The sequence below is a fragment of the Orcinus orca genome, chromosome 2 (genome assembly GCF_937001465.1).
Source record: "Orcinus orca chromosome 2, mOrcOrc1.1, whole genome shotgun sequence".
Lineage (NCBI taxonomy): Eukaryota > Metazoa > Chordata > Mammalia > Artiodactyla > Delphinidae > Orcinus > Orcinus orca.
In genome coordinates this window covers 1,785,935-1,857,256 of record NC_064560.1, presented here as the reverse complement: position 1 = coordinate 1,857,256, position 71,322 = coordinate 1,785,935, and the positions used below count along the sequence as shown (strand labels likewise).

Sequence of the window (71,322 nt, the reverse complement as noted above, 5' to 3'; positions counted from 1 at the left end):
TTTTTAATCCTTACAACAAGCCTGTGACGTAGGAACTCTTATCTCCATTTATTTATGGGGAGGTTAAGGCATAGAGACGTTGAGTAACATTCCTAAAGCTCTACAGCCCGGCAGGGGCAGAAATGGAAGTTAAACCTAGGTTTCCTTATACAGGGTTTTTTTCTTTCCCTCCTTTCCTCCCCTTCCTTCCTTCCTCCCTCTCCCCCTCGCTCCCTCTTTCACACTTTCTGTAACAGTTTGACTGAGATTTAAGTCATATACTACACAATTCACCCCTTTAGGTGTACCATTCAATGGTTTTTTAGTATATTCACAGAGATGGGCAATAATCACAATCATGGCTTAGAACGCTTCATCACCTCCAAAAGAAACCTTGTGCCGGCTAGCTACCACCCCTAATCACCACACTCCCCCCAGCCCTAAATAACCACGTACCTATGTGTCTCCTCGGAACTGCCTTTCTGGACATTTCATACAAGTGGAATCATACAATGTGTGTTTTTTTGTGACTGGCTTCCTTCACTTGGTATAACGGTTTTATGGTTCGTCCATGTTGTAGCATCTGTCAGTACCTTATTCCTTTCTATGGCTGAATGATACTCCATTGTAGGAATATGCCACAGGTGGTTATCCTGTCATCACTTAAGGGGCATTTGGGCTGTTTGTTTTGGGTTGTTTCCACCTTTTTGTGCTGCTTTGAATTTTCATGTACAAGTTTTTGTGTGAACATATGTTTTCACTTCTCTTGGGTGTATACCTAGGAGTAGAACTGCTGGGTCATATGTTTTAACTTTTTGAGGAACTGCAGGCTATTTTCCAAAGCAGCCGCATCATTTTCACTCTCATCACTAGCGTATGAGTGTTCCAATTTCTGCACATTCTTGTCCAATACTTTTCATTTTCCATTGTGTTTACTTATTCCATTCTATTTTTGCTCAGTAGAATTCTAATTATAAAAAGGTTTTATAATAAACATGTGTCAACATATTAATTTAGCCATTAAAAATTAAATATAGGGTTCTTGAAGGATAATGGTAGTGTTTTATTCTTTGAACTGTGTGGTGGGGCTACAGTGGCTCATTGTTTTTGAATTCTCCTTACCACACCCATGTTTATGAATGTTATTTTGTATCTACTCAATGTTTAATAAAAAGTTACACTCCTCTGATTCTTTTCTTGTCAATGACTGCTCCTTTGGAAAGGCCAGTGCAAATACATTCTGGTCCATAAGTTGGAGGTTCTTAGCTGAGGTCAGTTCATTCAGGTTTCTCTACGTCCGTCAGTAATTACCCGCATATTGCCAAGGAGGAGGGTGGATGGGGGAGAGATGGAATGGAAGGTTGGGACTGGCAGATGCAAACTATTATGTATAGAATGGATAAGCAACAAGGTCCTACTGTATAGCACAGGGAACTATATTCAATATCCTGTGATAAACTATAGTGGAAAAGAATATGAAAAAGAACATATATATATATATATATAAAACTGAATCACTTTGCTGTGCAGCAAAAATTAATACAACATTGTAAATCAACTCTACTTCAATAAAAAAAAAAATTACCCCCATAGATTCTCTTAAACATGGGAAAAAACAACCAAACTTCGAGGTATTACTGAATATTTGTTACAGATGGCAAATCAATAACAAATAACAATAACAATAACAAATAACAATAACAAAGATGGCAGCCTTAATTTATTGACTTACGATTTTACCTTCTATTATGGATTGAATTGTGGCCCCACCAAAAAAAGATATGTTGAAGTCCTAACCCCCAGGACCTCAGAATGTGACCTAATTTTGAAATAGGGTTATTACAGACGTAATCAGTTAAGATGATGTCTACTGGAGTAGGGGAGGTGTAACTGGTGTCCTTATAAGAAGACAGCCATGTAAAGTCAGACACACAGGGAGAATACCAGGTGATAACAAGGCAGAGATTGGAGGGATGTAGCCAAAAAACGAAGAACACCAAAGTTGGCCAGCAAACCACAGAAGCTGGGAACAGACAAGAAGGAATTCTTCTGTAGGTTTCAGAGGGAACATAACCCTGCTAACACCTTCACTTTGGATTTCTATCTTTCAGAGCGGTGAGACAATAAATGGGAAAGTAGGGGCTGAGGGGCATAGAAATGAGAGACTTTTAGCATCTCGGTATTTTTTTAAAAAACAAACAGGTGTTATTTTTATCATTAAAAAGAAAAAGGAATCCTATGCAGGTTGGAAAGCCAATAGAAAAAGAATTAGTGAATTCTTAAATTGTGTCTACATTTCATATGCCACTAAAATACTTTTTACACGGTAAGCTAGTCTTTGATAAAATGTGAACGTGTGTGATATAAGGCTCCAGAAACCATATATTCAGGTTGTGCCTATGTAATTATTAACTCCACACTCTTTCACTCTCAAAAGTGTTCCCATTCAGATGATAAATTGTCCGGCTACCCTACTAATGCCCTTTCAGATCCTGGTTTCCTGTTCAAGTCACCAAGAAGGATTTTCACATTCAAAGCTGACTATATCGACTGAGAACAGCTTAGCAAGCAGAGATGCCAGGGAAAGCTTTACTAGCAAAGAAAAGCAAACTTATAGTCACTGGGATTTTGAAAAGAATGAGCCATCACAATCTTGCAATTTCTGTGAAATTATGTTTTTTATCTATAAAATCATGAAAAGTTTGCATTCTCTACAATATTTATATTTTTGCTGCAATAGAAAAATAACACTTTTCCTCACTATAGAATTAAATTAGTCAGCCCTCTCTATCCACCGTTTCCACATCTGCAGGTTCAACCAATCACAGATGGAAAACATTTGAAAAATAAAATTCCAGAAAGTTCTAAAAAGCCAAACTTGAATTCTCCCCATGAAAGCAACTCTTTACATAGCATTTACAGTGTATTAGGTATTATAAGTAATCTAGAAATGATTTAAAGTACAGTTAGCTCTTGAACAACACGGCTTTGAACTGCATGAGTCTACCTAACATGTGAATTTTTTTCAATAAATATATCGGAAAGTTTTCTGGACATTTGTGACAATTTGAAAAAACTTACAGGTGAAACTCATAGCCTGGAAATATCAAGAAAAATAAGAAAAAGTTTACGTTATGAATTCATAAACTATATGTAGATACTAGTATATCCTTACATAGGCATAAGGTGAGTGATTTTTTATTTATTTATTTATTTTTGGCTCCCTTGGGTCTTTGTTGCTGTGTGTGGGCTTTCTCTAGTTGCCGCGAGTGGGGGCTACTCTTCGTCGTGGTGCGCAGGCTTCCTATTGTGGTGGCTTCTCTTGTTGCAGGAGCACGGGCTGTAGGCGTGCGGGCTTCAGTAGTTGTGGCACGTGGGCTCAGGCTCAGTAGTTGTGGCTCGCGGGCTTATTTGCTCTGCAGCATGTGGGATCTTCCCGGACCAGGGCTCGAACCTGTGTCCTTTGCACTGGCAGGCGGATTCTTAACCACTGCACCACCAGGGAAGCCCTAGAAGCTATCTACTTAAGAAACTAAAAGCTTCTTTTAAAATCACATTCTCTTTTAGTTAATCTTTATGAGTAGGTTGTAGAAACCAGGGAATCAAGGTTGGCATGATGTTCTGTGACATACAATCGATGAAAATATGAAAATTGATCATCTGACAAGCCAGTTGTTAAATATATTCAATGTGCTCATTATATAAACTCCTGCTCCAGAAGTTCAAGCCAGGAGGCCTTTGGTGAATTAGAGCCTGGGTATCAGCTGCCCATCCCAAACACTCACTAAAATTCAGTCTTAGAATTCGTTGGGATTTATAATGGACAAATACGACTGCCAAAGTCTGTCTCATGGTTATATTATGCAGGGAGATCAACTGTTCCCACGCAGTTTCACAGAAATGATGATAAACTGTTTCCCCAGTTCATTGGTATCTAAGAGGTCATCCCCTGTCAACCTTTAAAGCAATCGCTCAGGCCGTTCTATTCAGATCGGCGGAGCCCCTTATCCCTTCCCTGAATCTGTCTATCTCAGGTTGTTCAAGAATCCCAGGCACAGGCTTCTGCCAGCGGACGGTCTGGTCAACCGACACCGGGAGAAAGAACTGAGGGAATCTCATCAATTCTGACGACACAGGCCTCCCTTCCGCGGATGCTGTTTCTATTATGGCCACACGGGGTCACTGTTGGAAACTGGTGATTTCAAGCAGTGCAGCTCAGACCCCTCCAAAGCTGGCGTGAAGCCCTGCTTACTGTTGGGGTCTCAATGTCCCAGCAAAATAGCTTACCTTCATTTTTAACTTACTCTGGGCCCGTATTGTATGCTGTCTAATTGCATCGTTTAATTTAAACCTCACAATATGCCTGTGTTAAAAAAACAAAATTCCACCGAGTGTATTTGAAGCTCTGATTAGTTTCATTCAACGGTTCCTGAACAGGGCAGCACCCAACCTTGCAACTAAGAGGCACCCCAGGGGGTTATACAAAATGGAGAGTTATTATGGAGAGACGGGCGGGACAAGGGAGCTATTAACAAAAGAAAGGAAAGGATTATTTTCAGGCCAGGACAATTTTTTGGGGGGGCAGTGTGGGAAGGGAATAGCAGGGATTTTATCAAACAGCTGGCCTCTTCCTCTGGGGGGCCGCGGGGGGAATGGACAGGGCCCACGTGATAGAGGATGTCACTGGTGCTGACCGGGAAATTCCAGACTGGTTGATTACGATTACATTTCCAGGGGAGGTTGAAACTGCAAACAGGTGAGGTATTAAGTCGAGGCTTGATATCTTGGGCTTTAGCCCAAGTGATGCCATTCTGGGCCTGTAGTTTTTCTCTGTAACACCCGTGGATTTTATTATTATCCCCATTTGATACCTGCAAAACTTGAGATGTAGAAAGATTACATAAAATGACTAAGATCCTTTGGTGATCCTAACCCAGGTTTGACTGACTTTAAGTCCGTCCTTTCAACACGTCCTTGCTTTCTGACCCGGTAATTCCATTTCTAGGAATCTGTCCTAATTAGAGGTGCACTTAAAGGTTTACATACAAAGATATTTGATGCAGAGTATAATGGTAGGAATAGTGGAGACAATCCAAAGGGCCACCAAGGAGGGACTAGTTAATTTATAATCCATCCATGGGTGAGAATATTAAGATTATATTTATCAAGTGATTAATTATTAGCGACTCACAGTTCTAAGCATTTTGTTTTTTGACTCAGTTAACCCTCGCAAAACCTTAGGATATCCATATTATTATCATATTTCATCTAACCTAAGACATCCTCATTATAAGACACTCCATTATTTTATGCACCTCTAAGAAAAATCTGCCAATTAATGTAGGACACAATGCTTTTTAAAAAATCGTCAATGGAGAGGTGCACTCTGATTTCAGCAATATCAAAATATGGGGAAAATGTTCATCTTAGAATTGATAAAATAAACTATTATCATCCTCATTTTATGGGTGAGGAAACTGAAGCATAGATTAAATAATTTGCCCAAGGTAAAAGAAAAAAAAAAAGGCTGTGAGTAAAGGTAGAATAGTAATTAGGGTAACCAACAGTCCCTGCCTGGTCAATATCTCTTTCTTTCTCAAGAAAAAGTATGATATTTTAACAGTACTTTTTAAAAACAACAACAGAAGACCCTTAAAGAAAGAGTAGTTCAGGCACCTCCAGACACATAGAGGGCTTTTGTACAAACCTCAAATCACGGGTAATATTTCTATTAGGACCACAAGAATCTCTTCTATTAAGTGAACTAAACAGAGCTCTGAGCTACAAAGTTGCCTTAATTGAAAGTGTTTCGTATCTTCATTCCCCCTGAGATGCTTTATATAAAGCAGTGGCACTGACAGCTTTTCTCTTTCTCCTGTGACTTTTTTTTTAAGTGGCTGCTGCTGTCTGGGGAACATGAAGATGGAACATTAGGTTGAGAGTCCTGTACAAATGCTTATAATCAAATGTTTTCAAATGTGAACATAGGCTTTGGAAATGTGATACCGATGGTCCTGCAGTTTTACTTCGTATATTTCACACTAGGTGTTCTTTCTCTTCGGGGATGCTAGGATTTCTGAAGTTGGTCCAGGGACCTGATTCTTGCATCAGAAGCATTTGGTGAGCTTGCTAAAATAGAGAGTTCTGGGTTGTACCCCCAGACTTACTTAATCAGACTATCCAGGGGTGGGATTCAGGAATCTGCATTTTTTTACGAGCTGTTAGTGTTAGGTATGCTCAAGCTTGAGAATCACTGCTCTGTGTGTGCCTCTGGGGGTGTGTGTGTGTGTGTGGGTGTGTAGAATCCCACGGAATTCTACACTTTTCTGAAGAAGCTGTTTAGCCCATGAAAAAACACCTCATCTAATCTAGTCATTGCTAGAGTTACTATGTACTTTTCTCCGTGGAGATGCTTTTTGCCATATTTGTAATGCAGGGGAGGAAAACTTTTCCTCTTTCCTTCTAAGTTCTTTGGCTGATCTAATCATTAAATTGACACAAGACACACCGAACAGAAGAAAAGCAAACTGAATTTTTGTATGGAAGGGAGTCCATAAATATATGAGACTCAAAGAACTGACTAAAGCAAGCAGCTTTTTTTCTTTTTTTTTTGCGGTACGCGGGCCTCTCGCTGCTGTGGCCCCTCCCGTTGCGGAGCACAGGCTCCGGACGCGCAGGCTCGGCGGCCATGGCTCACGGGCCCAGCCGCTCCGCGGCATGTGGGATCTTCCCAGACCGGGGCACGAACCCGTGTCCCCTGCATCGGCAGGCGGACTCTCAACCACTGCGCCACCAGGGAAGCCCAAGCCAACAGCTTTTATACCTTTTAGACAGAGAAACAGTAATTTGTGAAGAATCCACAACACGAAGAAGTGTGGGCTTGGGGCAGTAAATTAGTAAGCAAGTGAGGTTTGTTTCCACAGCCTTCTCAGCCTTGAATTCCCTGTCTCTGGTGATAAGGATGTCTTTCTACCCTCCTGGTATAGGGAGGATAACTTCACATGGGACACTTATTTCCTGCTTCCAGTGGGAAAAAGGAGGGTCAGTGTGTCTTGTACCAGCTGTTTTTCAAGTGAACTTAATTCAGAATAATCAATACACTAAACTGGTATATTTTGAGGTGGCCTATTTTACTTCCTCTTAATAGTAATAATAATAATGGCTATATTTGCCTATACTATTTTTTTTTTTTCTGTGTTGGGTCTTCATTGCTGCGCATGGGCTTTCTCTAGTTGCAGCGAGCGGGGACTACTCTTCATTGTGGTGCGCGGGCTTCTCATTGAGGTGGCTTCTCTTGTTGTGGAGCACGGGTTCTAGGCGTGCGGGCTTCAGTAGTTGTGGCACACAGGCTCAGTAGTTGTGGCTCATGGGATTAGTTGCTCCGCGGCATGTGGAATCTCCCCGGACCGGGGATGGAACCCGTGTCCCCTGCACTGGCAGGCGGATTCTTAACCACTGCACCACCAGGGAAGTCCATGCTTATGTTATTTTTTTTTTACTTAGATTACAAAGAGTTCTACTGATTCACTTATAGGTGAGTTTTCATTGTGATCCTGTCTTTAATGATGAGGTCCATGACCTTAGATGCCAACAAACCCATGAACTCAGACACGTAGTCACCAGCACAGAAATATTCATTTTTATTCTTGCCACATTTAATGCTAACTCATATCTTATTTTCTTAAAAAAAAAAAAAAAGGAAAGGAAAGAAAGAAGAAAGAAAATTTCTTTGAAGGGGCAAGAGGGAAATGAGATGGCGGTACCAGGTTTCTTTCCTCTGCAGGCCGGTGTCCCTTCTCTGGGCCATCTGTCACTGGCTGCATTGCCCACACATCTGGAAATGTTGCTGCCAACAAGCCACAAGAATGCCTTTTTCTGGGCAGAAATGCCTGCCAGGGGCTGCAGAGCAGAGGAGAGCAGCCTTGAGCTGGAGGGGGCTGGTATCTGGGAAGAGTGTGATTCCCATCCTTGGGATGCAGCCGCATCTTCTCCCTGGATCCTTCTCCCACTCCTGCTTGGTCTGTGGGATATCCCCAGCTGGGATAGGAAAAGAGCAGCCTGCCTGAGGAGCCTCAGAGCTAAAGGCGCAAACACATTAAAATTCGGCTTCTTCCTGTCTGTTTCAGTGTTCTAAAAAAATGAGCATTCCGTGGAGATCTCTGAGACCTAAACATGGACCTTTAAATGGACCTTTCTAAAGAGATTCTTAAGATCTTCCTAACACCTCTGCAAACTCTGTAGAACAGTCGATGGTTTCTTAGTTGGGTATTTCCGTCAAAATGCCCTGGCTGTGATCAATTTCAGATAATTTTCCAAGAACCCCAGGGAGATTTGCAGAGGGATAATCCAGTTCACTGGTAAAAATGATACCACTACCACACAGCTGATGATGCAATAAATAAAGCAAGTGTTAGAAACCAGGCACCAAAGAAAACCGGAAGGTTTGGTTACTTAAAGAGAAAAACCACAGCGATACAGCTTCGAACTGCTGGATTGGTTACCAGGTTTCTCCACACACTGACCCAGGGTTTCTGTTACTAACCTGAGCCCTACTCAGTTGCAAGAAAAACCCAACCACTGGCAAGCTTGACTCTATTTCCCCTGTGTAGAAGATGTTAACTTTTATCATTCTATGTAGCTATATTTTCCCCTTATAACCTCTCACTATTTTCTCCATTTAAACATTGGAATAAAAACCACATTTATGATGCATCCTGGTTTCATAAGTAAGGACACTAAAGCCCAGAAGATTAAGTAGCTTTTCCAAATCACACAGCTAGGGAATGACAAGGAAGAAAAAAAAGAAAAGAGAGAGAGAAAGAAAGGAAGGAAGAAAGAAAGAAAGAAAGAAAAAAAAAAAAAGAAAAAGAAAAGGCATCCGGATGTTATGTAACTGACACTAAAACCCTTGTTCTTTCTTTCACCCCAGACTTTGCATCAGGGAAAAAAAAAAAGATACCAGATACTATGTCATTGATTATATTTGATTACAGTGTATTTATGGGAACAATATAGAGCAACATTTCTTTATATTATGCTTCTCTAAAAGGAGACGCATGTTATAGTAATAATAGATGGGATTTGTGGGTGACAAAAGTTAGCCTCTAGACATATTTCTTCTCTTTGCTAGTAACATGATTTTGGCTAAGTCACCGCCCTGACATCATCTTCATCATTTATAAAAGTGAAGGTGTTAAATTAAATCACCTCTAAGATCTTTGCTGACTTTGAGACTTGATCGACATCAGCTCATAACAAAATTGAAGCCTGGATTTAAGTGATCAACAGCTACACCTACATGGTGACTTCTGACCTACATCAGGCTGCTGTCATCTACATCATCATCTTTATGTGAGGGGCACATTCTCAGAAACGTCCTCTCTGAACTTCGCAAGATCCAGTTCATAAGCATCTTTCACTTCCCTTTACTTCCTCCACCTTGTTCATTTCCGTCATGGTACTTGTCAGAAGTTGACCTCTTATATGTGTTTGTTTCTTCAGTGTTCTGCTGTCCCCAGGCTACAGGTTCCCTGAAGGCCATTGAGTTTGTCCACTGCTGTTTCCCAGCACCTGGAACTGTGCCTGCCGTACAGTACTCACTCAAGTGTTTGGTGAATAAACAAACGAGTGAGCAAATTGCCTTCTGAATAGTGTGGTGGTTACTCTTTGCGTCTCACTTGCAAAGCTAATTTTAGAAGCAGTCGCCAGGGGTAAAGGCAACAAAATCTTAATTTCTGTGCATTACAAAAAAAAAAAATCAGAATGACGTTCCCTACAGTGTTGACAGTAGTCATGGCTGACCTGAGTATTGGGACAGGGGGCATATTCCATCATCTCTATTTACCAGAATGTCTTTACTGAACATAACTTGTTTTGCCATCAGATTGAAATTTTTACGACGTACAGATTCTTGGTGTGATCTCTAATTTGGAGTTCTTTGGGGGGCAGTTAAAGCTACAACCTGAGCACCGGGAACAGGGGCGCTTACATGTGGTGTGTCTGGAGCTTCTCCGACTTTATTATCTACGGCTAAGGACAGGCATCTTACTTTTCCAGCCCCTCTCAGAGGTCTGTGCCCTGGAATATGCTCATGAATCTTGGATCTGGTGGGTGAAGCCCAGGTTGTTGACTCTCCTGCAGTTCAATTAGCTAGAACCACCCATAGTGGCAGGTTTCAAGCAACCAAGATGGGGTTTGGGGGAGGCTGGTGTGGCCTCTGAGAGCAGGGCTGCAGGCAGAAGTAGGGAGGACTGGCCAGCGGCTTCACGGACAATAAATAAAGAGCAGCAGATGCACGGTGAGGTTTGTCCCTGGAGTCTACTGATTCCCATAAGTGGCTCTTGAATGAATGACTTATAGCGCCCGCTATGTCAAAGAATATCATAAATCTAATGGCTGCATGGGCTTTTGTTTTTTTAGTTTATTTGTTTATTTACTTATGTAGTTTTAAAATTTATTTTTAAATTTTTATTTTATATTGGAGTATAGTTGACGCAGCGTTTTGAAAGTAGCAAGTGTGGGTTAGAATTATGGTTCTGTGTATTATCTGAGTAATCTCAGATAAATGACTTACTGTAAATTTCAGATTCCTCAAATGTCAGACAGGCCTAATGACAGTCACTTTCAAGGTTATTGTATGAATGATAAGAACTGACAAATATATGAACGTATTGTGTTTTTCATAAGTATTTTAGTATAAAGACACATAATAATGGATTTCGCTTTGCTCCTGGTGTCAAAGCTGTGAGTTGTTGATAGCACTTGATGTTATTTTAAAAAAAAAGGAAAGGAAAGTGTAAAAAGCAAAATGAAAACAAAGTAATTTTTATTTGTTTCCCTTTCTGTAAATAAAGAAACTAAAGCTCCATGAATTTATTGATTTGCCTACAGTCGCAGGGACAGAAAGTGGTAAAGCACAGGTGTGAATGCAGGACATGTTCTTTTTGCCTGCCCCATACTCCCCTTCTCTTGGAGCTTTCTGAAATTCATATCTCAGGGGCCCAAGCCCCTTTATACTGAACAAGAATTCCCCAGGGGATTCCTAAGAGGCAGTGGGCAACCCTGATCGTAAACCCAGCCAGCATCAGCTTGGGAGTTTAGATTAGGAAGGAAAGTGTCTGCTGCCACCGCTCCCGAGGGGTCAGCCCAGGCTGCAGCCTCGCTCTCAGGACAGACCCTCCATGCCCTTCTCCCCTTCCCATGGCTCTACTGTTAGAACAGAGATGAAGCTCCAGGAATGACAGAGAGATGGGGGCCCACGATCACCCTTCATTGTTGGAGATTTTGCTACTTGGGTAGAAATAAAAGTTATTCCGATGAATTATTGAGTGTTAGAAAAGGGAGGGTAGAGTACAAAAACGAATAACCTCAAGTGTGTCAGAAGTACCTAAAAAGGGTGTCACAAGTACCTGGATGCAGTTCTGTGCCGGCAAAGGTTTAACAGCCAGCGTTGTGAAAGCCCTGCCCTGGTGTGTAGCATTTGCTGGTTTCTGTGGTGTAAATACTCCCACGATGGCCTATTTTCAGTTGCTAACTCGAGGCCACCAAGTGCAGAGGTGGAAAGAGACATACAGGAGCCCCTCACGGTGTAGTATTTCCACCATGTGGATGTAATAGACATGAGTGAGAGCCTGGACAGCAATAAAATGCAACAAAATAGTCGGGAAGTGGTAAGTTTTTCATATTTGTTACATTGTCTTTAATATATATTTCATTTACTTGTAATTTTATATAATTTTAGTTTTAGTCATGACTCTAGTTAACAACCAGCTGTCACAGTTCCTGAAGAGTTTATCCCCGGCTCTGTGAGCTGATAGAAATAGGTTCCGTCCATCCTCCGTAGGGCTTTGGGTGAGGACCCTTGTTTTGGGGAGAGCCTTGGCCTCGGGGGGCTGTGCTCTGTGCCAGAGCTGGGTGGGTGAGTGGGAAAAGCTGCCGGTCCATCCGCCCTCAGCATCCGTGAGAACATTTCAGGACGCTCTTAAGCCCCAGCAGTGCCTCTAAGCACACATCATTCCACCCAGAACCGGGCTGAGAGGGGGCAGGAAGTCCCTCTGGGCTCCCACAGACCCCAAGAGACATTAAAGCTGGTTTCCCTTAAGCATGAGCAAAACTAGCGTTCTATTTCTGAGTTTTCCTGGGCTCGGCCCTCTTCCACATCTCTACCCCCGGGAGACAGCTGAAATGCTTTCAGAACCTCTCCTCCCATGGTTAGAGATAATAGATTGTCCAGCTGAAGACCCAGTAGAGGTGTGTCTGACATGTATTCATATGTGGCAGAAGGGAGCCAGAGGCTAGAGCCTGGAAAGGAAGACCAGCCTCCCGCAAAGGAGAGGCCAGATGGGAAAGCAGCGGGAGGCCTTTCACAACGGGCCGAGGTTCAGTCCTGGTCTCCTCCGAGCGGCACCAGCAGACCCAGCCACGCACCCAGGCGCTTTTGCATCCATCTAACCCCGTGCTGGTAGATGCAAGACATCGCTTCTTTGAACTTGGGATCAGACACGGATTAGCGTCTGGTTTCCTTGGACACATTAGTTAGCCTCTTTAAAGTCATGTAAATCCTACTGGCAAAAAAGAGAGACTCGTGCCCATCTCAGGAAAGCAATGGGCACAGTGCTCGGGACGCAGCTAGTGCCTAAAAGACGACAGCTACTAGCATTATTTTTAATACGGTCGGAACGTATCAGGATGCTTCATTATTATGCAGTCCATCCATCGAAGCATCTTGACACTTAGAAAAATGTTCTCATGAACATTAATCCCGGGCTTTGGTTAAGAAGGGGGAGAAGTCTCCCCAAGACACGCTGAGAGGAAACTTGGCAATTGTTCTTAGTGTTGTAACTGCAACGGCAAACCCCAAAATGTGTTTAACTCACTTGGTTTCAACTAATCACGTGAGAATAAGCCTGAAACACCTTTTTTTTAAAGGCTGTTGAGATACTAATCCGGCCAATTTCCTAACATGTAATGTGTGAAGAACACCGTTTCAAAGGAGGTTAGTAATGATTGTTTTTGGAGAGGATGCTCTTCTGGTGGTTTTTTTTTTTTTTTCCTACCTTTACATTTACACTTGCAGATCAGCCTGTGCTTAATTTTTTAAAACAATTCCTTGCCTCACCCAAGCAATAAGTTGTCGGTAGTCCCCCCTCACATCGTGTTTGCAGGTGATGTGTGGTCCTGGGATGAGGGGACTCTGGCTAATAAGGAGTCGTGGGAGAAGCTTAGGAGATTATTTCCACAAATCCATCAGGGACTGCTCCATCATTTGGCCCCATGCAGTTTGGGGGAGCCCCACTGCAGACCCCTTTTCCCCCCCTCTAAAAATGAGAAAAATGAAAGTTATTGCACTGGCCGGAGGAGAGAGCCTTGAACAGTTCCTGGGGGCATCCCAACCCATGTGGTAATCTCGGAAGCTCGAGATTAAGAAATGCTGTACCAGGAGTTTCCATTTGGGGGGTGGAAGAGAGAAGCACAGGGCAGTAGTTTCTGTTTTCAAAGTGTGGTTCATGGACCTCACATTTGGGGAAGTCACAGCACAAAGCAACGAACAAAAAAACATAATACATTTCATACAGAACGGCGTGATGTAGGTTCTTTGAGAGACCCGAGTTTTAGCTCTCTGCACATGAGAACAAAAGGTGTCTGACTCACACCTAGGCCCAGTTTAAACACGGCCTTCAGAGATAAACTACGGCCACAGCTGAGAGCATCTGGAAGCAGGGGATTTCTCCCCCCATCTGCCCCATGTGAGGTCTCCATCTCTGCCCCGGGCCCCATTGCCCTCCTTCCTTGCTGTTCCCACTTTGCACAGTGATGGCAGAAGTTGTGAGTACAGAAGGTGAGGAGAGACACAGGAGGGATGAGGACAGAGGGGACTGTCCCTTTCATCCTTGTCCGCCCTCTGGGTGGTCTGCAGGGGAAAGCCTTGCATGCCGATGTGGCAGGAATATAGATACCCCCGGATCCCTTAAGGCATTCAGGTGCCTCTGCAATCTTCTCTGGGATGCCGTAGGGTGGCCAGGGCGGCGGGGACGGCAGAGCAGAATGTGATGTTGCACACGTGGTGGTCCCCACAGCTCTGTTGGAATCCTAATCCACCTCAAGATGCTGCGAGAGGCCAGCAGGTTCATCGCCAGCAGCTGCAGGGGGCCCGGGCCGGGCTGGAGGAAGCAGTTTGTGTTTCAGGTACCAGAGGAGCAGGGCCAAAGTCCAAGGAGCATAAGCCTTGGGAGTGGGGGGACAGGGTGGGTCTGGCGGTCCTGAATCTCCTCCCCTGGGTGCTTCATCCTTCCATCTGCTGTGTCTTTTTAGTGGCATCCAAGCTAAATTCTCTGACAGTGCATATGCAAATTTTGCAAATTACAGCTTTGTAACTTAGAAAGACTTAATATGAAAAAGTTCAATTATCACTGAAATCCACTCACATTATCATAAGAAACTTACCTCCGTCACTGAAAAAAATAAGGCCTACTGGACTTCTAAAATACAATTTCAACGGTTCAAAAAAGTTGAAGATTGTAATAGTGGTTTTAAATTGATTACTCACGTGTCTGTACAGTTTCTCATCTGAAGGTTATTGTCAGAAGTTTAAAGAGGTCATTGTTTAAACCTCTTGATGGGTAAATATGTATAGCTGCAACAAAAGCCAGACAGAAAAAAGTTATGCTCATGAAATCAGGCTCAAGTTCCTCTTAACTTTAAAAATATCTTTGGCTTCCCTGGTGGGCCGGTGGTTGAGAGTCCGCCTGCCAATGCAGGGGACATGGGTTCGTGCCCCGGTCCGGGAAGATCTCACATGGCGGCTGGGCCGGTGAGCCATGGCCGCTGATCCTGCGCGTATGGAACCTGTGCTCCGCAACGGGAGAGGCCACAGCAGTGAGAGCCCCAAATCTTATTTAAAGCTTAACTGAAATTCAGTATTTAATGATCTTCCTCAAACCCTTTTGTATTTTACTGTTATTATAATTTAAGAAAAAGAAATACATTTTTTCACCAAGCCACATATAGGTATCCCCTACTTTTTTCCAGTTTATCCCAGTATTCTCTAAAAATATTATAGTTTTTGAATATGAAGAAGACTGGAAAGCAGTGTCCTGTATTCTATTTATTAGTCTAGAGCCTGTTAAGGTTACAAGGCTGATGCACTGACTGGGTCACCTACTACTGTTCATCGTTTTGGTTCTGTTGAGTAAATGAGCTCTGATTTCCAAACTACAGATGACAAACCTATTATTGTCCCAACCTGCCAGTGGAGAAAGCCTCTTCAAGTACACTGCAACCTTGCAACTCAATTTTCAAGTGCATTTTGTTGGGCGCAAACAGCTTCCAGAGCTGTTTTGTCATGTGCTCTCATCAGCCACCTCCGGCTGTGCACACTCCCGCTCCGGTGGTTTCTCCTTGGCAAGTTTAAACCTCACTGTTCTAGCATGCTGAGCAGTATTGCTTTTGCAAGCCTGTGTAACAAAGTCTTGACGGAGAAAAATGCAAGTAGTCTGCAAACTTTTTCTTTCTCTTCAATTGTCCTCTCTCTCTGGCAATCCGGGTCACGAGATCCAATCTCTGCTAGACTTTAAAAATGTATTTGAGTAAAATCTCTTAATCGACCCCACCAGGTGAACTCTGCTACTGCATAAGCAATGAACAGCCAGAGAGAACCCCGCTGCAGCAGCCATTTCACCAGCTCCCTGAAATGCAACTATATTTGGAAGACCTCTGTGTAGGAAGTAAGGCTAATACTTAGTTCCCAGAAGATTAGGTGTGGTTTTCATTAGCTCATCAAGGGGGTGGTTCCATGTTTCTATTTTTAAAATTGCTTATAAAGATCATCCTTCGTTGGTCAGAGACAACAGATAGAGGAGAGACGTCTCTCACGTTATGATCAAAGGCAACAACCAGGCCAATCTGGTTCCCAGAGAAAAGGCGAAGGGAGCTGATGCTACAGTTTCAGCCGAGACTGGGATAATCTGCTTTTGAGTCCCGGCCAAATTCCACGGAGTCCGCGGCCAGGCCAGCCGGGCTTCTCCCCGCCTGGGCGCGGGCTGCATCTACCGAGTCAGGGCAGCAGGGTCGGTCCAGGCAGCGCGCCCTCCTGCAAGAGCAGAAGAAGCCCAGTCCCCTGGACCAGGGTCGGGGGGTGGTCCAGCCCTGAGACCACTTGGAAATGGTACTCGCCCCGCGTCATTCATGCCGCTGCACTCTAGTACTTAAAATAATTGGGGGGATGGCTCAGTGTCTCCAATCAGTCGTCAGCGTTTAATTTGCTAGTTGGGCTCGCTTTTACTAAAGTCTCGGGCGTCTGTCAATCCCCTTGTTATCACCAACGCCGCGGGCCCAGAAGCACAAAGAAGTGATGGGCGTTAAGGTCCCACAGCGAGGGCCTTGCTTCTCATCTCAGCTAGCCTCTGTCCGCCGGCAATTCTCAGATGACTTCCTTGGGTGGGAATAACAATTCACTTTCCGTAGGAGAAACGCGGAGAGTCTTCGAGCGGCTCCGCTGCAGCCTTGCCCTTGTGTGCGTGTGAGGGTGCGTGGGCCCGAGACGAGCTTGGGGACAGGAAAGGGCCGGACGCGGACTCAGCGAGGACGTTGGAATCTGGGCTCCACCTGGCACGTCCAACGTCCGGGTCGCCGAGATGGAGAGGGTCGGTGCCTTACAGCGTCTCTCCCTCTCGGGGCTGTCTTGCAAAATGTCCCGATACTCAAGAAGTACTGGCAGGGGCGCGGGGCAGGGGGGAGCGTGTGCCGCCTCTCAGTGGGTATCGGCAATGTCCAGCAGAGAGGATTTCGCGGAGAGAGGCGCTGTTTCCCTAGAACTTCCTTCCGGCTTCGCCGCGAGAAAACGCTTTCCACTCGAGAAGGAAGATCGCTCTAGACGCATTTGGACCTTCTTCCCCAGCGGGACAGAGAATCCCAGACTCGAAGCTGGGGGTTATAGGAAGAGACGGGGCAGATACACTTTGTAACCGGGCGGTGCCACCTAACCAGTTCCGATAAAGGCTGCAAAGAGCGAAACCAGGTTTTGCTGGCGGGGACCCCGGCCCTCGTCCAGCGCCCCGTCACCTCCCACGGCAGCCTCTCCCAAGCCCTTAAACTGGGTCCGTGCTGGGGGGCACGCATCACCGCCCTGCGTGTGTGACCTGGACCGAAACCTGAGCGGGGCGGGCCGCGGTTCCGGGAAGCTCCCTGCGCCTCCTGTAGCGCGGCGGGGGCAGCACGCGGCGCCCCTGTTCGCCCCCGCCCCCGCCCCGAGCACACAGACACACCCTCCGGCATGGGGTGCGCGGGAAAGGGCCGGGGACCCCACAGCAGCGCCGAGGGCGCCGGCACCTTAGGAAATACGAGCTTCCCTCGGCGGCCGGGGGCGGAGGCAGGGTCGCCCTTTCCAGCTCCGCGTCGGGGCGCCCTCTACCCCCGGCTGCCGGGTCCCCAGGTCGGAGGGAACTCGGGGGTGTTTTTCCACGCTGTGGGCCGGGCCGCGGAGCCGGCGGTGGCCCCCGGGAGGCGTGGCGAGACCTACCCCGCTCCCGGCGCGCCCCACCCCAGTCCCACCTCCAGCTCCGCCCAGCGCCCCGAGGGCAAGCGGGGGGAGGCCGGAATTTCCCCTCGCGGGGGCTCGGGCAGCCTTGCAAGCCGGCGGGCTCTTTCTGTTTACGGAGAGAAAGGGGAAATGGAAGAGGCGGGGAGGCGGCGGCTGGAGTCCGCTGCGCCGCCCCTCGGCCGGCCCAGAAGCTGTGAGTCAGGGGCCGACGAGGGCAGCCCGGGCGCGCGGGAGGCGCGGGGCTCACTCGACCGCTCGGGCCCGAACAGAGCGCCAACGCTCCGGGGCCGGTAGCCCTGGTTCCCGCTCCTGCCGACGCCGGACCTGGGGACCCCGGCGCGCCCGGCTCCCGGGGGCCGCCCGCCAGCTGCGCCGCGAGCCGTCGGGGGACGGCGGCGGGGCCGCGCGGAGGCCGCAGGTAAGAGTTCCGGGGCTCGGGGCTGTCGTTCGATCGCAGCCCTGTTGGGTGCCCCGGCGGTTCGCACCCTGAGGTCCGGGGCGTCCCAGCATCCGGGAGGGCTCCGGGGCCCTGGGGGGGGGGGGGCGTGCCCGTCTCCGGCTGCGGCGCTTCGGGGCTGCGCGCGGGTCGCGGCTGCAGCCGGCGCAGCTGGAAAGCACCTTGCGCAAGGGTCCCACGGGGCGCCGGCCGCGACTCCTCCCCCTTCCTCCTCCTTCCCGGATCCCTAGCGCGCGAGCAGGGCAGGTCCCGGCTTCCCGCCGCGGGCGCCACCCGCAAGGCTGCGCCCTCCCTTCTCAGACCCGGTGAGTGTGCCCCGGAGGCGCGGGGCCCGGCTGCCGCTGGCCCTGGCGATGGGTGCTCTTCTCATGTGCAAGTCCTTTAACGCTCCCTTCGTCTTAAGGACCGGGAGGAATGGAGGGGAGGGGCTTTAGCAGGGTCGAGAGCCTCCGAGCAACTTCACGCTTGCATCCCGGATCCCATTCTGCGACCAGTAGGGTGGTTATAGCAGAACACGAATGCTGGGCTTTTGGCCTAAGAAAGAATGTTAAGGGGAAAAATGTTATTTCACAGATGTTTCCCCGTGGAAATGCAGTATCAGGATTCCGAAGTTCTAGTTCTAGGAGGGGAACCACGTTGAAAAAGGAAGCGCAGCGTCCAGATCGTCCCAAAAGTTAACGGGGAAGGCCGCGAGCTATCTTTAAGAAAACATTGCAACGTCTGTTTCACTTTTGGAAAGACGTATTTTGGCCCAGAATAAAGGACTGCTCCCGACAAAAACAGGGAAAGAAGCAGTAATACAGTTGCTTTGCGTATCTGTGGCCTCAGTTTTAGGTACTTGCCAAGTAGGAGGTAATCTGAATCGGCAGACGGCCCCGGATCTGATGGGTTGAGGTTGGTGTGCGGTATTTCTGGCAGACGTTCTATAAGGAAAATCGGATGGTTGAGGCATCTAGAGGTTTTGAAGTGGCTGTGCTTCTAATACAGCTAGAATGTCTTCATTCTCGGTTTCTTTTAAAAAATAAATTTGTTTATTTATTATTTATGTTTGGCTGTGTTGGGTCTTCGTTGCTGCGCGGGCTTTCTCTGGTTGCAGCGAGCAGGGGGTGCTGAGGTGCGCGGGCTTCTCCTTGCTGTGGCTTCTCTTGTGGCGGAGCACTCGCGCTCTAGGTGCAGGGGCTTCAATAGTTGTGGCTTGCGGGCTCAAGAGCGCAGGCTCAGTAGTTGTGGCACACGGGCTCTAGAGCTCAGGCTCAGTGGTTGTGGCGCGCGGGCTCTAGAGCTCAGGCTCAGTGGTTGTGGCGCGCGGGCTCTAGAGCGCAGGCTCAGTGGTTGTGGCGCGCGGGCTCTAGAGCTCAGGCTCAGTGGTTGTGGCGCGCGGGCTCTAGAGCTCAGGCTCAGTGGTTGTGGCGCGCGGGCTCTAGAGCGCAGGCTCAGTGGTTGTGGCGCGCGGGCTCTAGAGCTCAGGCTCAGTGGTTGTGGCACGCGGGCTCTAGAGCTCAGGCTCAGTGGTTGTGGCGCGCGGGCTCTAGAGCTCAGGCTCAGTGGTTGTGGCGCGCGGGCTCTAGAGCGCAGGCTCAGTGGTTGTGGCGCGCGGGCTCTAGAGCTCAGGCTCAGTGGTTGTGGCACGCGGGCTTAGTTGCTTCGCCTCATGTGGGATCTTCCCGGACCAGGGATTGAACCCGTGTGCCCTGCATTGGCAGGCGGATTCTTAACCACTGCACCACCAGGGAAGTCCCAATTCTCGGGCTTTTTGAGAAAAAAATATTATTAGAAGAAGTCTTATTGGAGGTGTGCCCTGAGGGGCAATGTACTATTTTGGCAGAAAAATCTTTTAAATGTGAAGTAACATGAGGTATAATCATCCTTTGTAAGGTAGGAGCCTACACCAGTAATCTTGGCCATTTTCATTCGCATTTGCCAGGAAACGCTCACCTTTTGTCTATGGAGATGGAAGTAGCTAAGAGTATGCCATTCTGTTTAGGAGAGTATCTCCTCTTGGCTTTACTGCCAATTTCAGAAATTATTTGAAGCAGATCATTTTGACTGTATCTGCCCATTTGTCCATTTCTGAAATTGGTGTAGTCCCCTCCTGCGTTAACAAGTGGGGATTTAATGCAGATTTTTATTGAACACTGTGTGGGGAAGGGTGCTTGCTGCTAAAGTGAAATAGAGATCCCTTCATCATTCACTTTTCTAGACGTCTACTGGTGGTGCGTAACGCAGAAATCATTAGCATCTTGTCTGCTTAAGGCCTGAAAACGCTGAGGCTTTTGCCGGCACCTTGAGCGTGCGGTTGTCAGGGTTTTCTGGGGCGCACACGGGTTTGCACGCGGGTTTGCAGGAGTGGAGGTTGGCGTTGCTAGGGGATTAGTGGCACCGAAGACACACGCCTCCACCTCCCTGCCCTCCCCCAGCAATCAGATTACGGGCTTGTGTGTTTCCGCCTCTCAGGTTTTACATACAAATGTTCCAGACTTTCTGCAGGATTTAAAAACCAAAACCTGCCTTTCCTCTCTGGATCAGCTAACCGACTTGTAAACTGTATGGACCTTTTCCTCTCTTTCTATAGCCCTGTTACTACTGGGAACTTTACTTTCTCTCTGGCCAGCCATTCGCTAAGTAAATCCAGCAGGTTTGGAACTTTTCAGCCAGTGGGGTCCTAAATTGAGCTGTTGTTGTTTCAATTCCATTTTTTTCCCTGTAAATTCTACAAGTAGAAACTGCAACTAAATGGCCCCGTGAAACCCAGTCCAATGTTCCTCCGTTAACCTAAAAAATTCCTTTCATAAGTCAAGAGACTCCAAGAGCCTGAATCAGTCTTCCTCAAAGACCAGCCAGGTCTCAGAGAGGGGGCTTTCCTTTGCTCTCCAGATGTAACTGTAATGATAACAGCCATCAAAACATTTCATTGGTTTCTGCCTTTATTTTTTTTCTTTCTTTGTCTCTTATTTTAGAAACAGTCTTTAAAACCTTACTGTGAAGAAGGGGGAGGATGGGGGTTGGAGGGGAATAGGTAGCCGCAGCCCATTTGCAGTTAAGAAAGGCGGCCTAATGCAGTACCTGCAAAGCCAGGGATCCAACCCAGTCCTTCGATTTCATGCGCATCGTAGCAGCTTCAAAAGACATAGTTTATGTACTGTGCACCAGAGTCTGTGCCCAGCACCTTATGCTCTGGAACTCCTTTGACCCTCACAACCACCTACAAGGGACATGCTGTTATTACTTGCATTTTGCAGGTGGGGGACGTCGACATGAAGTGAGGTTAAAGTACAAAACTTGACCAAGATCATGCAAACACTAAAGGAGGGGCTGAGATTGGTCCCCCGCAGCCTGAGTCTAGATGCCGTGTCATAACTGCGTAATCCTAGACTTCTTTCCCCATACACAATTTGTAGTGGCACAGGGGTTAAGACTCCACGCTCCCAATGCTGGGGGCCAGGGTCCGACCCCTGGTCAGGGAACTAGATCCCACAGTGCATGCCGCAACTAAGACTTCACATGCCACAACTAAGGAGACTGTGAGCCACAACTAAGGAGCCCACTGGCCACAACTAAGACCTGGCCCAACCAAATAAAATAAATATTTTTTAAAAAGAGCATTAAAAAAAAGAAAGAAAGAAAGAAATGGATCGTCCAGTAACTTAATAACGACACTAAATTGCATGGTTCTTTTCTCAAGTGAAATTCACCAAGAGGCCTATGTCTGGGTCTTGTGGGCAGGTGGCCCCAAGGTGGAATATTTCCTGGAGTTTGGTGCTTGTGCTCCATCCAGGTTGATGGGAGCCTGTGGCTTTTGTTTAGCCCTGTGTGTTGAACGCATTGAAGGCTTGTGCTTTCAAGAACCTGAAAGACTTGGCAGAGAGAGGCTGCTTCCAGGAGCACAGTAGTTTAGGTAGACATACATACCTTTTCATTTTCTTAGGTCTCTTAAGTCCTTTTACCTTTAATCCTCTGGAATGGTGTTGTTCCCAGATCCTGAGTAACAGCATCACTGTTTACCCTTGACTTACCTTCTTCTTCTCATTTACAGATCCCCAAGGCTCCTGATTTGTATAGAAGAGCTGAAATACGGTTTTGGCTAATCAGAGTTAGTCAGTCTTGCCCATGTCTTGCTTATGATAGGTTTGGCTTCCCTGGCTTCGTTATAAAACCACAACTTCTAGAGAGTCATTGATCTAGATATTAAGTTAACCTTCTTGAGTCTTTGAGATGCATGCTTTGTACTGTTAAAGAATCCTGGTCACAGGAGGGGACAGCTGATGACAGGTTAAAGGAATCTTCTCCTTTCTCACACCTGTCCTCAGCAGAAAGAAGATTTGAGATTTGCCGTCTCCTTTCTAAATGAGCTGTTATTTGTGTCAGAATTATTCCTGAAACTTGACTTACCATCATCACATTTGCTCAGATTAAAATCCGTGTGACATGCTTCTGGCTTCAGGGCCTGAATTTTATTTGCAAAGTTAGCTCCTGAATTTGGTAAAGGAGTTTTTTGTTTTTAAGTAAATTTCCATTTTCATTTTATTTATTTATTTATTTATTGGCTGCGCTGTGTGGCTTGCGGGATCTTAGTTCCCCAACCAGGGATTGAACCCGGGCCACCACAGTGAAAGTGCTGAGTCCTAACCACTGGACTGCCAGGGAAGTCCCAAGGAGTTTCTTTTTTTTAAAAAAAGCCACCCACGGCCTAAAAGCCACAGAGATCATGCAGGGAAGATTGTCCCCTGCGGCAGGGTTGGAAACGGTCAAATGAGCGCCGGACTAAAGGTTATCTAAGGTCCCTTTCTTCACCGTCTGTGCATTTGACCTCACACACACTGTGGCCAGAGCCCTTATTTTATTTGTTTGTTTGTTTTTGTGGTACGCGGGCCTCTCACTGCTGAGACCCCTCCCGTTGCGGATCACAGGCTCCGGACGCGCAGGCTCAGCGGCCATGGCTCACGGGCCCAGCCGCTCCGCGGCATGTGGGATCCTCCCATACCAGGGCACGAACCCGTGTCCCTTGCATCGACAGGCAGACTCTCAACCGCTGCGCCACCAGGGAAACCCGCCCTTATTTTATAAACAAAGTCGTATAGAAGCCTGTTCCCAATCCTTTCATGTCAGTTTCCCATTGATCTCAAATGCAAATACAAATACAGTGAACTAAGTAGTTGAGGTTTCTTTTGCAGACTCTCTGGAGAGCCTGACAGTGATGGAGTTCATGAGCACTGGAAGTGACAGCAAAGAAGAAATCGATTTATTAATGAAACATTTGAACGTGTCTGATGTAATAGACATTATGGAAAATCTTTACGCGAGTGAAGAGCCTGTGGCCTACGAACCCAGTCTGATGACTGTGTGTCAGGACGGCAATCACGAGGAGGAGGGGCGTGCCGACTCCGTGCTGCTCAGCGGCCAGGAGGGGCCTTGGCTGTCATCGGTCCGATACGGAACCGTGGAGGACTTGCTTGCATTTGCAAACCACATATCCAACACCGCCAAGCGTTTGTACGGACACCGACCGCAAGAATCTGGAATTTTATTAAATATGGTATGTTTTTTCCTGATCAGTTGAGTGCTGTGTGTTCAGCTTACTACTGCTGCTGCACTTCCTGCTGAGTAGGATGTGAACCTGGTTCAGACTGGCTGCCAGGTATGGTGTTTAAAAATGGAATATCTGTAAGAATCACCTCCATGTGAAAGGCGCAAAACACGGTCTTCGTTAAAAGTTCCATTTAAAGAATCTTTTCCATATTTTAGGAGTAGTTCTACAAATAGGTAATTAAGAAGAATGAATTTTACTTTAACAGTTCACTGAAGAGCTCATGCGTCAATTAGGCCGAAGAGAAAGGCTTCCTGAGATTCCTTCATCTGAGATGGGAATAAAGGCTTTGTCTTTAATGAACATGTATTTTTTATGTAGTACTGTTGATGTATAATTTTTTATAAGTTATAGGTGTACAATATAGTGATTCACAATTTTTGGAGGTTATACTCCATTTATATTATTATGAAATATTGGCTGTATTCCATGTGTTACACGATATATCCTTGCAGGTTATTTTATACATAATAGTTTGTGTCTTTTAATCCTCTACTCCTTTCCTCTTCCCTCCCCCCACTGGTACCACTACTTTGTTCTCCATATCTATGGTCGGCTTCTCTTTTGTCGTATGCACTGGTTTGCTGCATTTTTCAGCTCCCACGCATAAGGGACAGCACACAGTGTTGCTCCTCCTCTGTCTGGCTTACTTCACTCAGCACAACGCCCTCCGAGTCCATCCATGTTGCTGCAAGTGGCAGACTTTCATTCTTTTTTATGGCTGAGTAGTATTCCATTGTATGTATATATATATATATATATATATATATATATATATATATATATACACACACCACATCTTCTTTATCCATTCATCTGTTGAAGGACAGTTAGATTGCTTCCATTCCTTGGCAATTGTAAATAACGCTGCTATGAACATTGGGGTACATGTATCTTTTCAAATTTGTATTTCCATTTTTTCGGATATATGCCCAGGGGTGGCATTGCTGGATCATATGGTGGTTCTTTTTGGTTTTCTGAGGTGCCTCCATGCTGTTCTCCACAGTGGTTGCACCGGTTTACACTCCCAGCAACAGTGCAGGAGGGTTCCCTTTTCTCCATATCCTCTCCACATTTGTTACTTGTGTTTTTTGATGATGGCCGTTCTGACAGGTGTGAAGTGATGTCTCATTGTGGTCTTGATTTGCATTTCCCTGATGATTAGAGATGTTGAGCATCTTTTCATGGGCCTGTTGGCCATCTGCATGTCCTCTCTGGAAAAATGTCTCTTCAGGTCTTCTGCCCATTTTTTAATTGGGTTGTTGTATTTTTGATGTTGAGTTATAGGAGCTGTTTACATATTTTCGATATTCATCCCTTCCTTATTGGTTGTATCATTTGCAAATATTTTCTACTGTCCAGTAGGTTGTCTTTTTGTTTTGTCAATGGTTTCCTTTGCTGTGCAAAAGCTTTTAAGTTTAATTAAGTCCCATTTGTTTATTTTTGCTTTTATTTCCTTTGCTTTAGGAGACAGAGCCAAAAAATATTGCTACAATTTATGTCAAAGAATGTCTGTTGAATTTTTTTGAAGGCTGAATTTTTGTGCTCCTCTCTTGTCGCATCTTGAAACGTCACGATATTAATACTGGCTACATTCAGTTCTTGCAGAAATGTAGTTTGTGGCAGTAAATAGTTATCCACAGATTCACTCTCTTTAATTGACAAAGTATGAATGACCAGGGCTATACGTGTTTAGTCACCCCAAGTATCCAAAAGATCCAAAATATTGTGACAACACTTAGTTGCCACAGTAGGGGATCAGGTGGTGTGTTCGGGTGTGGTCAGTGTCTTAGTCTCTCAAAGGTGAATGTAGTTGCTGGCTAGAGGTGATGTTATTTTTTAAAAAGGACAATTCACAGAGGAGTGGGTGGGAACTTGCAAAACTCGCTTATTGATGAGAGTGCCTCCTTGCCTCTGGTGTATCTAAATGGCAAGAAGGCTAATGTATGGGGGGTGGTGCTGAACAAGTAAAGATTCTGGACCGAGTACTTAATTACTATGATTATTTTTTGCATACCACATTCGTTCAGTTCAAAACAACACAGTGATTTAGGTCAGCTGTGTAGTGAATTATTTTGTTAGAAGCCAGTTGTGTTCAGCTATAGCTCAATTTGCAGCAGAATTGCAAAATTACCTCCCCCCCCACAAAAAAAAGATTACCTTTGGCATCATTGTATGACTTGCTTTGGTCTGGATATACCAAACTGTACTTGATAGTTAACTTTGCCTTGAGAAGAGTACTTCTGTTTATAAATGGGAAGTCATAATTTGAATAAGGGTTAATACCTGTTTGTCTTAGCTAAAATATAGCTGGAGAATTCTGGTTCAAAATAATATATATATCTATAATCAGAAACATAATTGTTTATGTATTTCTCTCTTTTTTTTTTACATATTTATTTGTTAAAATGGGTGTCTTAAAGGAAAACATGCAGAATAAACACATTATCTTTGCTTGTAAATATGTAGAGACTTGGGCTTATTTCCCCTGGACTACCAGACTGATGAGAGATGGGCCATAGAATTGGGAACGTACAGAGGGAATTCAGGAAAAATATAAAGAGTACAAAGGAGTAGCTTCCTGAAGGTTTTGGAGTGAGGGACAAAAAGAAGCTAATGAGGCAAAAGAGAGAAATGAAGGCATTAAAAGGAGGTGAAAATATTATCAGCAAAGCGTAAGAGTAGATTGTTGTTAGTCCTGTCGTGGAGCCTGTGCTCCAGAAATGAATCAAGGCATATTTGGGAGAAAATCTGCAAATAGGACACATCAAAAAAGCAGGGAACTTTACAACTTTCAAAAAGCTTTTTGTTGGGCTTCCCAGGTGGCGCAGTGGTTGAGAGTCCGCCTGCCGACGCAGGGGACACGGGTTCGTGACCCGGTCCGGGAAGATCCCACATGCCGCGGAGCGGCCGGGCCCGTGAGCCATGGCCGCTGAGCCTGCGCGTCCGGAGCCTGTGCTCCGCAACGGGAGAGGCCACGACAGTGAGAGGCCCGCGTACCGCAAAAAAAAAAAAAAAAGTCTTTTTGTTTTAAAAAGTGATCAAGAATATAAAATACAGCAAGAAGACCTAACCTTAAAATCCACAGGAAAGTAGACCATGCCTTATTTGGCAAATCACCCTGTGATTGATGGCTCAGGGGGCTGTGATTGGCTTTCCTGTCACTGTCCTTAAGGATTAGATGCATCCCTGTGCCAGCTAGTAGCCTGGCACAGCTCCGTGTTTTATAAATAATGGCACAAGAACGGTGACTTGCCATCCCAGATCATAGCCAGTCTGAGACAAGCTGGTGAAGGAGGCCACGTTGGCTCCTGGCTTCCTTCAACCTCACGTGTGTTCTCCTGGGAACCATCCCACCTTCAAGACCTTCCTCTTCCCATGGCCCTCCCCCTAAGACCATCAAAACTTTTCTCTCCTGGCCTTGCTGCTGTCTGTTTCTCTGCTTTACAAGGTGGCAGCTAATTATCTACTCAACAGCTTGGTTCCAAGGTAAAGTCGACCTTCAAGTGTATCCACATACAGACCAAATGCTTTCCTTCCAGTATTCATCCATTCATTTGCTAGACAGAGCTCAAACTTCTGCAAGGGATGAGGTACTTCTCCAGGTGCTGGAGATACAGTTTGTGTCCCCTGGTAGCTTTCTGCCTTCTGGAGAGGGCAAGTAGACAGGTAATTGTAATGCACTGTAGGACTTCTCAATACAGCTAGCCCTGATCGCTATGGGAACACTCAGGCGGGATACCTCACATAACCACGAGGGTGAGCAGGTGGAAAGGAGGAATGTCAGATAGGCTTCCAAGAGGAATTAAAAAAAATTCTTTTTTTGGCCGCACTACACAGCTTGTGGGATCTTAGTTCCCCAACCAGGGATTGAACCCAGGCCCTCGGCAGCGAAAGTGCTGCGTCCTAACCACTGGACCGCCAGGGAATTTCCCCGAGAGGAATTGATACCTAAATTACTGAGCTGGAATCAGCCAGATAAAGGGGCTGGAGAGCAGGGAATGTTTCAGATGGAGAGAATGGAGTCACAGACGCCTGGTGTATTACAGGCAACCTACCAGCACAGCGCCTGTGGAGTTAATTAGGGTGGGGGACCCAGGAGTTACAATCATATCCTGAAGCATAGGCGTGTAAAATGGTGGTCTGCATGTGTGTGCAAGTGGGTGCTATTTTCCTGAAAATAATATTTAAAAGATTCCACCAACATCCAGCAGGACCTGGGGAAGAAACTTTAGGAGACTAAGCCAGGGGTTGCTTTGTGTGAGGGTGCTACAAGTTACTTATAATCTAGACCAACTGTCACCCTCACCTGGGGATGAATAACCTAAAATGGGTTCTAAACACTCAACTCTTGGGTGATTGTTTGGGAAACTCACGAGCCCCAAAGAGCTTGCTCATAGATGTGGGTGTGAGACGCTGTCCTGCTCCACAGGCCGAGTCACGGATTCCTGGTTTCTCAGGGTTAAAAAAAACCTTAAAGATACTTGAGTCAAGCTCTCTGTCTGAAGCTTGAATCACCCCCTTTATCAGCTCCAATAATTGCTGGGCCCTTTTGGTCTGTGCTTGGAAACCTGTGACGAAGCATGCATCATATTCTAGGGCATTTAATGTCATATCGGGCCAATGCTGATTGTAGGGAAGTCCTTCCTTAGAGGGGACTAAAAGCCATCTCTGACTCCCCTGACTCCTAAGCCCTACTTCTTGGCCATAAAAATGTGTATATACATATACGATGAGGAGTTGTGAAGACGGCAGGCCCTTGAATTAAAGTGCCCAGCATGTGTCTCAGCTCTGAAATGGACTAGCTGGGTGACATTGGGCCAGTCATTACAACCTCTATGCCTCTGTTTACTCATCTGTAAAATGGGCACATGGCCACCTTCATTCCATACAATGAATGCACGTGACCTGTGTACACACAGTGCGTGTTGAAAGGATGCAAAGCCACCCTTGTCACGAGTGTTAATGTAAAATACCTTTGCTTAGCTCCCAGGAAGCATCCTGACCAGGCCCACCTGTGAATGGCTTCACGAAGGAAGAAATTAACATACCCCTTCCAGAGCATCACCAGAAAACAAACCAGTGCATCCAAGAAAAAAATGGAAAATTTTATTTGAGCCAAAATAGAGGATTGTATCCTGGGAAGAGCATCTCAGGAAGCTCTGAGAACTGCTCTGCCTGTTATGATCCAGGGACTTTGCAGAACCACAAACTGGCCATCACTTGCATGTCACACCACACGTTCAGGGACTGTCGTCTGAGGTGGCCCGGGAGAACTTGCAGGGTGTTTGGAGGAGGGTCCCCAGAACGTTGGGGATGATAAACTGCAGTGAAGGAACTGTAGTATTTGATCTAAAGAGAAGAAGGCCAAGCCGTGCTCAGTGATGTGTAAATGTAGACATTTAACAACTGTGTTCTGATCACAGCTCAGCTTTAATTACAGCCTCTGCAAGATCAAAGGCTCTTACCTAAGGAATAGGAGCTGCGGCTTGGGGGTCAGACAGACCCGAGCTTGAATCCTGACTGTTGCCGCCTAGTGAGTTCCTTAACCTCCTGAAGCCAGTTTCCTCATCTGTGAGTGGAGATAAAAAGAGCCCTTACGTCACAGGCCTGTTATGAGAAATTGCTGAGTTAATGTATGAAGTACTCAGCACAGTGCCTGGCCCAGAATTAACGCTCGGTAGATGGCTGGCGTTACTACTCTCCATCCTGTCGGCTAAGAGCGCACCGCATCAGAGGGGGTTAGAGCAGATTTGGGTTGGACAAGAGTAAAACTTTCAAGTGAAGTAAGTCAGACAAAGACAAATATCATATGACATCACTTATACGTGGAATCTAAAAACACGATACAAATGAACTTATTTACAAAATGGAAATAGACTCATAGACATAGAAAAAAAACTTATGGTTTCCAAAAGAGAAAGGGAGGGGGGAGGGATAAATGAGGAGTTTGAGATTAACAGTTACACACTACTATATATAAATAGATAAACAGCCAGGACCTACTGGTTACAGCCCCGAACTTGAACCTGGCTGTCCCTTTGCTGTGGGACCAGCAGAGCAGGACAGAGCCAGATCCCACGGATCTAGAACAAACTTATATACAAAACAGAAATAAACCCACAGACATAGAAAACAAACTTACGGTTACGAAAGGGGATGGGGGGAGGATAAATTAGGAGTTTGGGATTAACATATACATACAGCTATATATAAAATAGATAAGCAACAAGGACCTACTGTATAGCACCGGGAACTGTATTCAATATCTTGTAATAACCTATAATGGAAAAGAATCTGAAAAAGAATAGAGATGTATATGTATAACTGAATCACTGCCGTACACCTGAAACTAGCACAACATTGTAAATCAACTATACTTCAATTAAAAAAAAATTGTTGTTTTAAGTAAAACTTTTTTTTTCCAAAGGTGAGTTAAGCCCTGAAGTGGATTCCTGGAGAATCGACTGAAATTGGGTCTGTAAATATTTAATAACAAGGGAGAGGCGGTAAAGCGAGTGCAGCTGAGTGCCGTGAGCATGGCTCTGTCTGCATGTGGCTCCCAGCGTGCTGTAGAAGTGGCCTGCAGGAACTCGAGGTGACAATTCTTGAAAGGACGTCCTATTTCAAACTTGGCAACGCCGCGGTCTGCACTTGGTCATTTTCCCTCTCGGGACCTGCGCAGAGGCTGCACTCAGTGAATACTGAAGTTTTTAGTGTAGTGACTTCACATTTCGAAGTATTAGCGTTCTTTGCTTCATTCCCAAATAGTGAGCACGCCTGTTCACGGGGTGCAGCTGAGATGAGCAATAGTAGGTCCTGAGTGAATAACGCTTACGGTCACCAGGATTATTCCCAGAGCAGGGCCCGTGTAAGGCCCCATGCATCTGGAGATGACTCGGAGTCTACCCTTTACCCACGTGATCCGCACTCCCCTTCACCCTCTCCCATTCCTGAAATAACTTCATGTCACTTTGATAGTTTCATAATCCCCGAATTCATAATCTGAAGTCGTAATATTACTCATGAAACGTAGGTAAAACCTGTATTTTTGAGACTCTAACCCTTGAAAGCATACCCAACACATCTTTTTTAGGAATGTGCTCCAGGTCATGTCTCCGATGGACTATCTTATTAATTTGTTTTCATTTGATTTGTAATTATTTCTCCTCTCAATTTTTCACTTTCGAAAAATTGACATAGACTTTATATGCAGTAAAATACACAGGTCTTTAATATCCAGTTTGATGGGTTTTGACAAGGGTACATACCTTATAACCCACACTGCTATCAGGATATCTCTCTCTTAATTTTTGTTAATTGTTATTTTTATTCATTTATTTAAAAATTGGAGTATAGTTGATTTACAATGTTGTGTTAGTTTCAGGCGTACAGCAACGTGTTTCAGTTATACTATACTGTGTATATATATACATTTTTTTTTTCAGATTCTTTTCCCTTATAGGTTATTGCAAAATATTGAGTATAGTCCCCTGTGCTATACAGTAGGTCCTTGTTGGTTATCTATTTTATATATAGCTGTATGTATATGTTAATCCCAAACTCCTAATTTATCCTCCCCCCGTCCCCTTTCGTAACCATAAGTTTGTTTTCTATGTCTGTGGGTTTATTTCTGTTTTGTATATAAGTTCATTTGTGTCATATTTTAGATTCCACATGTAAGTGATATCATATGTATTTGTCTTTCTCTTTCTTACTCACTTCACTTAGTATGATCATCTCCAGGTCCATCCACGTTGCTGCAAATGGCGTTATTTCATTCCTTTTTATGGCTGAGCAGTATTCCACTGTGTATATGTGCCACATCTTCTTTGTCCATTCCTCTGTTGACGGACACTTAGGTTGTCGCTCTCAGCTTTTGAGTCGGCTGGTGTTCAGACCTCTTGTTCAAAGTGTTTACTGACTCATGAACCCTCAGAGGTCAGGGGTCATCTGTCTCTTGTTCATCGCTGCCTGCTCAGAACCAAACACAGTGCCTGGCACATACCATGCACTCAGTAAATATTAAATGAGTGAATGGATGAGAAATGGTTCTACCCTTACTTTGCTTACGTGGTGCTGTCACCTCATAGCTCTGGCATAACACATTGTTTTCCAGAATCCTCTGTGATCATCAGTTCATTTCCCTACTCTCTATGAGGGTGCGTCACCTCTGAGTAATAGGTATGCAGACTAACAGGTTAGCACATTTTAACTGGAAACGAGTCAGCTAGCAGGCACAGTTTACATGTCTGCAGTGTTTATTTTCAGCCTTTTGGTCACAGCAGTCACGGTGCATTCGGTAAATCATTTTTAAAGTTCTCTTTGGCAGTGAATTACTCACACGTAGATAGAAATATGATCAGGTCTGACCAGGGATGTGTTTCTGTTACGTGCTTTCTCTGTTGTGCTGAAGCTCTGGATAGGAGCTCTAAGAGGCTTCTGTACACTGTTACGATTATATACGGTGACATTAATTTTGAACCCTGCGTGTAGGAATGCGGTCTAACGTAACCAATTTCTAAAGGGCGGGTCTCAGAAAAGGACTTTGCTGAAATTCTTACCCTCCTGCCTTTTTGTTTTGTTGTAGGTAATCACTCCCCAGAACGGACGCTATCAGATAGACTCTGATGTTCTTCTCATCCCTTGGAAGCTGACTTACAGGAATATTGGCTCTAATTTTATTCCTCGGGGGGCCTTTGGAAAAGTGTACTTAGCACAAGACATAAAAACTAAGAAAAGAATGGCGTGTAAACTGGTACGTACTTCATAAGCAGACAGGTGCCCTGCGTGCTCGGCATGGGGGCTTTTGCGTGCTCGTTTATTCACTTTACTCAAAGCTGGCTACCCCTTGATGGCCTCTTATCTAAGGGTGCTGAGTCCAAGAAAAGCATCTCTGTTTTATAGGTTTGCTTGCTACCTGGGGCCATTCAGCCCCCAAGTCTGCTTAAGGCCACAGTTGATTTTAATCAGTTTGCTCTGATAACAAAGAAAGTACCAGCTTCTTTAGCGCCAGCTTGGATAACTTCATCCCTCTTGGAGTGGCTGAAGGGGAGCTACCCTGCAAGAGCACATCTGTTTGCTGCTGCTTCAATGCCACCCACTGGGGAGGGGACCAGGCAGGGAAGCAGACCCTGGGAAAGCTGTAAGTCTCCTCAGGACTGTAGATTAAAGGGCTGAATTTCAGAGAAAAAACCCATCTTTTTTTTTTTTTTTTTTTTTTTAAGATGTTGGGGGTAGGAGTTCATTAATTAATTAATTTATTTTTGCTGCGTTGGGTCTTCGTTTCTGTGCGAGGGCTTTCTCTAGTTGTGGCAAGCGGGGGCCACTCTTCATCGCGGTGCGCAGGCCTCTCACTATCGCAGCCTCTCTCGTTGCGGAGCACAGACTCCGGATGCGCAGGCTCAGTAGTTGTGACTCACGGGCTTAGGTGCTCCGCGGCATGTGGGATCCTCCCAGACCAGGGCTCGAACCCATGTCCTCTGCGTCGGCAGGCAGATTCTCAACAACTGCGCCACCAGGGAAGCCCCGCATCTCTTCTTATTGAACAATCACTGCTGAGGTGCCCCACTTTGGAAAACCGTTTGGCACGACCTAGCAAAGTGAACGCGCACACGCCCTGTGACCCAGCAATTCCACTCCTGCAGGTGCTCGTCCAGCAGGCATGCACACGTGGTCACCAGAGCCACGTGCTAGAGTGCTCATAGCAGCAGTATTTGTAATAGCCCCAAACTGGGAAGTTTCCAAGTGCTGAAGTATGGTGTATTTACATACTGGGATGCTGTCCAGTGAAGAGAAGAAATGATTTACAACTTCCTATTGACGATGATAGATCTACAGTAGGTTAAGCCAGGGCAGCTGGACACAAAATAGGATCTACTGTATGAGATTCCTCTTACATAAGGGCCAGAAAAAGCTAAACAAACCCATGCTGTTGGAAGTCCCATGAGTGGCTGCCCATGAGGAGCAGGGACAGGCAGGGGGCAGCAGGGGGCTTCAGGGCGCTGGTGGGCTTCTGTTTCCTGATCTACATAGTGGTTACATGGGTGTGTTCAGTTGAAAATTTATTGCGTTTGATACTTAACCAGTTTTGCACTTTTGTGTATGTCTGTTCTACTTTAAAGTTTTGTGTTTTTTTAAAGTGCAATAAAACAAACTCACTGGGCTTCCCTGGTGGCGCAGTGGTTGAGAGTCCGCCTGCTGACGCAGGGGACACGGGTTCATGCCCAGATCTGGGAAGATCCCACATGCTGCAGAGTGGCTGGCCCCGTGAGCCATGGCCGCTGAGCCTGCGCGTCCAGAGCCTGTGCTCCGCAACGGGAGAGGCCGCGACAGTGAGAGGCCCGCGTACTGCAAAAAAAAAAAAAAAAAAAAAGAAAAGGAGGTGATATAGTAAGTTACCTGAAGGTTGCATTTAGGAGATACGTCCAGGTTAAAAAAAAAAATCTGGAGACATTATTTATAGCTCTTAGAACCAAAGTGTTCTGTTTTTCAGTTTCATCGCAAAAGGCGTGGGAAATAGATTTGTGGGTTTGTTTTCCTTGCAGTCCTGATATTTAATATTGAAGCCATATTTTTTCTGAAAAAACAGAAACATATAAGATGATTAACAACCCCAAACAGGTCCAAAAGGATTCAGGCTAAAGAATGAGATCCCTTTCCTTGAAGTAACTACTGTTAACGGGTTCTTACATGTCCTTCCAGAGAATTTCCATGGACATGTGTATGGCTGAAGAGTTTATTACAAGTGGGAATAGAATATATGTACTCCTGCATCTTGATTGTTTTCAGTCTATCAGTATATTTTGGAGACATTCCATATCTCTCTGCACTGAAAGAGCTACTTCTTTCTTTATTAATGACTTCCGATTTTCTGTAGAGTGGATGGCCAGTGCTTATTTAAATGCACTGTTAGAACACAAACTGAGAGACCAGAGACATTATGTTATTTCGTGACAAGGAATATTGAAAATATGGCCTAAAATCTAGGTGCCATAGAAATTACATGTATAAAAGATGGGAAATTACCTCCTTTATTTCAATCATCATGAAGGATTCTTCGGTTGGGTACCTATACTCTAAATGAAAGCAGTATTTCATTATTTTGTTTTTTCTTTTTTTTTTTTTTACCTTAAGCGGACATGAATGTAAAGGTACATCTCAAGGAAACATTATCGTAACTCAGGAGTGAATTTCACAACACATCCGAGTATCCTTGAGGGCATTTACTTGCCTTCTGGTTTGTGAGCCGACCTGTGCTGTGTATTCTTTTCTTTATCCTGGGGTTGTTTAGAATCTTCCTTGTGTTTTGTGTTCTAGATCCCAGTAGACCAATTTAAGCCATCTGACGTGGAAATCCAGGCTTGCTTCCGGCACGAGAACATCGCTGAGTTATACGGCGCGGTTCTATGGGACGAAACCGTCCATCTCTTTATGGAAGCAGGCGAGGGAGGGTCTGTCCTGGAGAAACTGGAGAGCTGTGGACCCATGAGAGAATTTGAGATTATTTGGGTGACAAAGCATGTTCTCAAGGGACTTGATTTTCTGCACTCGAAGAAAGTGATTCACCATGACATTAAACGTGAGTTCTCCTTGGGCGTGTCCCTTTTTGGCTTAAAAAGGACTAGATAGACCTTAGGCACATGGCTCCTCCTTCAATCTGAAGGTCCTCGGTGGCAGGGAAGACACCCCTCCCCCGCTTTCTCCCTGGGTCCCTGAGATACATTTTAGAGTCCAGTGGGGTCACGAGAGCTTTCAAAGTCATAAGGAAGGATGATTTTCCAATTGTTGTGGAAGAGATTATAGCCACATATCATTAACGACTGCCTTGTTACTAGGCTTTAAAAATAGTAACATACTTAAAAACACAGTCAACGTTTTTGAAAAACAAATTGCTTTTTAATTTTGAATACAAATTTGGCAATAGTCCATTAAAGAAGCTTTCACTGACTGCTTTCTAGGAATAAAGAGATTGGGGGGAAATACACAAGAGGACCTGCTGTGAACCCCTAATATCTAAGGGTAAATTGGACTGGCAAAAGAAGTCCTGACAGAAATTCGGTATTTCACTTTTTTGTTTTAGGAAGTGGCTTGATAATACTATGCTTATGTCTTAGAATTTGAAACTCAATATATAAAATATAAGAAATATTTTTTCCAGCTTTACTGAGAAATAATTGACACGTAACATTGTGTGAGTTTAAGGTGTACAAGGGAATGATTTGATACATGTATATATTGCAAACTTATCACCACAATAGGGTTAGTTAACATCCATCCATCTCATGTATTTATAATTTTTTTGTGTGGTGGGAACTTTTAAAATCTATTCTCTTAGCGACTCTCCAATACGCCATTTGGTATTATGGACTATAGTCACCATGCTGTACGTCACAGCCCCAGAACTTTTTCATCTTATTATTGGAAGATGAAATAATATTCATCTATTATTATTTTTCATCGTATTATTTGTAACCTTTGACCACCTTCCCGAATTCCCCCCACCTCAACCGGAGGCAACCACTCTGTTCTCTGTTTCTATGTTTGTTTGTTTTTTTCTTTTTTAGATTCCACATATGTTAGATCATACGGTATTTGTCTTTTCCTGTCTGACTCATTTCATTTCGCATAATGCCGTCAAGGTTCATCCATATTGTCACAGATAGCAGAGTTTCCTTCTTTTTTATGGCTGAATAATATTCCATTCTATATACCACACAATTTATATGTATATATTATGTATCACAAAAATTTATATATATATACAAATCTTCTTCATCCATTCATCCATCAATGGACACTTCGGTTGTTTCCGTGTCTTGGCTGTTGTATCTTGAGGATTATTAATGGCTACAATCATTTATATCCACCTTGGCTGAATTCTTGACAAATCTGAAGTGATTTTTACCTAAACTCTCACCCAGATTCATCCTTCTCTTTTGAACGTAATAAGCCCACTTTAGTAGGGGAAGCATTTCAATCTATCTTTATATGGAACTCGTTGTTTTAAATAATGTTTTCATTTTATTTAGGGATAGATACACAATTTTTTTACTGAAAAATTTCCTCTCTTTATAGCTAGCAACATTGTTTTCATGTCCACAAAAGCTGTTTTGGTGGATTTTGGTCTAAGTGTCCAAATGACTGAAGAGATCTATTTTCCTAAGGAGCTGCGAGGAACAGAGGTAATTATGTTCACACCAGAATGGGCAATATCTTACTAAGAGTAAAAATAAGATGTGCTAGCATTACTGCAGAAAGGACAAAGAAGGGGAAGAAAACCATTACATTAAATCATTGTTATCATTGGACCATGTTTAATGAGCATTTACTCTGTGCCATATACTCTTTAGCCCTTGAAATAAATTATATTGTTTAATCCTCACAATACTATTATTATAGGCAAATACTATTATTCCCATTTTAAAATAAGAAAATAAGCTTGAAGAGGTTAAAATAAAGTGCCCCAAGTTACTCAGCTACTGATAGATCAGGGTCTCGAAATCTAGTTCTTTCTGAGTCTAAAGTCTAAGGTGTAACGGCTCTGTAACTTTTTGATATAACTAATATATGTGGTTTTAGCATAACTAATATTACTGTTTTGGTTCAGTTACAGCCATAATTGTCATGGTCCTTAAGAACATTTACTGAGAACTGATGGCATTTCAGGCCTCTCTTGAATCCTGGAAATCTTAAAAGAAGTCTCATTTACTGGAGTACAAATGAATCTTATTTGAAGATATAAACTTGCTATACTATTTAACTCATTTGTGAAGCGGGAACAACAAAAACAAAACTTTCCTGAATGTAAATGGGGTTCAGAGAAATACGTTCCCGGGCTGTCAAATAATATATTTAGTACTCACCTTATTAGGCTGAGCAGTTGACCTGTGTAGTGAGTGTCTATCCGGCACCTGCTGTGTGAAGACTGCTGTAGGTGCCAGGGATGGAGCACAGGGCAAAGCCAATAAGGAAGGAGGGAGGACCCATTTTAAATTTACCTGAATTATGAACGTTTAACCGTTTAGTTCACGGTTGGTTGTGATGGGTATGGGGTTGGATGCATCTGGGAAGGTACGTGGGTGTAGAATCTGCCTTCCTGACCCATCTCCATGACTGTGAGATGATAAACTATCAGAGAGTGAACCCTCAGAGCCTCCCAGCCCCATGCCCTTGTAGCTATAGAAAGTACCCTCAGGAAATGGAGAGGGGGCAGTTGCCTGGACGTTTGCCCCAAGATTATCAGGTCAGTCCTGGTGTTAATCAGACGATAACCTCTAGTTTAGCTAGTGAATGTATTGCACTGAACTCATTGCAGTGCTAAAAAAATTGTCTGCCTTTCAAACCAAGATTTTGTAAGGCTTTTCTTAACCCTCTGAAAGCAAAGACTCCCCCCGGGCAGCAGAAAAGGTCTTTGATTTTGCTGTTATCACTGAACTTATTCTGGAAAATACTTGGGAGAGGATTCTAGAGAGTTGTCTTCAAGCAGAATAATGTTCAGAAGAAAACATTATCTATTTATTATTTTTTTAAAGAATGGTTTAATCACCAGATCTTAGGAAAACTTCCCCAAAGCACAAAATCTAATAAGACAACACTTATGACATGTTTTTTTCGGAAAATACTTCAGCATGTTTGGCAGTCATCAGACATTCAGATATGTGACACTCTACCCTTTTTCCTGGAGCCGTTTGAGAAACAAGCTGTTTATGGTATTAAAGATGGAAAATACCTTTCTCTTCCCGGCAGGGTGATCAAATTGAATATTTTGCAATAGCCAGGGAAAGACATCTCCTTTCTGGGATTTTCTAGCAGAAACAGAGTGTGTGCTCGGGTATGAGATAGGAGCACAGCGTCTGTTCCTGGATAGTATTTGGATTGAGGTATTTTCACCAAATGTAAATTGCTTTCCATGACGGGATAAACTGGCCTTGGTGTTCCTAGTTATAAACTATTCTGATAACTCGTGTTTGTTCACCCTCTGTATGGCACTCACGATCGAAGTGTGATGGTGAGAGCGACGGTGAGAGTGATGGTGAGAGTGATGGTGAGAGCGACGGTGAGAGTGACGGTGAGTGCGACGGTGAGTGCGACGGTGAGAGTGACGGTGAGTGCGACGGTGAGTGCGACGGTGAGAGCGACGGTGAGTGTGACGGTGAGTGTGACGGTGAGAGCGATGGTGAGTGTGACGGTGAGTGTGACGGTGAGTGTGACGGTGAGTGTGACGGTGAGTGCGATGGTGAGAGTGATGGTGAGAGTGATGGTGAGTGTGACGGTGAGTGTGACGGTGAGAGTGACGGTGAGAGTGATGGTGAGAGTGACGGTGAGAGTGACGGTGAGAGTGATGGTGAGTGTGACGGTGAGTGCGACGGTGAGTGCGACGGTGAGTGCGACGGTGAGAGCGACGGTGAGTGTGACGGTGAGTGTGACGGTGAGTGCGACGGTGAGAGTGATGGTGAGAGTGACGGTGAGTGTGACGGTGAGAGTGACGGTGAGTGTGACGGTGAGCGTGATGAATTGGGAAGGAAAGCTCTCGGCAACCTTGTTATGACTCCTCATCCTTAGAGAGCAAGAAGGTATAATTAGTCAAGGTCGCCCGTGCAGATTCGCTTCCCATTAGAACTTGATCGCTTAGCTGCAGATGATTTCCGATCCCCCCAGCAGAGCTCCTTCAAATTCGGGACATGATCGTATAACCATGTATTGTTAATACAATTACAGGGCTCATCTGTCCTATCTTTAAGCTATTGTTTTTGAACTCCCTGCTACAGAGAAGGAAGGAAAACTCAACGTGAATAGCTAATTAGAATTCCTTTGATTGCACGCCTCCTTTTGTAAAGTTCTTATGTAAGGTCCCTCGTCATTCTCTCGTGCCCGGACACACACACACACACACACACAGTCTCTTTCCCTTTGTAATAAATGTTATCAGAGGTGAAGGCCTTGACCCCTGACCTCTAGGCTCCTTTGCTCCAGTGCCCACACCCTCGGGCGCACAAGCCCCACAGAGCCAGCCCTGAAAGGAAGTGCCCTTGACCCCCATGCCCTGCTGCTCTGGTGGCTTGAGGACCCAGGAATGTGAGCCGTGGGCCTCTGTGGGGTGATGGGGAATGGCCCGAGGGGCCGCAGCCAGGCCTCCTTGTGGGTGGGATGCTGCCGCCCCCGATGTGCCCAGTCCCTCCAGGGCCCTGAGCACATCGCGGTCCGTGGTGATGCCCGCAGTAACGGTTGCCTAATCCTTGCTTAGGGGAGCGGGCAAGGGTGGAGCAGGGTGGGCACTGCTGTTGGCAGCTGTCCTGACCACTGTGCATGGCGCTAAATCTTGTGATTTTATTTGGTAAGAAAGCCCTTCAGAGAGAGAGAGAGAGAGAGAGAGAGAATCAGCGAGGGAACCAAAGCCAGCCAGCCCGGAATTGTGCTGTAGCAAGTACTTGAGGCAAGTTAGGAGGGGGAAACTGGGCAATTTCCCCAGGTTTTGTAAGCCAGTTCTTTATTTATTTACTCTGAAATGTATTCTGGGAACACTCACCCGCGTTTCCATATTCAGATGACAGGCAGCATCAAAACTTCTTAGAGCTAAATATTGACAATGAGGGTAGTAACTGCTCTCTGCCTGTACCCGCCGTAAAGACACGGGTCCCCAGGGTTTGCTCTTTTTTACGTTTAGGAACAAACGCTGCTTAGAGAAACTATTTCTAAAACTAGCCCTCCTTTTCCAGCATCGGCTCATAAAACCAGACAGAACTTACACAATGTGAATATGGCATGCCTTCAATATTTAGTCACTGGGCTCCCTGGTGTATAGAAATAAGAGGTGGGTCATAGAATTGACCAATTAGGATCACTTTCCCATCATTACACTTTAAATTCTTCTCTTCCGCGTAGTCGGTGTTGATACCATGGAAACTTCTGCTGCCTTTGATGACTAGATAATTAGTGGTTTGGCATTTTAATGACAAACATGAAATGAGGACATGTATTTCAGTGTCATTTAAATATGAAAGGAATTGGTGTTTTAATAGAAACAGGAAGCGTCGATCTGTGCTTTGCAGGACTTGGATGGGTGGGACTCCCAGGTGGGCTCTCGGCTGCGGGTCCTTTGCCGCCTGGTCTGCCTTGTGTTCAGTCTGTGCGAAGAGGTGTTCTGAGGCTGCAGGGGCCCCTCGGCCAAGGCTGCCTGGGTCCCCGAGGGTCTGTGCTTCTCCTTCGCTGAAGGGAACACAGCAATGCCGGGCCCTTCTGAGGGGATGAAGCGTGCGGGGAATATGGTGAAACTTCCTGAACTGGATTAGGGAAGTGGTACCTAGACAGGTGAGGGGAGTCAGACTGAACTGTCCTGCTTCTCTTTCAGATTTACATGAGCCCGGAGGTGATCCTGTGCAGGGGCCATTCGACCAAAGCAGACATCTACAGCCTGGGGGCCACGCTCATCCACATGCAGACGGGCACCCCGCCCTGGGTGAAGCGCTACCCACGCTCCGCCTACCCCTCCTACCTGTACATAGTAAGCAGGGGCAGCGGGGCACCCCACCTGCTCAGGAGAGCTGCTCTTTCTCGGATAACACACCTGAGTGGGATGATGGTGAACTATGACCCATGAGGGGACGCTGAAAGTTCCTCCCACGTGGATCGATGACCCGTTCCCTCAAAGAAGGCATCACTGTTTGAGTGGGAACCTACCCCAATGTGCATGAGCAGAAATTATAGCTATGCTGTTATACAAGATGCCACTGAAGAGCATCAGAGTAGCATAAATCCTTGCGCCAAGGAAGTCGTATGTGTTCTTTGAACACGTTCCAAAATAAGAGGTTAGATTATAGATCCCCACGGCAGCCTGGAACGTAGTGAAACACGTAGGCCCCCTTTGACAGTGGAGAGGTTGGGAAGTAGACCCTTCCCCGTTACTGCACAGGGACCTTTGGCCACTGCTCTGCTGGAAAGCTGTTTATTCAAACCTCGCATGTATCTTTGACTGCATTCAACCAAAACATGGGTTTCACTCAGTTTCCTTAGGAAATGTTCCTGAAGGGTATGAACTGTATTTGCTTCGAAACAAAAGACCGCGCAGGTCTTGTAACTAAAGCACTCGTGCTGTCGAGGGTAGATTTTCATACCACTGATGCTAAGAGAGCTGGTTTGTTCATAGATCCACAAGCAAGCGCCTCCTTTGGAAGATATCGCTGAAGACTGCAGTCCTGGCATGAGAGAGCTGATGGAGGCCGCTCTGGAGAGGAACCCCAGTCACCGCCCCAGGGCAGCAGACCTGCTGAAACACGATGCCCTGAACCCCCCTAGGGAGGATCAGCCCCGCTGTCAGAGCCTGGACTCTGCCCTCTTTGAGCAGAAGCGGCTGCTGAGCCGCAAGGAGTTGGAGCTTCCTGAGAACATCGCCGGTATGGACGCCCTGCAGTGTGCAGCGCCCTTGCTTCCCTTCTTTTTCTGCCTCTGTCCAACTTCTAAGAATTAGAGCTCACGAAAGCACTTGGGAAAAAAATGGAATTAGCAGATGCAAACTGGTATCTATAGGATGGATAAACAGCAAGGTCCTACTGTAGAGCACAGGGAACTATAGTCAATATCCTGTGATAAAACCAGAATGGAAAAGAATATGAAAAAGAATATCTATGTGTATAACTGAGTCACTTTGCTGTACAGCAGAAATGAACACAACATTGTCAATCAACTAGACTTCAATAAAATTTAAAAAAATTGAAGTGACTTCCTGCATGCCATAAGTTGTTGGAGAAATTTCAGCAAGAATGTTAGCTAAAGCATATACAAAAAAAAAAAAAAATTGGCTGGGAATTCCCTGGTGGTCCAGTGGTTAAGACTCTGTGCTTCCATTGCAGGGGGCACGGGTTCTATCCCTGGTCAGGGAACTAAGATATCACCTGTCGCGGGGCACGGCCAAAAAGAAAAAAATCACAATTAAGAAAAAAATTGGCTAATTTATCAGCAAAGTCTAACTGGTTTCCAGGCAAATGGAGATCATGCAGTCTTTGAGAATTGCTCTGCCTTGCTTTTTTGCAGCAGAGAATAGCATTTGCTTTTAAAAACGGATCAAGCATGACAGTTTTGCTGTTAGCAAAGAGCCGGGTTCTTTTTAATGCAATTATGGTAAACCACACCAGCGCTTGTTTGGAAACATCACGGTGTTGATAAAATATTGAGTTTGAAGGCAACTTGCATTTCTGCTTCCTCTGCTCAAAATCTCTCTGCCAGCTGTGAAGCTTTCCCATTTAGGAAAGACAATACGCATTCCAGGAGCATTGAATATGCACAGAGAGGGGTTTCCGTTTTTCTTATGAAAATCTGTGACATTCTCAATCTGTTTGGGTCCAAACCCAGACGTCAAGCCTGGAACTCTGGTTTGCATTTCTCGGCTTCTTGTCTGACTTTTCTGCATTTAAAAAGAATCATCTGGGATGTTGGAAGATGGGCCAGGATTTCTAGCTGATTTCTTGTGGTCGTTGACTCCTTTGAATTCTTTTGTCTGTGTCGTATCACACAGACTAGCCAATAGTGTTCAACTCTGTGGCTCCTTAATAAAACCAGAGTTTGAATGCCGTCCCATTAGGCCCACAGTTTGCTGTTGTTTCTGGTTTTTTGCTGAAGAACCAGGCATTTGTCATTGAACATTCCCCTGGTCATTTATTTTATTTTTTCGATGTTTCCCTTTTCAGATTCTTCATGCACAGGGAGCACCGAGGAATCGGAGGTGCTGAAGAGACAGCGTTCTCTCTACATAGACCTTGGGGCCCTGGCTGGCTATTTCAACCTTGTCCGGGGTCCACCAACGCTAGAATACGGCTGATGGATGGCGGCATTTGCCCTAAATTAGGACTCAGCATTTGCTGGTCTCTGGGAAGCTGATTCTGCTGACTCCGCACAGGGGCTCTGTCAAGTGAATTGTGCGTTTATCGGCTGGGCTCCCACGACTCATGGACGTGACTCCACGTGGCTCCTGTGTGTTGATCTGTGAAGCTGCCCGGGGCCCCATCAGGCTGGAAGGTTCTCATTTCTCAGGTGGTACGTCTGACTCAAAGGAAGCTGAGAGTTCACCGAAGGATCATTTCCAGTGGCTGATTCCATTCACTGTGCACTTTGCTCAAAATTTTAAAAATACCAATCACAAGGATAATATATTAGCCTAAAATTACTATTCTCGGTTCTAATTTAAGTATGGGAAGTTCATTGAACTCAGAATAGTTTGGTGTATATTAGTGTGTATTCTATGATAACTCTTTGAGTCTTTGTCAGTAAACTCCAATATAAATGAAAATATTGTAACAATGAGCTGGACTAGTGTCTTAAAAATGGCTGATGAGTTAGGAGCCGTCTGGCGGCAGGCCACTAGAGATGGGTTCTGTTACGTTCCTATGGAAACATTTTGTACTGTACGTGCTATGCTTCAAACATTTAAAACGTGATGTTTTGAATGTGGATAAAACTGTGTTAAACCACATAATGTCTGTACATCCCAAAGGATGAGAATGTGACCTTTAAGAAAACTGGAACCGTTTATAAATTCCTAATAATGCGACTTTTAGAACTCTTATTTCTCTCTTTTCTTTAAAGCATTTGTATATTAAAATAGCATACTGTGTATGTTTTATATCAAATGCCTCCATGAATCTTTCTTATTATATATATTTTTTTAACACTGTAAAGTATGTGAGTATTCCTACTTCAAAGTATGTTTTTACATCATGCAAATAAAAATGACACTTTTATCCAACGTGACTGGTCAAATCAAGTGAATAAATTCAGTATTTTGCCTGAAGTCTTGTAAAGGGTGTGATTCCCAACTGGTACGGGAATGGGTTTTAGGTGTTGGAATGGAACTCGGAGGAGATCAACTATCACGAAGAGGCAACAATACCTGAGAGCTTTGAAAACTGTGTGTGTGCGCCTCTTGCTGCCGTAGGAAGCCACTGCTGTCATTGTCTGGATTGTGTTTTATCCCTTTGGTACATTGTGATAGGAAAATAATTCTTGGCCGCCTGTTCGGGCTAAGTGTGATTCTGTTTTGCATCTTGTTTTTACATATTTATGCTACCTCTGAATATCTGCTTGCATTCTCCATGCCGATTATTGCCAAGTGAATAACCGACCTGCCTTTGTAGAAGGTAGATTTCAACCACATCTACCAAACTCTAATCAACACTGTTGAATGGGAGTTTGATCCATCATTCACTGAATGAATAGAATTAAACACTCGTCTCCGTGTCACATAAACACGCCCTCCCTGTGCTTCTCAACAGCACATCCGTGAAAGAGGCATGGTTCCCTCTGTTTGTTTTCAGAGGAAGAAACTGAAGCAGAGGGAGGTTAGCTCGAGATCACAAAGCAAGGACAGAGGCAGCTGGTGTTGGCACCCAGGCCCCTCTGGCTGGCATGCTTAATCTCTTCCTCACGTTGTCCTTATGATGGTGACAGACCAACACAAGTGGTAGAACATCCACGGCAGAGAAGCACAGTGTCCCCAAGATTCAGGTCTCCAAGTAAGGGCAGAGGTGGAATTACCATGAAGCTAATGTAGCTTCCGCCTCAGGGCTCCTCCCTCGCTTGGGCCCCTCCGTGGCCCTGGGTCTGCTTTCGTACTCTCCCAGACCAGGCCCAACAAACCTGGATCTGCACTAGTGTACAAGTGTCAAGGTGCGCAATTTTGATGCTTTTCATAAAAAAAACCTAAAGAGCCCATGTGATTTGAGTTCCAGTTGAATTCCACTCGGGGAAGAACATTCCTTTTAGATGAACTAGAGCTCTCGTGGAAAGATCTGGGTTCCACTTAAATTCCACTCGGGGAAGAACATTCCTCTTCAATGCACTAGAGCTCTCGTGGAAAGATCTGGGTTCCAGTGAAATTCCACTCGGGGAAGAACATTCCTCTTAAATGCACTAGAGCTCTCGTGGAAAGATCTAGAGCTCTCGTGGAAAGATCTGGGGATGTTTGTTTGCCAAGAGGTGATCAGGGCTGGAGCAGCTGGGAAGGAGGACAGCCAGGGGAGTTTAGGGCTGGGACCGGACTCGCAGAGCTGTCAACCCGGGAAGCCACAGGTGCAGCGAGATGGGCCACCAGACAGAGCATCAGCTTAAGAGAAGCGAGGAGGCCCCGAGACGGTTCGAGGGAATCCACTGCTCACCTCCTCCTGAGAAGGTGAGCAGTGGGGCTGTCAGGCCGCGCGTAGCGAGGACAGAATGATCACATCCTGAAACCAACATCTGCCCACCCAGGTACTTCGTGCTCCAGGCACCAAGGCTTCTGATGGTGCAGGTGCGTCGGAATGCATTACGGAAGATGGATGGGACCTTTCCAGCGTGGGCCTTGGAGATGGTCTTGTCTAAACCTCTCTGAGATGGCCTGTATGTAGACGTGCTCACTGGAGGTCACACAGGCAACGCTGGAGCCGGGTCTTCTCACGCTCACAATGCCCCTTGTGTTTGCCTTGAGGTCTGAAACAGATCACGAAGACTGCCTACCCGGAATGAGCTGGACCGAATGGGGGTTTGCACAGCCTCGGAGAGATGGCTCCCAGCTGGGTGGTCAACTGGTGCAGCTACACTCCTGGTGATGTTTCCACTGGACGTGTGCCGTGTCACGACCCCGTAGGACCTGAAAGCAGTGGGGTGCTTTCTATCAGCCCCTGAGTTCCTCCACTATCTGAAAGACCAAAGCCAATCGATCTTGCCTTGATAGCAAATTTCTGTGGTGTAACTCAATAGAAAACAATGTTTGCTAGACAGCCTTGGGGATTTTTTAGTAGGTCTGCAATGTGATTGGAAGTAAAGATTGGCCAACCCCTGGGGGCAGCCAGGAAGCAATGCGCTGCCCGGTGGGTGAGCAGTTGAGTTGAAGCCTTAAGGGGACCTTCTCTGGGCAAAGAACTGGGCTGGCCCCTGCAGGGGATACAAGTAGTGGAGGGTCATAGCTCTCTCACACATCCAGTCCCTGATGAAATGAAGCACATCCCATTTTGGAATTGTTAGAAAATTCTTTGTTTTGATATATTACTTGCTGTTTCCAAAAATACTTTTTTGGCCAAGCATTTATCTGCAGTTTTACCTTTTTGCCTGTGAGCTAGGTTTTCAGATGTCAATTTACTCTCAAATGCACAAGATAATGATAATCGCAGTAACATGGTTTCAGAACTTCACTCTGAGCTAGAGAGAGGAGAACTGCAAAGGAGCTGCGCGAAAGCACTTTTGTCCCAATCTCACGCATCCTCGCGGGGATTTTTGCTTGGCTCTCTGCGGGGTAGGCATTCAGGTGACAGTGTCAGAGGGAGGGGGCATCGTGCAATCATGGGCCCTGGAGTAGCAGCTGTCCCCCAACCTCTACAGCTGGAGCTGGGCTCCTCCCTCGGTAAGGACCACAATTTCTCCCCATTTTACCGATATTTCACCTAGATATGGGAAGTCTGTTTTGTCTCGCTCCGAAATTGAAGTGACAGATGACCACTGCAAGCGATCACACGTGAGGACAGAGCGTGGGCTTCATTTATGATCAGTGCTGGGGGACGTTCTGAGTACTTAACCTTCAGACATCTGTTTCATCCGAAATTATGGAGATAGAAGTGATAAAACCTGGCTTATCTGGGTGCCCAGAGCATCAAAGCTGATGTCATGAGATCCTGTTAATTCTGGTGACCGTACAAGGGAAGTGAACTGGAGATACAAGCAGTGAGGAATCAGCTAGAGAACAAAATAGTCTCTCATTACAGCCTTCCGTCCATGCAGAGGTGCCCTGAGTTGACCTGGTAATTCTATCATCCTAGGAATGACACTAAAGATTAAAAGAGATAGGGAGCCACTCTACAAATGTTTGCTACTCTTATTATTTCCTTTAATAGATTCATGCTAATTTTTCTCTCTTTGAAGCTTCATGTACTTCTGGTCTCTCTTTCCCACGTGGATGTAGAATTCCAGAGAGCAGGAATTGCCTTGCGTTTCATCGGAACATGTCTCTGTAGTGGTCCATCAATAAACTGCAATAGACTCGATACTTCTGAGCCTAACTAACACTCTTCCAAGGCATCAGGGGGATGAAAAGGAAGAAGAAAACTCTCAGGAACAAGAGAGTTAGTGCATGCCAGGGGTGGAGCTGATTTCTAGTTCAACACTGCTTCTCACCAAAGCACGTGTGTGGACTCCAGGGGCCGTGAGCCCACGGGCAGTGAGGAAAATGCAGAAGTTACAGGATGACAAGAGTTGGTGCCCACAAGGTCTTTGCCAACTCTGGGGCTCAGCAGAGCCTCCCCGCTCTCTGCCTGGGTATTTCTTCTGCTTGGAAATTCAGGTCTTGCCAAAGCTTTGCCCAATAGAAGAGGAGGCTGGGTGGGGACTCGGGGGTCCAGGAAACGCCCTGGACCTCTCACAACTTCTGGGTGTGGATTTATTTGTGAGTCCTCTCCAGGGCCAGCGAGCAAGAAAGTGCCAATAGCTTCTATCTTAATTAAGTTACAGAGGAAAGAGAGAAAGAGAACAGGGTAATTAATTCAGGTTTCCTCACTGAAACCCAAAGTTCCTTTTGTCGCCTGGCCAGCAGGCAAGAATGAACAGAAAGATTTGGTAAATACCTTCCTCATTCTCCTCTGCAGCCCCACCCAGTCCCCAGCCCACTGTCCAGAAGCAGTCGCTGCTCCCAAAGATATTCTGCACATGTACGTGATTATCCAACGCCCTTCCTTGGAAAACAATAACAACAAAATACATACACGGCAGCATAACGTGTACATAGTTTTACGTCTCATCTTTTGACGGAATATTTCCCAGCGATGACAGAAGGAAGTGTTTTAATAAGAGCAATCATATTTAACATGTGTCTTGCATTTGTCTTAGACAAAGCCTTTCCCCAGCTGCTTCTGCCAGGAGGCGGGGGGCTCCAGTCTGGCGCCCCTGCTTTTCTTTCCTCTCGAAATGGAGGGCTGGGGCCAGAGGGCCTCTCGGTTTGCTCCCGGCCATTGGCATCTTTAAGATTCATTGTACGTTGGACAGGCCAAGTTTACCAAGCCACCGAAGGTCCGAATTAAACTGTTCTCAGGACAGGGATGGGAACCAAAGCTTCTGACTTCTAACATCAGGGTCTTGCCCCCAGACCACGATGGGGCTCTCGAGGACCTGGGAAATCCCAGAGCAGAAGCAAGACAGCACTTTACACTCCTGTTAGCTGTGGGGTGCACTGAGTGGATAGGACTGAACTGGACCCGTCAAGTTTCCCTTCTGTGGGTACCAAGAGGCTGGATCCTGTCTCCAGCTGAGGTCATGAGATGTGACCTATGAGAACAGGCTCTGGGAGGAAGGATGCAGGAGGGAGAGACTCTGTACGTGGAGGAGCATCAAGGTGAAACTAAAGGAGAAGAACTGATGGTGTTTGATACAGAAACAAGGTCATGAGCTTCTCATTAAAGTTAACAATGACAAAATATGTTGCCAGGTGCCCGCTCTGTGCCCCAGAGCTGTGGAATGCAGTGCGGAGAGACGGTCCTATTCCAGTGAACGAACTCTATGGCATTCAAACTCCTTTTCATGCAAACTGTGTTGTAATTTTGATGTTGAATCAATTTCTAGTCAACAGTTCTGATGCAGGGGGTGGTTCTCCACATACCTGCAATTCTCAGGCACCAGCTGGCTGTCCTACAATTCAACACGATTCTGACACATTCTACCCAGAGCCGGTATCAGATCCCAAGGAGAAGGGCTCAGTCCTACAAGACTGCCCCTCAGCCCCCACTCCAGATGCCAGTCCAGGTTGTCACCTGGGCTTCTCAGGTTCCCACGACCCCCTCCTGGTGTTCGATTAATCTGCTAGAGTGGCTCACAGAACTCAGAGAATCGTTTTCCTTACTAGATCCCCTGCTTATTACAAGGCATATTAAAGGGATTAACAGCCAGATGAAGAGATCCACAGGGCGAGGTCCTGAACCGAGGAACTTCTGTCCTTGTGGAGTTTGGGACCTCGCCTGGTGGCAACTGGAAAGGTCTGGTTGGAACCTGGAAGCTCTCTGAGGCCCTCCCTTTGGGTTTTAACGGAGGCTTCATTACACAGACACGACTGATTGAATCATTGGCCATTGGTGACTGATTCAACCTCCAGCCCCTCTTCCCTCCCTGGAGGTTGGAGGGTGGTACAATCCGAGGGCAGTGAGAGTGAAAGAAGAGGGAGTGAGACGGAAAAGGATGGGAAGCAAGTCAATATATTACTGAACTGGCCGCAGCTTCAGGAAAAAGCACAGGTGTCCTGTCTCACTGATCTAGGTTTGCCCATGAGTGTTGGCTCCCCTGCGCCACGGGGTTCGGTCTCCAGGCACCTTTGAGCAGTTGCTGGGAAACCAGTTTCCACGTGCTCCAGTGTGGTGCTTCACTCAAATCCGTACGTGAGGGAGGAACCAGAGCCTCCTGGGTCCCGTCAGGCCTGGGCGCCAGAGCGGCTGTGGTTCCCAGCAGCGAGTGAGCGATGGAGGCCATGTTGGCACGTGGCCGCCTCCCTCGGTGGAGACCTGGCGGTAAGGTGGTGGCAGGTGTGGCAATGGCAGGGGGCTTGGTTAGCCATGAGTAAGCAACCAAGGACACAGGAGACTGGTGGGGTCACGTGGCTCTGGGGAGGCGTGTGAATGGTATTCAATACAGAGCTCCAAGGGGAAGAAGGCAGACATTCAAGAGACAGAGAACCTTCTAGAGGATCCTTTTCGAGGGATAAGGCAATCAGAAAAGTTGATTCTGTTTCTTGGCTATTCCTCCCTTGTCTCTGCATCCCCACCCATCCCTGATTAGCAACTGTTTGAATCTGCCCTTCGGAACTCAGGGAAGGTCATGGAGGCTGGAGTCTATCCCTTACAAAGAAGTAATGGGGGACAGAAAGGCTTCCATACCCAGGAGCCCCACAGGGTCCTACTCGGTTTCAGATGGGGCATTGGGAGCTGTCCTCCAGGGTTCAGGGGATGGCGGGGCACTGTCTACAGAGAACTCACAAACTATAATGAAATCAGCACAAGCTGCTGTGCTTTTGATCACTACTATGCCCTGACTGGTGATAAAACGCTCCTTCCTGAAAAATGATCTCTTGATCTAAAGTCTAAGCAATTGCTGTGGTGACTGTTGACTTTTCAATACAGGTGTAAGCTAAAAGTTAGCACATTTTAATTACTTATCCTTTTTTTGTTTTTCAAAAAATTAGTTATTTTTAAAATTGTGGTAAAATAAGCTACATAAAATATACAACTTCCCATTTTCACCACTTTGAAGTGTACAGTTACGCGACACTAAGCACATTCACGTTGTTATGCAACCATCACCACCACCCATCCACAGAACCCTTTCCATCTGGCAAAACTGAAACTCTGTCCCCATTAAACACTAACTTCCTGTCCCCCTCCCCTCAGCCCCTGGTGACCACCCTTCTACTTTCGGTCTCTGAATTGACTGCTCTAAGTACCTCATAAGAGTGGAGTCATTACTTATTTAATAAACGTATGGTGCTGACTTTGGGAGCTAATTACAAAGTTATCCCCACAGAGAACTCAGCTCCATATACTTGTTTCAAGAGTAAGTTTCCAATGTGACATAACTGTGGACCGTCACTCAGTCATGGTTGGTGTCTGCAGCCCCTTGGTCTTTCGCATCCCCGTGCTTAAACCGATTCAGAATAAACAATGACTGATAGCCCAGTGGTTTTAGAGAAGAAGAAACAGATTTGAGTCACTTCAATTCTGTCATTCTATGTGACCACTTGGAGTTCCTATTCGTGTTTAAAATTTGAAATAGTAAAAAAGAGCTAACCATGAGGTACAATATTTTTGTTTTGTAAGTGTAAGATTTAGTTTACATGTGAAATATTTTAAATTTGAAAAACATCTTTAAAATTGAAATTCTTTTTTCTTTTTAAATTACTGATTGTTGTTTTAAAACTAAAATACGGACCAAGAAAATAAAACTTTTTTGTGTGTGGCCAATACCAGGTGCATATGACTTGAAGAGTAAGCTCATCAAGAAGGAAAATGAGTCTCTCACAATAATGATGGTCCCTACTCTACCGTTTAAAAGGAAGGAAAGAGAGAATAAAACAGGCAATATCATGGTTTCATAAATGTCTACCGAGTACCAAAATTACAGAGAACATAGGTGGGTTATTAAAATTATTTCCTTCCAATTTTATTGAGACGTAATTGATATACAGCACTGTATAAGTTTAAGGTACCATGCCGGGGCCCACACCAGCCAGCAACAGACCAGCAACGTCCTCATGAGGCAGGGCCGGGCAGCCCACTGGACTGGGGGTCAGCCCCACCTACCAGCACGTCCACAGTAGTCAGCCCCACCACGACAGAAGGGCCCCCGCAGAACACATAGCGACACCCCTAGAGCGTGCCGCTCTGGTGACCAGAGAGGAGTGTGCTGCAGGGTCCCACTGGAGTCTCCTACGTAAGGCTACAACTCCGAGATCAGAAAATGTAACCAACTTACCTAATGCATACAAATAAAGAGTGTATTGCACATGAATATGCAAAGAAGATCAATCAGACCTCAGGCTGTCATTGACAGAGTCGCAGGTGTTATGGCTGGAAAACAGAAGCTATAATTTATTATTGTCTACTGCAACAGAAAAAAGTACAGTTTTTACCTCTGTCAAAAAACAAATGAATGCAATTAAAAATATTAATCATTTGACATTTTTGTTTTTTGAACTGTAATATTTATTTCACTTTTAATATTTTTACCAGCATGGTTATTATATAGTTGAAGCTCAGTAAAAGAACATTGTGCTTCTTTTATGGTCATAACTATAATTTATTTCATTTCATACTTGTTTTGTCATATAGAGGAAGGGAGTGTTAAAACATGATATGCTCTGGGCATTATGTTAGGTGTGCCACTGTGATAGAGTCATCTTTGCAAGTTGTACAAAAACGTCTTTTTTTATTGAGGTATTCAGGACACTGAATATCTTCTTAACTCTTGATCAGAATTTGAGATTAGACCTGGGAGCCGCGTCCCACTTTACATCACCCGGATCCTTGTATAGTAGAGTGTGTATCACAAAGCTCACTCACAGTGGGTTCTTTAATAAACATTGTTTGAATAAATGAATGAATAAGTGAATGAAAGACTTCTACCTGGCAATCTGCTTCTGCACAAAGAAGCATGTGGAATTTTAATAAGACTTAGAAGAGATTTAAAAATACACCCAAAAATGTACCAAGGATGGGATAGTTTATTAGTATAAGGTTTCTGGAAGTTCTATAAACTTTGGTGTGGTTTTTAATATCCAGGCCGTACAAAGCATAGTTTGCAAGAAATTGTGAACCATGAAAATGGTGTTTCCTTAATGAATAAAATTTAATTTGAGAGGAAGCTAGGTGGTCAAGAAAGATGACACCATAACAAGAAGAGTTGCAACGAGTAGGAAATAACATGGAGAAGCAGGAACGCCACGTTACCTAAATAGTCATAGAACCACCAACACTTGTTTTGGCTTTTTGATACCCAAGCTGGTGAAATGAGGTTTAGTAATTTATGATACTGGTGAGAAGCTTCCTAGAACTTTTAGTTCAAATCTTCAATTGTGGATCCATGACATCTGACCTAAGATAGCCCAACAACTCAAGAAGGGTGGCATATGCTTCCCTCCTCTCCTGCACTCACTGATGGTAATTAAGAGGTAAGCTGGGGAAACTAAAAAAAGGTCCGAAGAAAAAGAAGAAGTGTGTGAAAAGGGTTGATGTGAGTTTTCAGTCCATTTTCGGTTAGTGTGTATGGTGTCAATGCACCACCATGCTCTCTACCCACTGGGACTCCCGGCTCCTTTCGGAAACACACGTGAACCTGTCCATTCCACGGGGCTTTCTTTATGATGTGAAATGTGGGAGAGTCTCTGCTGCAATGCTGAGAGCTCCCGTGGAACTTTGGTAGTGGATGGAGAGGTGGGTAAACTCGGACAGTCAAGCCCGGGTGGGACCTCCTATCCAGCTGCTGGTCCTAATAGGCCCTGCTAAATCTGTAGGCTGGTTAAGTGCTTGGATTGGAGGCATGAAATATGAACTAGAGTCGGAACAAAGAAAACATAGGGTTAAGTACGTAGAAGAGGCTGTTCAGTTAGCGTCCCGAAGGGTTTCAGTTTGTGCAGAGGAGAACCCAGGAGAAATATGTTTACTGCGACATTATTTATAGCTGTGAGATATCAGGAACAGCAGGGAGAGGATTAAGTAAGTGATGGTACCTCCACTTATGAATCTCATGTTATCAGTAAAAAGTATATTAGGGAGAGTTAATAATTAGACAAAGGAGTTGATCCCTGCTTCATGACTGTAGCTACAGTTGTCTTACAGGAAAATCTAATCATGCTCAAAAGGAAGTGTCTGGTGCTCTTAAGATAAAATACACACTCAATAACCTGGCTCACACCGTCCATTACCGCCTCTCTAGAATCAGCCTTTAAACTTCTCTTGCCCTTTCCCCTCTATGCTGCACACATGCTGTTTCCTGTGCCTAGAACAGTCTTTCCCTATTGCCAGGTAACCCCTGATAATTCTTTAGATCTTAGGTGGGACCTCGCTTCACTGCAGGGAGCCTTCCTGATCACCCCCTCCAAGACTGGACTTTATGCTTTCCACACAGTATCACGAGTGCCCTGTGACTTCCGACATTAGACCATAAACTCAAGGAGGGAGGAAAGCATTCTATCTCCAGGACCTGAAACACTCCTTCACACACAGATACACACAATGAATATCTGAGGAACGAGCCTTAATATTAAGTGAAAATGGGAAGATCTACAACTGTATATGTGATATGATTACAATTAAAACAAATGTACCTTTTAAACAGAAAAAAAGATATACTGGACAGCAAAAGTTAATATTTCAATTGACAATTTTCTGTTGAAATCATGTATTATTTTCACAACAACAAAGAATACCTTTGTTATTTTAAAAATACAACAGAAAAGAGGAAACACTCTGAATTCAACTGTGCCGTTGAGAATGGGGTTTTAAGCATAGTGCCTGTATCTGTGATTTGAGTTTCAAAAAACAAAAAGCCTGGGGTAATCTCTGGGTGGAAGGAAGTTGCATTTATATAAACTACTCACATGCAGGCCACAGGAGAGGTGGGCCCAGAGCGAGAGGGGAAGTGAAACAGGGCTGGCAGGGGACCGCTAGGGCAAAGCTTGCAGGACAGGTTTGGGGCAGGAACAGGGGTGGATCAGGGCATGCTGAAGAAATTGAAGGGGTGCTGAAGAATTAGCTGGGAATAACCATGAGAAGAGTGAAGGACAGGCGGAAGCAGATAGTCCCCACTGGGGCAAGGATGGGCTTGTGTGGTTCAGATCCCTAAAGAGAAAGAGGGAAGGGGAGGCACCGAGGGAAAATCCACCAACTGGAGGTGATGGAGGAGGTGGTGGTGGGTGTATGTGTGTGGGTCTGTGGATCTAGGGCACATGGGCAACAAGGTCCTCGGAAAAGACCCCAAGAGAAATTTGAAGAAGGAGACACTCCACTTGACCAAAGGGAGCAACCATACTTTATCTGAAAAGAAGCTCAAGGTGCACAAAAGAAAGGTGTCAAAGGTGAAGGAAACTTGGGAGTTCAACTCAAATGAATCAATCTCCCACGTGATAAAACTCAGCTGAAAGTTGACAGGCATGTGACTAATCCAGGGAGCAGCAAGGGACACAGGGGAGGAAGTGGGGAGATGGGTGCGGGGGCAGAGATGAGAAGTTGTTTGTTGTGCTAGAACAACGGGGTGGAGGTGAGTGTCCCCGACAATCTCTGGCTTGTTGGGCGGTGGCTCGGGCAGTTATATAATGACAACTCCCAAGAACCTTCCTAAAATAACAGCCTCACCAGCAGCTGATAATCACAAATAAAACAATAACAAAAAAGGAAAGTAGAGTGAGTTTAACTGATAGAGCGTTGCACACTAAGCAGGAGAAAGCACATCTCCCAGGGGTTAGGAGAAGAAACGGGGAAGATGATGGATGGCCCGTGGGGTCCAGGAGACACAGCGTCGAGGAATCTGTGGGACTCTCCACCAGCACCTCCCTCCTCCTGGAAAGCGCCCCTGCCTTTCTCGCTCTGGCTCCAGCTCGTCCACTTAGGGATGGAGAATCAGACGCGAGCTGGCTCCTGCCTGGAATTTTGGACTGGGGACCCAATGCCATGGGGTTAATTACCTCAGTGTCAAAAGCACTAAGGTATGTCAGACGTTCACCCAGCACACACCAGTTAAGCAAAATGAACTCTTCCTCACCCAGTCATCAACCCAAACTGGCCGAAGGATCTGAGAATGCACCAGAAACCACCCGGGTACATAGATCACCAAGAAACCTGTTTCCTGCCTTAAGAACCAAGCGGTTGGGAGATCGCTCCCCTGTATCCAAACAGAGATCTCGTCAATGCTCCAGGAGATAAGCCTTGACCCACTGTGCCCTCCCAGCCAGGTGTGACCTCAGGGACTCCTGGTGGTCACACCCCAAGTTCATACCTAGGAATTGATGGAAATATGGCTATGGCTGGCCCCCCCGTCTCCCCAGCACGAAGCTGTGAAACTTGGGAGCACAGAAACCACATTTCCTGGCATGTGGTCACGCTAGGCATCAAGGGGGAAGACTCAAGCTGACGACGCAAATAGGTCAAGAGATGCAGATGGTCTGGGGGCCACTCATGTCTCTGGTCCCAGTCTTTCCTCAGGCTCAGCTGCATCACATTATCAACTCCTTGCGTCAATGAATTCCCCATTGGAGCTAAACTGGCTTGAGTTGGGGTTCTATCTCTTACCATCAAAACAATACAGAGAGGCTGGTGAAACCAGGGTGGGTACTTGCCGAAAAGCACCTAGTTGCTGAGGAGGAAGAGCACAAACTTCACAGCAGAAGCAGGCTGGTGAGGTTTCGGGTGTTTAGGACCCAGAGGTTCTTGCTCTCGACTTTGGGGCTATGCTGGTGAATGCTGCTATAGGTGACTAGAAGAAAGACAATCAGATCGAGCCGGGAAGTTGGGACAGGGTGGATAAAGAAGGTACAAAAAAAAAAGCTGGGACGTTGATAGGGGTAAGGCAAGGATGCAGATGCTACTGGTGTCTGAATGGCAACTCCAGTGACCATGACCATGAATAGGACAGCATGTTTAACCTCCAAATCAGGGAGCTCATCATTTAGAGGAGAAATTCGGCTGATCTAGGGGATGGTCAGCGACAGACATGCAACGCATGTGACTCAAGAAAACATGCATCAGGAATAGTGCTTCTAATCTGCAGGATTAGGACAGAAATGCAACTCGAGAGAAAATTATATAAAATGTCAGCCGTATGGTAAATCATATGTCTGCACACAACGGGGTGACCATAAAACCCCGCCTGCAACAGTCCTGGTTTACACCTATTGTTTTGGCATAATTGTTAACAGCACCCTCCTTCACACTCAAAAGTATCTCAGTCTGAAAGATCAATTCTACCGTCACCCTAGTGAATAGCTAACTTGCTACCGTGTCACAATGGACGGGAGTGTTAGATTTCAAGGTCCCAACTGAGGAAGGGGAATGGGAACTTTTGCCCTGAAAAATACAGGGGAGCCACAGAGAGCAGTGAGAAGACGGGAAGGAGGGAAGTGGCAGTTTGAGGAAGAAAGAGAAGAAAAATGAAACTGCTATCCATAGTTGGTAGGAAAAAAGAGGAAGATATAAGGAATAAACAAAATGGTATGGAAAAAAAATCAGCAGCTAGAAGAAAAGTGCTGAGGACAGAATGGGTGGAGCTGCTGGTGAGGTCTGGTGAGCTCAGAACCACAGGACATGTGATCCCGGGCACAGCGGGATGACCTTGGGGAACCCTGGAGTGTCATAGATGGAGATGAGTAAGTCACAGAGGTAGAACCAGACCGGGCAGAATCCGAGGCTGTGTAATTTGCTGCAGGTACTCAGGTCAGCGTGCGTCACTTCCAGGAACCAGAGCTGTGCAGAACTGATGATTAACCAGTTCAGGACTAAGGTCTGGGTCAAGGGGAGAAGATGGTCACCAGGGAGCCCTCTGAGGAGGCCGTTGCTCTGAGGTTCCCCCAAGGACTCGTGCTTTTTATCCTGAGAAATTCAAGGTTATCGGTCAACTTTGACTCTGGGGTGGACAACAAATCTTAAAAATATGAACATCTTAGATCAACCCCTTAACTCGGGCGGGCAAGGAAGATGAGATCCAAGTGGGTTAAGTGGCTTGCAGTGTCCACAGAGCCCGGCAGTGGCAGACCTGCAGCTAGAATCACAGTAGCCTGATCCTCAGGGTGGCACCTGTGTGTATTATAAAGAACACAGTGGTCCATGAGATGCTCCCAAGAAGCCCTTCCTTTTGGAGATTAACTATGTATCCTAGAACAGTACAGGGCTTCAGAAACCTCGAGTGAAAAATCAGCTTAACCCAGGATTTTCTGAACTTATTTGATTACAATACCTTTTTTTCATGGAACGTGGAGTTTCGTTTTGAGAGGCACGTCTAAGAACATACTTTGGAAATGCAATCTGTGTGGTCCTTGGGGGCTTAGAACACACCCGATTTCCCTGGGGTAGAGGGTGCTTCCTTGTCTCCCAGGAGCCTTTGCAATACAGGTCTGAACATGTAGTTGTGCTCTTTTGGTTGGGAAGCGTCTCAACCGAAGTCCATATTTTTGGTGGGTTTTATTGGGTCCTAGGGTCCTTGTGTAGTGTGTCTTCCATTTGCCATTCCAGATCGGCTCTCCACCTTTTCTCCACCTTCTCTGTACCAAGAGGCTGACCTGTATGGACCACATGAACAGACTCCGGCTCCCTTGCCACTCTCCTCCCTGGTGTCCAGTTTGGGCAAAGGGAACCCAGAGGAGGTGAGGGCAAAACATGAGGTCAGCCACTCAGTTCCTTGGTTCCCTCCCTCAAGCCAAGATCCCAGGTGCTGCCAGGTGATGCTTGCTCTCTCTCCAGGCTCCGGTGATCACTCTCTCCATGTCCCTTGGGCCCTGGGGTGGTAACAGCATGCCCCCTGCCCTACACCTTATGGTTTCTCTACACACTTCCCACACCAGGTCCTCAGGTGGGAAAGAGCTCGGCACGTTTAAAAACATGGCAGCAGCCGTGTCCAGATCCACATGGTCGTGTGAGGCAGAGCAGGACAGTGGCCGGGAGGAGCTGGGGTAGCTGGGGCCAGATCCCACAGGGCTGCTGGCTCCAGGGACGAGAGCCTTTGGTCTTCTCCTCCTGGAGACCCCCAAACAGGTATCTCCAGCCTGTTTATCCGAGTCCTAGTTACCTGCACCTGGGAGCCCCACATGGGAGCCAAGGTGGGTCAAATGGAGACCTTTCTTCTTTTTGTCTAAGCCTGCTCTTCCTCTCACGTCTTAAGGAACCTCATTACAGATGAACCTCAGAGATATCTCAGGGTTGGCTCTAGACTACCTCAATAAAGTGAATATTGCAATAAAGAGAGTCACACTGAATTTTTGGTCTCCCAATACATAGAAAAGTTATGTTTACACTCTACTGTAGTACATTAGGTGTGCAATAGCATTATATCTAAAAAATGAATTTACATACCTTAATTTAACAAATGCTTTATTGCTAAGAAATGCTAACCATCATCTGAGCGTTCAGTGAGTCCTAATCTTTTTGCTGATGGAAGGCCTGGATGTTGACGGCTGCTGATTTCGACCAGTAGCTGACGGTTGGGCTGGCCATGGCGATTTCTTAAAATAAGACAACAGTGAAGTTTGCCGCATTGGTTGGCTCTTTCTTTCACAAGTGATTTCTTTCGCACACAATGCTGGTTGATAGCACTTTACCCACAGTACAACATCTTTCAACTTTGGGGTCAATGCTCTCAAACCCTGCTGCTTTATCAACTAAGTCTATTGAATATTCTAAACACTTTGTTTTCATTTCAAACAATCTTCACCAGGAGTAGATTCCCGCTCAAGAAACCACCTTCCTTGCTTATCCATGAGAAGCAGTTCCTCATCTATTCAGGTTTTATCATGAGATTGCAGAAATTTGTCCCATCTTCAGCTCCACATCTGGTTCTCTTGCTGTTTCCACCACGTCTGCAGTTCCTTCCTTCACTGAAGTCTTGAACCCCTCAAAGTCATCCGTGAGGGTTGGAATCAGCTTCTTCCAAACTCCTGTGAATGTTGATATTTTGACCTCTTACCATGAATCATGAATGTTCTTAATGGCATCTACAATGGTGAATCCTTTCCAGAGTGTTTTCAATTCACTTTACCTAGATCAGTCAGAAGACTCACTGTCTATGGCAACTATACCCTTATGAAATGTATTTCTCAAAAAAGAACAGGAAGTTGAAGTGAGCCTTGATCCATGGGCTGCAGAATAGATGTTGTGTTAACAGGCATGGAAACAACACGAATCTTGTCCATCTCCATCAGAGTTCTTGGGTGACCAGATGCCTTGTCAGTGAGCTGTAATATTTTGAAAGGAATCTTTTTTTCTTAGCAGTAGGTCTCAGCAGTGGGCTGAACATATTCAGTAAACCATGTTATAAACTGATGGGCTGTCATCCAGGCTTTGCTGTTCCTTTTACAGAGCACAGGCAGAGTAGATAGATTTAGCATAGAGTTCTTAAGGGCCCTGGGATTTTCAGATGGTAGAAGAGCATTGGCTTCAACTTCAAGTCACCAGCTGCCTTAGCCCCTGAGAGAGACAGCCTGTGCTTTGAAGCTTTGAAGCCAGGCATTGACTTCTCCTCTCTAGCTATGAAAACCCTAGATGACATCTTCTTCCAATAGGAGGTTCTTTCATCTACATTGGAAATCTGTTGAGTGTAGGTACCTTCATGAATGATCTTAGCTAGATCTCCTGGGTGACTTCCTGCAGCTTCTACACCAGCACTTGTGGCTTCACCTTGCACTTTGATGTTCAGGATTTGTACCAAATTTTGTTCAAAGTTTTCCTGCTTGTAAAGCTGAAATTCCATTTCAAAAGGAGAGGAAGAGAGGAGAGAGAGAGAGAGAGAGAGAGAGAGCGAGAGAGACTCTTCCTGGCTACAATGTGATGCAACAAACCACCTGGTCAGTCAAGACCACAACTGGGTCCCAGCAGAGGGTCTCCCAGGGTACTTCCAGAAGAAGTGTCGGGGAATCACTCTAGCGTGCAACTCTATTTGCAGGGCCAGAGAGAGAAATTTCCCCAACCTGGCGCTGACCACTGTTTACCTCTTTGAGGGACTCTGGGCACCTTGCCCTCACCACTTCCTTCTCATGCCCTCCCTTGCCTTCTCTGCCAATCTAGAAACACTACAGTACTAACGCCTAAGTCTTGGAGAAATGAGTCATCCTCATCTAAAAAACAACTTTAATTCTAAACTGCTGCCTGTAGAATTGGTTACTTAGGACAAATAGCTGTTTAGACCTAAATAGGAGAGTTTAGCACCATCTTATGTACTTTTTATAGATTTTGTGGCCACCAGTCCCTGAACAATGAATTGAGAATACGCTATAAGGTGAAGGGATCATAGCAGAAAGAGATCTTAGGGAAGATTTAGCAGGATTCTGCTAATTTAGAGCTGTAGAGATGACCTTCCCAGAAGGTAAGATGATGGTCCAAAAACCCCAGAGCTGCCAAGGGTCAAATCCAGAAGACCCCAGGTATCTCTGACCGCTGGCCCTGTCCTGTTTCTAGAACAACATGGTTCACAAGACACTGAAGAAAAGCCTGTTATATCACAGTTTAGAATGGAAGGCTGAGGCTGGATGGATTCAAATTACAGATATTTTTGAAAGCGAGATATAAGAAGTGTAGTGTGATAGTAATTAGGGAAACTATGAAGATTTCAGCCTGGTGGATTTATCTTCAGAATTCAGCAGACTGCTTCAGTGGCAGCCCATTTGGGCAGAGACTGTACATTCTCAGGGGACAAACCCTACCATCCAGGGGACTTGTGTGCAATGCCCACCGTGGGGACTTGGACCACAGGGGCTCAAAAAGCAGCTGTCACAGTGCCCCACTGTCTAGGACACTCCAATGTCCAAATACAAAATTCTGGAAAGATAGCACTCTGCTTGGATTTGAAGAAAATGGAAGACAATGTTGTACAGAATAAAGAATTCCAAACTTTAGAATTGGACAAAACTTACTACATTGTGAACTTAAACTGTCTGACTGAACAAGTCCTCACCTGGAAAGTGGGGTTCAGAGTTTTTACCCCATGGGTATGAGGATAAGATGGGATAATACATACAAAGTAACAGGCATGTAGGAAAGTCAATGTAAGATTATTCTCTACCCTTTTAACATTTTAAGGTGTAGAGTCCTAATCTAGACCCCCGTTAGATTAGGTTTTATATATTGGGTGGGGCTAGACTTGTCTTCAAAACAACTGGCCTTTCTATTTTTTTATTTGTAAAAACTATCATTTTGCTCGTAATGAGAGGAGAATAAGGCTTAACAAAGCTTTCAAAGCCAAACATTCCATGTTGATCCTTGGATACTTGAGATCCACTTTGAGTTGGTGAAAATGCTTTCAACAGATACTGCAGCTTAAGGAAGTGTTGCGATCGTAAAAAATCTGTTTACTTAAGGAAGTAAAGAAGGAAAAGGGGGCAAAGGAAGGAAGGGAGAAAGGAAGGAAAGGAGGGAGGGAGGGAGGAAGGAAGATGGCCTCTTCAATTTCCCCACGTGGAGTTAGTGAAGTGGTCAAAGGAGAAACACATGGAGAACAAAGCCCGAGGGAGGGAAATGGGAGGTGGAAGTTCAGAACAGGTAGGCTTTCCCTGGAACAGCTGCAGCCTGGAACTATCAGGGAATTCCTGAAGCTAGAAATGGAGTTCTAAAGGGACCCACATATTTCTAACTCCTTCCCCTAGGCAGAGTGTAGTTTAGTGTTTTTCAGATTGTGGTTTCGAGACCTCTTAGTCTGCTAGGGCGGCCGTAACAAAATACCATATACTGGGTACCTCAAACAGCAGAGATTTATTTCTCACAGGTTCTGGAGGCTGGAAGTCTGAGATGAGGGTGCCAGCACCGTTGGGCTCTGGTGAGAGCTCCCTCCCTGGATTGCAGAGGCTGTCTTCTTACCTTCTAACTGTGTGATCACATGGCTTTTCCCGGGTGTGTGCGCACCTGGGGGAAGTGATGGGGAGAGTTCTTCCTCTTCTTATAAGGACACCAGTCCTATTGGATTAGGGCCCACCCTTATGACCTCATGTAACCTTAATTCTGTCCTAAACACCCTATCTCTAAATACACTCACATTGGGGGTTTGGGCTTCAACACCTGAATTTTGGTGGGGGAGACCCAATTCAGTCCAGAGCATGGGGTATGTAGTTAATTTAGTGGATTGCAATGAACATTTGTAAGAAATTGAATCCAAGTAAACAGAATGAAATGGCTTGCCCACAGGGCTGCTAGGTACAGATGTGCAGGTTGCGCACTGCACACTCTATGAATGTCATTTGCTTTATAGTCTATGTGGATTTTTGTGCACCACTCATGGGACAGTAGGAGGTGGGTCTTATGTGTGCTGTAAAATGCACTTCTTAGAGTCATAGTCAAAAAAGTTTGAAAGCTCTTATTGTCGTCGTGTGTCATTTTTTGGTTGCCCAGCATTGGAGCTCCCTTTCTGGTGTTGAGGAATGCCTAATTGTGGGAATCTTGATGGGGCCAGCGTCCTGCTTTCCTCTACAGAACCCAACGTGGGAAAAGTATTCTGTCCCTGCTCTCCCTGGGATACAGAGTATGAGCTCATTTGCAAGGCAGGGCCAGTTGTTGCTTCTCAACTAAAGCTTGGAATCTTGATGGGGCGAAGGAGAGGCTCAGGCAGGTAGAGATTCCTCACGGTGGCAGAATGGGGTTGAGTTGCAGAAGAGCAACCAGTCGAAGGTGGACAGCAGCAAAGGCCAGTGGCAGCGTTCTAACTAGCATGACTCTGTGATGTGCTCAGATGCCCGACCACCCTTGGCTGCTACCTGTTTTCTGATGAGCCATTCAGTATGTTTCCAATAAATTGCTTTTTTTGCATACATTTGCTCAAGTCAATGTTTATTGTTTGCCACCAATAACTCTGACCAAGATACACTCATTTTCCTGGGGTGCTGAACTTCGGGTGTGATTCACCCATCCCCTGAGCCTAAATTTTCGAGCAACCAAAATGTATCAATGCAAATAAAGAAGTAAAGAAATAGACTTAAGAGGTACAAACAGCTAGGTTTAAAATAAATAAGCTACAAGGTTATGTTGTACAGCCCAGGGAATAGAGCCAATCTTTTATAATAACTTTAAATGGAGTCTAATCTATGAAAATATTGAATCACTTTGTTATACACCTGAAACTAATATAATATTTTAAATCAACTATACTTCAATAAAATTTTAAAAAAAGAAATAGATGAAAAGAGAAAAAAATATATTCTTTTAAGGTATTTTTTCAAAGGTATGGTTTAACAAGCTTTGTTTCAGGACAGGAGAAATGAAAGAAGTAAGCATTTCCTTTTATTGCAGTGGTGAAAACACCAACGACGGCCTACGTGTCAAAACCACTGTTCTGTGATTTTCCTGATGCCCTATTTTGACTGCTACGGGTTAGTATTTATTAGCATTAACTCTTCTCCTGAGGCATTTACTATTTATATGACATTCACAGCAAGCAAGACAATATTCAGAATATATGCAGAAAATACCCAGAGGACCTTCCAGAGACCAGGAACTTCATTTATTTATTTTTTGCTAGAGTAAAAAATGATAACCCCTTCCTATCATTTTTTTTTTTTTTTTTTTTTTTGCGGTACGTGGGCCTCTCACTGTTGTAGTCTCTCCCGTTGCAGAGCACAGGCTCCGGACGCGCAGGCTCAGCGGCCATGGCTCACGGGCCCAGACGCTCTGCGGCATGTGGGATCTTCCCGGACTGGGACACGAACCCGCGTCCCCTGCATCGGCAGGCGGACTCTCAACCACTGCGCCACCAGGGAAGCCCCTCATTGGGTTTTTTGATGTTGCTTTATTGAGACAGTGTATAGAGGGAAAGAAGCAATTGATAAGATCATTTCAACAAAGGGGGCATTATTTTCAGGCTTTTAAAGTGGATGTTCCAGTTTGGCATAATTTTATTCAGTTGCCCTTTCAAGAGGGCTTGTGTTTATATTTTGCACTTTACCTGAGTAGAAAAACATCTCATTTCTCATACTTAGGAAGTGGTTTCAGCACTTGGAAAGACCTCAGTCACAGGGTGTGATAAGCAGGTCTGGCCAAGCCGGAGGTTCTGACAATACCTGCCCCAGGCAGCCCACTGAGAGGAAGAATCCTCCAGAAATGACACATGTCAGTGGGTAAGGTGTAGCCGTTTGAGAGTTTGCATCAATCTGCCCAAATGAATGACGAAAATCCAAAGAACTCGCTCAATCTAGTGTTTATGCACCAAACAGTTTCTTATAAACCCGTTTGTTGGTTACAACCGTTTGTCACCTATTAAGACAGGTCTGAAAACTCCTGAAAGTTTAGCTAATTTCCAGTTTGTCACAATAGCATTTTTTTTCTTCCTCTCTGACTTTTCTGTATCCTTTGAGCCGTTGTCTCCTTGTGCCTCAGCCTTTGTGAGCAGCGTCACGCCTCTTTGGCACATACTTGCTGGGGACTCGGTGCCTCTTTTCTGTCAGTCTGCAGCCCCTGTGGACATTTTTTGTTTGATGATTGCCTACCCTTGAGGCTCCTCTCTCTATGTAGCCAAACTCAAGTGATCCTGAGAGAGTTCCAGTTGGATATCTGAATTATGTGTCAAAGCGGATTTTCAGCGCGAGAGTGTAGACACACACACACACACACACACACACACACACACACACATACACACTCCTCTAGACCACTAGCTTGAGTGATTTCTTTGGCTTTTCGTCATTCATTTGAACAGATTGATGCAAACTCTCAAATGACTTAATCTTAACCATGGACATGTGTCATTTCTTGGTGGTTCCTCCTCTCTGGCTGTTCCCTCTCTATTTCCTTTGCTGCTCAGTACTCAACCCTTAAGCTGTGGGCTTCCCTGGGGTTCTGCCCAAGGTCTGTCTGCTCCAAGCTCTCTTCCCAAACCACCTGTTCCCAGGGGTTTCAATTACCGATGTCTATGTGTTACCGATTCATATTTGCACGTCTAGGCCAGATCTTTCCGTTAAACCTATGAATCTAATTGCTTCCTTGACGTCTTGACCCAGAGGACTTTCAGACAAAGTCAACTATGGTCGCTAAAACAGAACACATTCACGTCTTTTGTTTCCACCCCGCACTGAGGTATGTGCTTTATCAAGATGCACAGCCATCCTTCAGGACCTCAGGATGCCGGTCAGCGTCCGGGACACCCCTCTTTCTCCCCCTCCGGCTCCCGGCCCCACCCCTCAAAAGTTCTCAGCATCCTAGACATGAATAGTAAACGTTAGTCTGAGACATCCTTGCACAGAGAACGATTCAGTCTTCCCATGGCTCCTAAGATGAAGCCCTGAGATGATGTGGCTCACAAGGTCATCCGTGTTCCCACTTGACTGTCCCGGCGCATCTGCGTCCTTGTCCTTACTGATCGCCGGGCTCCAGCCGTGCTCACCTTGCACAGCCCGGGGTCAGACATGTCCGCGATGCTCGGTCCAGCTCGCGTGCTCTGCCCTCAACTCGCACCCACCTAACTCTTCTCTCTCCTCCAAGGTCTCCTTGGGTCCTTCCTGTTTCTTCATACTTGGGTTCCTCCTATTGTATTCTTTTGTTCAGCAACATATTTTTATTTTTTAAATATTTATTTATTTATTTGGCTTCCCCGCATCTTAGTTGCGGCATGCATGCGGGATTTAGTTGCCCAGCCAGGGTTGGGACCCGGGCCGCCTGCATAGGGAGTGCAGAGTCTTAACCACTGGACCACCAGGGAAGTCTCTGGCAATGTATTTTGAAACGAAAGCTATAGTTGTGCATGGTTTAAGAGTTAGATTGTTCTTTATGGTTTTTAACCCCCAAATCCCAGTTGGCCGAACTACCCCCTCCATTTTCTGCTCCCTAAAAGGGCATCTAATACTTTCAAAAGTTTTAATTGACTCTTTTGGTAACAGTCACCTCATCACTAAATAAAATACTTACTCCTTGATTTTCCTGTTTAGGCGTTATCTATTGATTTCTCCATATAAAACGTGACGATTTAATTCTCCGTCCGCACCAGCTTCTATGACATCCTCCGACACTTTCTGATTCCCTATTCTTCCAACATACGTCATAATTTCAGTTAGGTTACACAGTGTGGTGTTTCTATTATTATTATGCTTTTTAGAGCTGAGTCATGTAGCCATGGATGAAAAATGTCGCCTGCCATGTCAGTAATAAAGGATGTTGCAGGCAGCAAGCCAGCAGCCACTGTAGCTGCCCCAACTGTGCACCTGGAAGAGACTCAGGATGGAGAAAGGCAGGATACTGGCCCTAGATAGCTAAGGTCCATATCAAAGGAATGAATGCAATGAGGCCAGACTCTTGCATCTTCCCATACACAGAAAAGCACTAAATTCATTAACTTGAGGTGTCTGGTTTTCTTTAATTAACTGTCATCTTTTGAGGTTCTGACTACCTGATCTTTGTTGCAGAACCCCCTTTATATCCTGACTCTTCCCTCACTTCTTCACGATGGTCCCCAGAGGCTGCCTCCCAGGCTTAAGTCCTCCGTATAAAACATAATTCTTTAGTCCACAGAATAAAACATAATTCTCGACTTCTAGGTTGTTAATTTTTCAGTTGACATGGTAAACTAGGCTTTTCCCCACTGGAGTTAACCATTGCCTTTACTGGGGACAGGCAGGGAGATAATTGCCTATGTATTTATCACTACTCATCCTCAACTCTCTTCCACTTGTGTTAATATCGCTCAATAAAGTCAAACATATTGGGTGTTCTAATATTTTGTCTTCTTGAAGAATCTTTTCCAGGAATCTTCTAACCTAATTTGTTTTGCATTTGTGCCAGTTTGGGTCCTCCAGGAAACAGACACCAAGATGGTATTTAAAGGGCAAGCAATTTACTGGGAGAAACACCTGGGGAAAGATGAAGGGCCGAGCTGGAAGAGGTAAGGAGAGCCTTCAGAGCAGAATGCCGGCCTGGCACCTGGGGAGGGAGAGGGGAAGGAAGGAAGGTGGGGTAGGAAGAGCCTCAGACTGCAGTGTGGCTCTGAGGAAATCTCAGCACAGCAGCTCGAGTCCCCATAGAGGGCTGCCAGGTCGGGGAGAAGTGGCTGGCTCTAGGGCCCCTGCTGTGGCAGGAAGGGGGACCCCTTCCAGGGACTGCGAGTGGGCTCCTGTCTAACGCTCAGGAATGAATCGTCCAAGGAGACACATGTGCTGACAAAGTAAAAGACTTTATTGGGAAGGGGCGCCCGGGCGGAGAGCCGCAGGGTGAGGGAACCCAGGGAATGGCTTTGCCGTGCGGTTCAGTCTCGGGTTTTATGGTCATGGGGGCAGTTTCCGGGTCGTCTCTGGCCAGTCGTCTTGCTTGGTCCACATCTGGTGACTCGGGTTCCTTCCTGGTGAAGTGTGCATCTCTCAGCCAAGGTGGATTCTGGGAGATTGGCAGGATATATGATGGGCTGGGGTCTCCTCCCTCCTTTCGCGCCCCCCCCCCCGATTCTCCCAGTTAGTTCTCAGCGGCAGCACTGTGGTCCTTACTGGGAGCTCCTCCTGTGAGACAGCTCATATTGTCACACCTGGCCAAGGCAGGAGGTTTCAGCCAACGGTTCCCTAACACCGCCGAGCTCAGGCATTGTCTGGGGGCAGCCTGCTGAGAGTAAGCCCAGCATGGCAGCCGGAGGCTGTCACTGGCTGCTTCCCTTCCAGCAGGTTCTCTCCTGAAGGAAGGGCTGAGGGGCTCACCCACGTCTTCACAGGTCGGTGGATCTCCTGGTCTTCTGGTCCCTAGAGCCACCAAATAAGGCTGGAGATCTTGAGAACGTTCACCACCACACGGTCTCCGTCCTCTTTCTTACCTGTTTACTTCTTCATCTCAGTATTTCTCTGTAGCTTCCTGAGAAAGAGTGCATGGGAGACGGTTTTTGAGAACTTGCATCTCTGAAAGTGTCTTTATTTTGCTCTGTAGGGGAGCAAGATTTGCCACCCCAGAATGTCTCTTTGGGGACTTCCCTGGTGGTCCAGTGTTTAAGACTCCACACTCCCAATGCAGGGGGCCCGGGTTCCATCCCTGGTCAGAGAACTAGATCCCACATGCATGCCATGACCAAGAGTCTGCATGCCACAACTAAAAGATCCTGCATGCCGCAACTAAGACCCGGCACGGCCAAATAAATAAATATATATATTTTTAAAATGTCTCCTTGAAAGGCAGATTATTTTGAGCTGAAAACAATCAAGGCCAAAAAGACTCAGAAAGTAACTTTCACCTTGCTCCTTAGCTGCCTGAAGAATTTAAATGAAAGTCCTGTTTCCAGAATAGAGTTACTACCAGAGATGTCTGCAAAGATTATATGCCAGGTGTAGTGGGGAAACCCCAGCCTGGCCTGGAGACCAGAGTCCACTCTGTGTCCCATTGTCTCCACGTGGCCCAGCAAACATCTGTTTACCAACGTTTGCTTTTCCATCCTCATGTCAACTGTCCTCTCCCCTTTGAAGTCCCAAACCACTAGCCCAGCATCCTCTCTGGTCTTCAGTTGAAGATGGTACTTAAGGTGCGGGCTTCAGCCATTTTGGTGAGTTACTCAGTTTTTCTGGGTCTCTCCCATGTAGACATTTTATTAACCTTTTGTTTGATTTTCTCCTGTTGATCTGTTTCATGTCAGTTTAATTCTTAGACCAGACAGAAGAACCTAGAAAGACAGAGGAAATTTCTTCTTCCCCAATGACTCTCATGCTTAATTGATAGTTAGCTGAGTATAGGTGTCTAGATAAGAAATAATTTCCCTTGAAAATTTTTTTCTGTTTTCTCCTGCCTTCCAGTATTGCTCTTGACAACTTTAAAGTCATTCAGATTCTTGACACTTAACTCCCGTGTTCTGAAACTTTGCGGTAATGTGTCTCGGCACATCATTCTGGCATTCTGGGACTCTTAATTTGGAAACTCAGGTTCAGACTTGGGGAAATTTATATGCATAATTCCTTTAATGTTATGCTCTCTTTTATTTTGTCAGGTAGCTTTCTCTGGACTCTTAATTAGCTCCTAGAAATTTCTTGTGATTGTTTTTCCTCCTATTTTTCTTTTTAATTTCTGGGACATTTTCTCAATTTAACTTCAAAACCTTCCAGAATTTTTTTCTCCTATTATATTTTAATTTTAAGGCACAATGTTTTTTCTCAGGAAAACTTCTTTTAAAACATTGTTCTTATTTTATGCATAGACTATCTTATTTTGTTCTGAGGAAATTGGTAGGTTTATAACAAATGTTTCTTTTCTTTTTTCTTTACATTTTTATTCTTGCTTCGTTTGCTTTGACCTCTGTTTTTCCTATTAAAAGGCTTTTCTAATGTCTGCTGATCATTGGCTGTTCACTTGTGTCTAACCGTTGGATGCTCGAAGCTGATTGGCTGTGCTGGACATACAGGCATGGTTTTTAACTGTGGGATACACTATAGCATGATCTGAAAGTGCTCTTTCATTGGAAAAAACTCAATATTTGTATCAATATTTGTATCTTTACGTCTTTCATTTTGGAGTAGATTTTTTTTTTTTTTTTTTTTTTTTTTTTTGCCCTATGCGGGCCTCTCACTGTTGTGGCCTCTCCCATTGCGGAGCACAGGCTCCGGATGCGCAGGCTTGGAGTAGACTTTGAAGTTTCTGGTCTCCTGTTGGGATGGTATAAGCCTGTGGACAAGAATGTCACCTGTCATATCAGCCACTACAGCTGCCCCTAACTGTGCACTCTGAGGGCATTCAGGATGGACAAAAACAGGGTACTGGCCCTAGATAGTTAAGGTGCGTATCAAAGAATGACTTCAATGAGCCCAGACTCCAGCGCCTTCCCATAAATACACAAGTGCTAAATTAATTAACTTGAGACGTCTGGTTTTCTTTAATTAACCAACAGTAATCTTTTGATGTTCTGACCACCTGGTCTTTGTTGCAAAAACTCCTATACATCCTGGCTCCTCCCTGACCTCTTCGGAACAGTGCCTCAGAGCTATCTGAGAGGCTGAAGTCCTCAGTGTGTCCACTGAATAAAACATAATCCTCAACTTTTAGATTGTGCATTATTTTTTGTTTCAGGTGACAAGCCTGGCTATCAGCCTTCTGGGAACCAAGCATGGAAGATGGTTGGAGTCTCAACGTTCAGTATGTCTTCAATTAATCCTTTTTTCTTGGAATCTAAGCATCACCCTTGATGATTATGCCTGGCTTCCCTCAGTCCAGAAGCCTTCTGTTTTCCTCTTTCCAGAGAATAACCCTCCAATCTTGCACTAGGGCAGGGAGGGAAGTCCTAGGAGTAAAGGAGTGGGGGCCTCTCACTGCTGCGGCCTCTCCCGTTGCGGAGCACAGGCTCCGGACGCGCAGGCTCAGCGGCCATGGCTCACGGGTCCAGCCGCTCCGCGGCATGTGGAATCTTCCCGGACCGGGGCACGAACCCGCGTCCCCTGCGTCGGCAGGCGGACTCTCAGCCACTGCGCCACCAGGGAAGCCCTTAAACAGACTTTTAACCAAATCTCCAGTCTTCAGTTCTTCAGAAGTACCCGATGATATCTCGTCTTCAACCTTTGGAGGTCTGTAGCTTATGTAAGGTATTTTCTCGAGTTTTCCCAATACTGGGTTAGTGTTCAATTTCTTTGTTCTGCTAAGTCAATTACCACCTACTTGTCTGCTT

The 71,322-nt window shown here is 45.5% G+C and overlaps 1 protein-coding gene and 1 long non-coding RNA gene across 4 annotated transcripts; one reads left to right on the top strand and one right to left on the bottom strand.

The window, feature by feature from the left end:
- Positions 1–11,824: 11,824 nt before the first annotated feature.
- LOC117196136 (uncharacterized) lies at positions 11,825–18,113 on the bottom strand. The gene is made up of 2 exons (XR_004476217.2): positions 18,001–18,113; positions 11,825–14,611 (listed from the first exon to the last, which is right to left on the bottom strand). It is a non-coding gene; the product is annotated as an uncharacterized LOC117196136 (long non-coding RNA).
- MAP3K8 (mitogen-activated protein kinase kinase kinase 8) lies at positions 17,553–44,293 on the top strand. Of its 3 annotated transcripts, none has more exons than XM_004278640.4 (8): positions 17,553–17,933; positions 23,144–23,505; positions 32,147–32,314; positions 34,876–35,137; positions 36,634–36,740; positions 40,907–41,059; positions 41,702–41,948; positions 43,239–44,293. In XM_004278640.4, the coding sequence occupies exons 2-8, from the start codon at positions 23,167–23,169 to the stop codon at positions 43,367–43,369; spliced, it is 1,407 nt and encodes a 468-aa protein (XP_004278688.1). In that variant the 5' UTR covers positions 17,553–17,933; positions 23,144–23,166; the 3' UTR covers positions 43,370–44,293. The 3 variants fall into 3 exon arrangements, with proteins under 3 accessions (XP_004278688.1, XP_033259393.1, XP_033259394.1); XM_033403502.2 differs by lacking the exon at positions 17,553–17,933 and adding an exon at positions 18,177–18,277; XM_033403503.2 differs by lacking the exon at positions 17,553–17,933 and adding an exon at positions 18,335–18,866.
- Positions 44,294–71,322: the final 27,029 nt, after the last annotated feature.

What these genes read in the sequence shown, in the direction of transcription:
- MAP3K8 (XM_004278640.4), top strand. Translation starts at nt 23,167, where the DNA reads ATGGAGTTCATGAGCACTGGAAGTGACAGCAAAGAAGAAATCGATTTA. An exon ending in AAAGAATGGCGTGTAAACTG is followed by an intron (nt 32,315 to 34,875) that starts GTACGTACTTCA and finishes TTTGTGTTCTAG; the next exon opens with ATCCCAGTAGACCAATTTAA. An exon ending in AGGAGCTGCGAGGAACAGAG is followed by an intron (nt 36,741 to 40,906) that starts GTAATTATGTTC and finishes CTTCTCTTTCAG; the next exon opens with ATTTACATGAGCCCGGAGGT.